Source organism: Mesocricetus auratus, unplaced genomic scaffold, assembly GCF_017639785.1.
Source record: "Mesocricetus auratus isolate SY011 unplaced genomic scaffold, BCM_Maur_2.0 Super-Scaffold_100676, whole genome shotgun sequence".
In the NCBI taxonomy this organism is placed as follows: Eukaryota; Metazoa; Chordata; class Mammalia; order Rodentia; family Cricetidae; genus Mesocricetus; species Mesocricetus auratus.
Window position 1 is genome coordinate 172,836,911 of NW_024429266.1, and position 71,743 is coordinate 172,908,653.

General features: G+C 46.8%; 2 protein-coding genes and 1 pseudogene across 3 annotated transcripts; 2 read left to right on the forward strand and 1 right to left on the reverse strand.

The window, feature by feature from the left end:
* Positions 1 to 248: 248 nt before the first annotated feature.
* On the forward strand, positions 249 to 12,273 carry Cav3 (caveolin 3). The gene is made up of 2 exons (XM_005066162.4): positions 249 to 721; positions 11,522 to 12,273. The coding sequence occupies exons 1-2, from the start codon at positions 608 to 610 to the stop codon at positions 11,861 to 11,863; spliced, it is 456 nt and encodes a 151-aa protein (XP_005066219.1). The 5' UTR covers positions 249 to 607; the 3' UTR covers positions 11,864 to 12,273.
* A 786-nt stretch (positions 12,274 to 13,059) lies between these two features.
* Oxtr (oxytocin receptor) lies at positions 13,060 to 30,049 on the reverse strand. 2 transcript variants are annotated; one of them, XM_040738712.1, is made up of 4 exons: positions 29,386 to 30,049; positions 29,032 to 29,163; positions 27,872 to 28,928; positions 13,060 to 16,581 (listed from the first exon to the last, which is right to left on the reverse strand). In XM_040738712.1, the coding sequence occupies exons 3-4, from the start codon at positions 28,794 to 28,796 to the stop codon at positions 16,334 to 16,336; spliced, it is 1,173 nt and encodes a 390-aa protein (XP_040594646.1). In that variant the 5' UTR covers positions 28,797 to 28,928; positions 29,032 to 29,163; positions 29,386 to 30,049; the 3' UTR covers positions 13,060 to 16,333. The 2 variants fall into 2 exon arrangements, with proteins under 2 accessions (XP_040594646.1, XP_005066218.1); XM_005066161.4 differs by having other exon boundaries at positions 29,374 to 30,049.
* A 19,579-nt stretch (positions 30,050 to 49,628) lies between these two features.
* Positions 49,629 to 49,728, forward strand: LOC121137328 (annotated as a pseudogene).
* Positions 49,729 to 71,743: the final 22,015 nt, after the last annotated feature.

Here is a 71,743-nt window from a genome sequence, read left to right on the forward strand (position 1 = left end):
TCTACCAGACCTTTCTAGTTCCCCCCTCTCCGCCCCATAGAGTCCCCCACAAAGCCAGTCTCCTCCCCTCCAGGATGGGAGGAGTCTTGATGGTTACTGCCTACTCCTTATAATTTCCTGGTGGCCCAGAGAAGGGACATGTGCCAAGGTCACTTAGCAGCTAGAGAGAGACAGGGCTGGGACAGAGCCCACCTCCCTTCTTGGGCAGCTGATCCTGGGAGGAGCCTGAGTACTCAGTAGCAAATTCTAGGGACTCCATGAGAGTTGCTCAGCCCGCCTCCACAGAGTACCGGGAAGGCCAAGCCCTGCTGGCTGGCAGGGAATGCCCGGACTCCTCTCGCGTGAGGAGAGTGGCCAGCACAGCCCCCTTTAAGGAGCGCTCTGCCATCCAGTCTTAATTTTAGCTTGGAGGTGTGCCACCAGCAGCTTTAACCAGAGGCCTGCTGAAGTTATGCAGGACAGCTGTCAGGAGGCATGCTGGGTGGGGCCTATTTAGCTAGCAGGGGCACCAGTCTGGAGACCCCACGCCTGGTCCTTCTGCCCCAGGACTGTCAACGGCACCGGCTACAAGGCTCGGATCTCCTCCTGAAGGTGCCGCAGCCGCACGATGATGACCGAAGAGCACTCGGATCTGGAGGCCCGGATCATCAAGGACATCCACTGCAAGGAGATAGACCTGGTGAACCGCGACCCCAAGAACATTAATGAGGACATTGTGAAGGTAGGCTCTGTGTCCAGCCAGGACAACATGGTCCTTACACACTAGAAGTCAGCCTCCCCAAAATTCCTGGACTGTCTTCTTTGAATGCCAGAAAACAGGCAAATCTATACAGGCCTCAGAAGGAAAGAAAAAAAACTAGCTACATGTATGATGGGGCTGAGGGGAAGACACCAAAAATACCTTCTTACAAGTAGTTCCAAGTGCCTACCCTGGGCTCTGGCCCCATGCCCAGAATGAATCGCTGGGAAGATTCAGAACCTGGGCCAAGTCGGTTTCTCTACCGTGCCAGGGGCTCTTGGGCTGTCTCCATAGTGGGCTTGGGGTTAAGCTGTCTCCATAGTGGGCTTGGGGTTAATCTGAGGGCTGCTCCACCAGTGGCCCCTCCAAGAGGCACTTGTTGCGGTTAGGCAGTGACTAGTATTTGCCCCTCTGGCACACTGTGCCCTCTAGTTCCCTGCCTCAGCCTAGCTCCCTGCCTCATGGCAGGCCTGGTGGCCAGGACCAGAAAAAGGCCTCTCAGCAGGCTCTTGGAAGGGAACCCTCAAGTCACCAGCCTTGGGTCCCCACAATTCAATCTCCTCTTAAAATCAGAAGGGTGCCCCTCAGAGTGAAGTCCCAGCCACCAGCCTCAGAGTCCCCAGAGGGGCTGTGCATCTGGACTAAGTTTTGAGAATTACAGGCCAGAGCTGCCTGTAGAATTGCAGGTGCAGTGTGACCCTTTTACCATCACCCTGCAAACTGCAAAACCATCAGCCACTCCAGCTGCTACGACCTGTACACAACTGTAGGGACTGTGCTGTCTGGACATGACAGTCACTATGGTTTAGTTTTGTGTGTGTAGTTTTGTAAGAATAGACTAACGTCCTGCCAGGGTGAGGAAAAAGCTGAACAGACAGGCCAGAGATGACCAGTGGACCCACCTGCTCTGAAACTTGAACATTTTCTAGCAGTCACTTCCTAAAAGGAAAATCTAACAACTGGAATTGATTTTTACCAGACTGACAAGATGGCTCAGTGGATAAAGATGGCCCCTGCCAAACCTCATGTCCTGAGTTCAAGCCCCAGAACCTATGTAGGAGAAGGAGAGAACAGACTCCTCAAGCCCTCTGACTTCCACACACACACACACACCATGCTGCATGCATACACACCATACACAGAGTAATCAATCTGCTCATTTTTAGTTGTTTTTATGTTCTTACTCAACTCTATATCCAGAATTATAGTATCTCAACATCTAAGCTTATAAAATGATATATATCTGTTTCTAGAACTTTGTATATGTCTTATACCGAGGACACAGCTCAGTGTGGACTCCAGAATTTTCTCAGAAATGCATGCTCTGTATTTGGTTCATAAAATGTAATGTTGAAAACTGATTTACGTGCTCAAATTGTGCCAGACATTCTTAAGTTTTCCAACAGTGAAGCTGCCTTCCCACCACTCTTTGTTTTTTATTTTTTGTTTTTGAGTTTGTTTGTTTGTTTGTTTTTTGCAACAGAGTTTCTCTGTGTAGCACTAGCTGTCCTGGAACTCATTTTATAGACCAGGTTGGCCTTGAACTCACAGGGATCCTCTGGCCTCTGCCTCCTGAGGGCTGGGATCAAATGTATGAGCCACCATTGCCAACAATGCATCTCTTTCTTTATATTGTGACTATGATGGCCCACAATTTAGGGCCCTGGAGTCATATAAGCCACAGATTTTGGTAGCACAACCAAGGGTTCATTGAGAGGCACTGTCAGAGCTGACTTCCTTCAGGACAGCTCCTTCTACATGGCCAAAACCTAACTTCCTGTGTGCCTGTCACCCAACACAAGCTACTGCCCCCTGTTTGCTCTGCGGGGTAACTCCCCCATGCCAGCCCCACAGAGCATGCCCCTGGATCTTGAGCAAAAGTGCTGCCTTCACACTCCCCGCTCAGATGTCAAGGCCACCCAGATGCCACCTCCTCCAGAAAGACTTCCCTGACTCCTGCAGGTAGCCAACTGTTCCACATCTCTGTGCCCTTTCACTGGGACTGACCTCTCTAATAGTTCACACTGTTGTGTGTTTTATTGACATAAGTCACAAAGGTAGAGATGGAACTCCTTGGAATACTTAGGGGAAAAAACTTTCCAACTTCAAAACACTAGAGAAGTGTAGCTGTTATGGTTTCCATAGACTGGTCCAGCTGAACTGCCTAGTTTCAACTCCACACTACTCCCCAAAAGTGAAGACACTGGACATGTCACTTAAGTTTCTGAACCTCCTGTGACATTACAACAGTACCATTTACCTCCATCAGGCAAATGAACCTCAGACAGCTCTGAGCAGCTGAATTGGCATGTGTGGGATGAATGAGATGAGAGATCTGAAGACATATAACATGGTCCCCACTCCCAGGAAGTATAGAGTTCATTGGGGCTGAACAGCCCTCAAGCAGCTTCCAGTACAGAAGGTTGGAGAATTGAGCCCTCTGGAGACCTTGGTGAGCCATTGGGGATGGGGATGAGAAGTCTGGGTAAGCAAAGTTCTTGGGTAGCTATGATGGATATCAAGTGTGGAGGGGACTCGGGTCCTACTTAGCCAAGAGAGAGGCAGCATCGAGCCCTAAGCCCAGAATGCAATCCAAAGAAAGAGACAGAGAGCAGAATAGATGCCCTACTTCAGCTTTTCTGAGGCAGAGGGGCATCCTCTCTGGCATCCCTGGTCCCCATGCAAATAGTTCCCAAAGACTAGATAACAGATGAACAAATAGTTTTGTCCAGAAGAAATTAACTGACATTGTTTGGTCACTGGCTGCTTTGTGAAGTTGTCTGGCATTTCCTTTCCTTCATTTTTTAATGAGCCAGAAACGAAACATTTAGAAACACAGAACAGGGATAATATGGGGAGATAAATACCACACACACACATTCTCTGAGACTTCAAGACTGTCTATCTGTTTAAAATTTAAAAAGGAGAGAGTTGACTGGGTGGGGGTGGGGGCAGCTGTCAGAACAGGATAACCTTCTACTGCCTGGGTTTTCTGTCATCCCCTGAGGAAAAAACAAGATGGAAGGATGGGTGACAGGTGAGAGGGGAAGATGGAGAGATAAGACAGAGGCCAAGGTGAAGGCACAGAAGGCCACAGTGGCATGCTAAGTGATCTCTGCTGTGGGTGTTCTCACATATCAACATGCTCCTTGTGGGCTAGGATGAATGACAAGGACAGAATTCAGGAAGCACCAGCTGTGGTCCCCATTTCTGGCACCATCTAAGACACTAAGCTTGCTGAGTGTCTTGAAAAATCCTTCTGGGTAGAGAAGAGGGACTTATAGTCCCCTCTGCAACCAGCTGCTGGATTTCACACAGTAAAACCCAAGAGAGGAAGGAGACAGAGCCACCTGGGGAGCCCCAGCACTGGGAGGCACTTCCCAGTGGCACTGCCCTTGAGCCCAGGCTGGAAAACAAGAGTCGTGGAGATAATGTAACCTGCACACCAGCTAGGCTTGAAGTAATCTCCCATACTGGGGTCAGGGCCCTGGCTGAGTGGAAGTCATGAGAGAAGATGGCGGAGGAATTAGGAAGTGGGCACTTCATTCACTCTCTTCCCCACCCAACCCTGTCACTAGTGTGGACTCTACATGTCCCTGAGAGCCTGTTGCATACCAGACACCATGCTGACCTAGAGAATATGGTGGGAGCTGCATGCATAATGCATACCAGCTTTGGGACACTAAGCTCACTAATACAGGTGTCCCTTGTGGTGGCACCTGCTGAAGACTTGGACTGTAGAGACTCTAGAAGCCTCCCACAGGCATGCCTAGAAACCCCAGGCTACCCCAGTCACTGGAGTCATTTCTGAGAAGGTTCATGGCTGACTCCAAGTCCCTTCCTGAATCTGCATGGTTCTGAAGCAGCAACTTTGTCTCTCCCGCCTTGGATGCCTCAAGTCAGCCCAGAAAAGAGGAAAGAGAAGCAGATAGATGTGTTAGAACTCTCCAGGTGCATGAATTCCCACTCCCAATTCACACCTGCCACAAAACACCCTCCTCCCTCTGATGGCACCTTCTGCTTGTCAGATAAGGCCAAGAAGCACTGAGAGGAGCCAGAAGTCTTACCACTTCCCTCAAAGTCCCAAGTCTAGCTTCAGTGAGCTAGGACACACTGCTGTGCAATAATGAAACTGAGGCTTCCCCTTGGAAGAACCCAGGCCTTTCTGACGAGGCTAGAATACAGGGGAAGGAGGCGCCAAATGCCATAAGCTGATGTCGGATGAAGTGTCCAGTAAAGATAGGGGGAAAGTGTCTTGTGCCTGGAAAAATCAAGATCCATCATCTTCACGGCAAAATGTTACCCAAGGTGGACGTTTTTAAAATGAGTAAGATGTTAAATGAGGAACAGGCATTCTAAGAAGAGGAAATGGAATGAGCAATGGTATGGAGGCTTTTCACAATTCTGGGAAGAATACTGATGGAGATGGTGAATGTGAGAGGCAGTTGTTGTCCCCACCCCTTCCTTCCTGTGTGCGTGGCAGACATTACTAATGGATCACAGTACTTTTTCCAGGAAGCAAAGCCCCTGGAGTCAAAGTCGGTGTCACAAATAGAACCCTTTTACTACTCTGATTGCTGGTGATACTGAACCATCCAAGGAGGAAAGCCCAGAGCACCCAAAAGAGAATCTGTGGGTGAAAAAGCAGAAAGGGTCTGCTGAGGCGGGGTCATCGTTCACTCAGTCCTCCCTGGCAGTTCCTTCCTGTGCCTTGCCCTCTTCTGTAAATTTCCTCCCAAAATGGCTCCATTGGCCCTGGGAAGACAACTCAGTCAGAAGAGTGCTTCCTGTACAAGCACAGGGACCTGAGTTTAGTTCCCCAGGACCCACATCAAAAGACAGGCATGGCTGGTCTGTGCCTGTAACCCCAGCACTGGGTCTGAGGGAGTGGAAACATCCCTGCGCTTTGCAGGCCAGCCAGGCTAGCTGAATGCATGAGCTCCATATGAGAGACTGTCTCAGGGAAATGAATGAGATAGAGAAGCAACTGAGGAAGATTTGGTGTTGGCCTCTGCCTCCATGCACACACACACACACACACACACACACACACACACACTCATATGAACATACACAAGGCTACATGGAACTAATATAGAGGTTTTCTTACTTGGTGATACAGAGACTATGTTGGTCTAGACCTGTAGCTTTCAACCCTCCTAATGCTGCCACCCTTCAGTACAGCTCCTCATGTTGTGGTAACCCCCAACCGTAAAATTATTTCATTGCTATTTCATAACTGTAATTTTGCTACTTCTGTGAATTGTAATGTAAATATCTGTATTTTCCAATTATCTTAGGCAACCCCTGTGAAAGGATTTTTCAACCTCCCAAGGGGTCATGACCTATAGGTTGAGAACAGCTGGTCTAGACCTTTCAAAATGTGGTCTCCTTTGTGGGGAGGATAGCTTGTTAAAACATAGTTCCTTGTGTTCTGCCAACAGAAGTCTTTACGCAATCATGGTAGTAAATGTCTTGTGCCTTCATTTTTGAACATCAGCGAGCAAGCCTACTCCCAATAACTTTTAGAAAATGAACCTGAGATCCAGGGTACTTTCCCCAGGGACACACTTTTGTGAGTAATCAACTGCCATGCAACCCCTCATCCCACCAGTTCTCTGGCTTTGTGGAGCTGACGGGCAGTCCTGCTCTCTCTGGGGACATCCCCTATAGCTTCAGTTAGGTGATAGCCAAGGGATGATACCACTTGGGGGCTCTTCTGAGCTGGACCATTCAAGAAGGCTCTCTGCTCTTCCAGGGCATATCAGAGACAGAGGACAGAAGTCAGTGTGAACGCTGGGAGAGCTTCTACCTCAGGGTTTTAGGACTATTTCTAGGAGAGCAGGTTGTAATGTGCAGTTAGCACTAATGGCCTCTAGAGCAAGGTATAAAAATAAACCAGAAAGAAAGAAAGAAAGAAAGAAAGAAAGAAAGAAAGAAAGAAAGAAAGAAAGAAAGAAAAGAAAAGAAAAGAAAAGGTAACTCAGGAGTCCCCAAAGCAGACAGTGCCAGGATTTCCTGGTGTTCAGTCTGGAGCTGACACAGTTCTCTCTCTATCACATTCTGGTGGTTAGAATGAGTCACATGGCAAGCTCTGACTTGAGATGGGACAAGACCACCCACGGACATACAGAGTTGTGACTCATTGAGGGTTATTTGAGGAGACTTGCTAGCCTGTAGCCAAAAGCTAGTACACAGTCTAGGACTCCAGCCAAGGCATTTCCATCGCTCCCCACTCCACCTGTACCACAAAGGCACTAGCTGAGAGGGCAAGAGAGATGCCAGGAAGAAGTCATCAAGAGGCTAGATCCAAGTCTCTGTTCTCCAGCAAGGGTTCTCTGGGTAGCCCTATAGGGTGATCTCAGCCTAAGCTACTGGAAATACCTGGCCACCTCTGTTCTGTGTTCTGATTGATCTTCAGCTCCTGTTGGGGTACCCAGCTGTAGGGAGTGAAGAAAGCCTAGGGTGAGTGAAGCCCTGAGTGAATGTGTACTATTGACATAGGAACAGCCCAAGGTCCTAGAGCCTCAGACCCATGGAGTAATGGCAAATCCTTCTCCCCAGGGGTGAGGATCAGAGGTAAATGCCAAAACCTTCCCTTCTGGGGTCTGTGTGGAAGTTGATAATGTGTGCAGGAAGTGTCCACATAGCTTTGTTCCCCCTTGATACTTACTGCCTGAAAACTTCTCTCCTATAGACTGCTCCTACAAAGATTAATTAAAACAGCCTCCTTGATCCAACTCCATGCCACAAACCTAACTCTTTGTTCCGCTGTATGCAATAACCCCACCTCTCTGTTCAACTCTATATAAAAATGCTGAGCTTCCAGGGTGCCGTGGTTTCTCCATCTGAGAGCCCAGTCCGCCTGACCCCAGCTTTCTACTGCCTGGCTGTATTTGTCTTTTCTTCATTCCCTCATTACCCCCGTCAGGTCGGTCCCTGGAGCAGTTCTGGACAAGGCACCCAGCTCATGTGATGACCCTGGACAAGGAGCATGCAGAGGAGATTCGGGCACAAGCTTGGCTGTCTGTCTGCCTTGGGTCTCCTTCTGCTTGGCCCTTAAACACCCTATGAAATGACTAGTATAAGATGCATGGACAAGCCGGGCGGTGGTGGCGCACGCCTTTAATCCCAGCACTCAGGAGGCAGAGGCAGGCGGATCTCTGTGAGTTCGAGGCTGGGCTGGACCGATAGCCTCCAAAACAATACAGAGAAACCCTGTCTCGTAAAAACCAAAAAAAAAAAAAAATGCATGGACAGAGATGATCTATAGGGCCCAAATGCATTGTGGGTATTATCATGATTACCCCAGATCATACAGAAATCTGCTAACATCATTTATAACAAAAGAAGTAAATCTCATCCATCTTTTAAAACTTTTTTGAAGCTACCATCTTATTTTACCTTGTGATTTTACACATCAGTACTTTTCAGACCATGTGGGTAAGAGGTCAATCCTACTGTAATCATCCCAGTCTTTTGTACAGAAATACTTTTGTAAGACACAGTAAAAATTAATGATCATAGAAATGAAATGAAAAGTGACTATATAGTATAAATCCTCATTAACATTATTCAGTAGTAATAAAACAACCACATCAAATCTCTATGACTATTTCTAACACGAGCTCAGCGTCTGTACTGACCTCCTGGGACTGAGTGGCCACCCCTCACATAGTGAGACAACAAGTAAGCTAAGCTACTTGCTCCTATCTTCTGAGTCTCAGGCTGATGCTATGCTGAGGACTGTATTGGTCCTCTCTTGTAGAGTTCAACACAGCAAATAACTAGACTCTCAAAGAGAAAAATTGTGGCACCTTCAATCACACAATAACCCAACAGCCAAGTGGAAGCTGGAATCCCAGCACTACCTCCCCTACTCCTAGATATCTTACCTGAATTGTCCTGACAGGATGACCAAGGACTGAGTCATGTGGAATTCAGGGTGGAGGCAGAATTTTGACAGGAGTAGATGCTGTCCTCCTCTGCCACCCCCGTCATCCTTAGGCAACCCAGTGTTCCTACAACTTCCCAACCCTCTCAGTGACTGCTGGGGCTATTCAGGCCTATGCCAATTGACCAACTGGCCAGTTGGCTTTCTTGATGCTCCAAAAATAACTATGTCAGAGAAGTAGACACGGGCTGAAATAGCACCCGTCTTCCCTTCCCACCCTCCAGCTATATAGTTGGCTCTGAGGCTTCCTCAACTCTGCAAGAAAAAGCCTCTTCATTCCACTACTAGAAAACAAATAGTAAATGAAGTCACAGTGTGCTTGATGCACTGGCATAAACACCTAGACCTGCTGAGTGACTCTTATGAATGACTTTTATGAATGGCTCACCAAACCAGCATTTATGACCAGAGCACTCTTGGGTCTCAGATTCAATTTAGGGGAGCAGCTGCCTCCTTTCAATACAGTCCTTCAACAGCATGTTGCTGTTTCAAAGAAAAAAGACAAGTGCCACACATTCAGCCCTCAAAGATGATCCCAGGCAATAACTCAAGTGAGGGTGCCAATGGTTTCTGGGAAGAAATAGCAATTAAAAGACACAACAGAGAGATCTTCATGGAAGGGATTAGCAGAAAAAGATAGAAAGAATTCCATTTATTATTAACTGTCCACGAGAGGTACACACAGTATGATGGGGTCATCTGGAGAATTCTTCTATTCGTGATTTGGAATGTCAGCAGAACTTCTGAGACATATTGTATAGAGCATTTGAACAAGTACTTATCATTAATGAGCATCTACCATGTGGTAGATATTGAGTAGTGAGCCCTGGGTGCTCTCTAAGTATTTGTTTCTGAGGATGAACAGATGGGCAATGGATAGATATGAAGAAAGAATGGTGGATATGTGGATAGACAAATAGGGAGGAAAATGAATGAGTTGACAGAGATAAAGAAGTAGGTAGATGAGTGAGTGGGTAGAAGATGGATGAGAGAATGGATAGTGGATAGTGAGATGGGTAGATAGATGATAGACAGATAGCCACATCAAACCCACCCATCCAGTCCCAGCTACACTGACATGCAAGACCACCTTTGGACCCTAGATTGCTAGGATTATTTTGGTTCTTGGCTGGTGTTTGTTTGTTTGTTTGAGATAGGATCTTATACTATAGACAGACTAACTTGCAACTCACTATGCAGTCCAGGCATTCATTAAACTTACAGCAATTCTCCTGTCTCAGCCTCCCTGGGGTTGGGATTACAGATATGGCTAACTCTTTATTGAGGAACATACTCTGCTACAGCCTCCACCTCCAGAAAAAGCTGTTCAGTCCGTTTCTGTGTACCAAATACCCAAGATGTCCAACTTATGAAGAGTACAGGTTGGTTTTGATTCATAATTTTAGAGATCTCAGTCCATGACAGAGGGCCCGCATTGCTTTGAGTCTATGATGAGACAGTCCATGTTGGAGCAAGCTATTCCCGTCATGGTTGGGAAATGAAAGATAAGGAGGAAGGGACAAAGTTCTCCTTAAAGTCATACCATCTATGGTCTAACAACCTTCTGCTAGGCACCAACTCAAAGGTTTGGTCTCTCGGCAGTGCCACCCTGGGACCAAGGCTCTACCACGTGCTCCATTAGAGGACATTTCAGATCCAAATTCCAGCAGCAGCCAGCCATTCCTAACCCCGCCACTCAGTGCCAGCCAGTGTTCTGAGATTGTAGATGTCTCAATTCACTTAATTCTCTGACAACTCCTATAAAACATGGCAAGGAAAATGCAACCCAGAAAAAGTCAATAACTTGATTGAAGCAGCTACACAGGGTCCAAGGCACAACAGTCACTTTAGAGCCAGACACAAACAGGAAGAGTGTGTCAAATGGGGGAAGTTGCTGAAATAAAGGAGCAGGCTAAGCTAAAGTGATTGATGACTCTCAGATCTGGGTGTGTGGTAAAGATAAAGATCCAGAGCTGTCTTGGAATAGGTTTATTTTTGGCTACCAAGGACCAGATCTCACTGGGAGTGGTCACTGTCCCTGAGGGCTGCAGCATAGCCAGCATGTCCTCAGTCAATTGGTTGCTTTCAGTCCAGGGGTAAGGCAGGTACATCATGGCAGGAGTACATGATGGAGCCAAACAGCCCCTGATGGCCAGGGAGTAAGAAGAATGGAGGAGAGCAGGGCTCTCAGTGTCCCCTCCAGGGCATGTTTCAAATACCCTAACTTCCTCCTTCTAGATCCCACTTCTTAATGGTAGGTACTATATCTGCCAGGGGTACCATCTTGGGGAGCAAGCCTTTGGGGGAACATTGCAGATCCAAACTGCAACAGGCACTGTGACTCTGGCACTGCCATATTAAACAAGCTACTCAACTTCTGGGCATCCTTTTACCCAAGCATAGAATGAGGAGGCTGGACAGGCTTCAGAGTACCTTGTACCTGTAGTATGTAGCAATTTGGCAGGACTGGGGACCCACATTATCATCCATATTGGACAACCAGAGATACAGTCCAAGACCCACTGACAGACATCCCAGTTTCTTTTTTTTAATCTTTTGCCTTGGTGTATGAATACATGCACTATGTGCATGCCTAGGGCACATGAAATTCAGAAGACAGTGTCAGATCCCCTGGAACTGGAGTTATGGGTGATTGTAAGACACCATGTGGATGCTGGTCACCAAACCCAGATCTTCTGCAAGAGCAACAGATGCTCTTAGCTGCTAAACCGTCTGACTTCACTCCCAGTGTTTCTGATTCAGGTATGCAAACATCAGAAAAGCCCATATATGCTGTGAGTTGAGCTGTCCCCTTCTGACTCCTGCAGGTAGATTTTGAAGATGTGATTGCAGAGCCTGAGGGCACCTACAGCTTCGATGGTGTGTGGAAGGTGAGCTACACCACTTTCACCGTCTCCAAGTACTGGTGCTACCGCCTGCTGTCTACACTGCTGGGTGTGCCGCTGGCCCTGATCTGGGGCTTCCTGTTCGCCTGCATCTCCTTCTGCCACATCTGGGCTGTGGTGCCCTGCATTAAGAGCTACCTGATCGAGATCCAGTGTATCAGCCACATCTACTCACTGTGTATCCGCACCTTCTGCAACCCGCTCTTTGCTGCTCTGGGCCAGGTCTGCAGCAACATCAAGGTGGTGCTGCGGAGGGAAGGCTAAAACCAGGCTGCCCTGTGGGGAAGGCCGGGCGGGGGGAGTTAGGCCAGGTGAGCACCGCGGCTCTGCTCCACGTGAGCGAGTTGCCGGAGAGCTCATGCTTTTGAGGGTCCTTTCAATTTCGCCTCAAGATAGGAACACACAGGACAGGGGAGCTAGTCCCCGAGTGGAAACACAGGCACCATTGCTCTGCTCAGCCCACCATGATCCCCAGTGAGCCTGCCTGAGGGCAGATGGTTTGTTAAGAGGCAGCTACCGCAAGGCTTTGCGTTGTTCACATGTACTGTAATACCACAAACCAGCCCAGTGCCCTAGAGGGTGACCTGGCTCGTCATGCAAGAGAGAGCAAGCAGTGACTGTGGTTACGAGGAGGGTGCTGCAATAAAGGGTTTCGGCTACACCGGGGAACATCATGCTTTGTTTGTCCGTGAGTTGGTTGTGTGTCCTTTTCTGGTTCTGAAACCTAGAAAATTCAGTTGGACCTCTAGGGGAATTGAAAGCCAGCACCAAGTTTTGTTTTCTTTGGGGTTCTGCTTGTTTGCTGGGCATGGGGGGGTCTCCCATATGAAGAGATTGTTTTCACGTGACTTCTGCTGCCCTGAAGCTGCTAATGAGTACTCAGGGCAGGTGGAGGTGAACATCCCCAGACAGGCCCAATCTCAAACCTCTTAGAATTTCCCATCTGGCTCAGAAGACACTGAGCCCAGAGCATACCTGGTTCTGTCATGTGGCATATATGAGTCATCAGCCTTAATAGACACCATGAGTACCTGAGGCCCAGGGTGGATGTATCTGGGCTAGCTGTGAAAATAACAGTAAACTCCCAACACCTCTTTGTCTCCCCAGAGAATAAACACACACCAAACCTTAGCAATCCACTTTCCAGATTGCTTTCCACACACACGTTCCCCACTGGGAACATGGTCCCTTTGAGGTGACACCAAAGAATCCCAAATCTCCAGTTAGACCACAGCACATAGCTGGGCTTGACAAATCCCACAAGGGGTTTGGTTCAAGATCCTTGCATCTTTCCACAGACAAATGAGCACACGTAGGACTCCAGAGAATAATGTCAAGTCCCCCTTCTGACTCATGCCACAGCCCATGCAGACATCAGCAGCAGAAAGATGACCCTGGAGCCTGCCGGAGAATTAATATGAGAGGTCATTGTTCTTGGAAGGGAGGAAAAGGCAAAGAAATATACAGAAAAATGTTTATTAAGTGCACCTTTTATGAAGCAGCTGGTAAAGCAGGATTGGCCACATCACTCACCGGATGCGGGGACATGGAGGCACCACACAAGTCCATGGAATAACAATACCAAGGAATTCACACTGTGTGCCAAGTGGCATCTCGTTGCAACTGAATACAAAACAGTTACATGCTGAAGCCAGGGTCATAGTCCAGGTAGGCTCTTTTGTACCAAAAGGAGACCACAGATTTTAAAATGTAGATTGGGGGAGGGGAGTAATAGGGCCTAAATCACTCTCACAGTTTGCACACTGACTCCTCTGGTCAGAACAATGAAACATTCCAGAACATTCAGCATGCTTCAATTTAATACAACCTCCAGCCCTGAACATGGATTGTAAACAGGTTGGGAAATAGGAAGGGGCATTGGGAATGTCAAGTGTGGGGTCTGAGGAAGGAGGAAATAGGACACAGGATTGAGGGAGTTGTTTTAGACCCCTAGATTTTAGACTTTTGGTGAAGGGATAACAATAAATGGTTAAAATATTCTGTAAGATTGGACGGGAGGTGCCAATCCAATGTTGCTGATTAAGTCAATTGTCATTTATGTCACCGATGCAGGTGTCAGGACCATAACAAGACCCAAGGTACCAGCTAGAGCTATCACACAGAATGACACAGCACTCTAGTCGGTTTTGATGTCTAAAACTTTACACTTCTAGGCCTCTCAAGAACACAGTACCCCTGTCAGAATATCTGAGTTACTGTCCCCTTGACTCCTGGTGACACCTGTTGATTCTAAGATGGCAGCTTCTCAGTAAACAGCAGGGACAAAGGACATCTTCAAGACACAGATGCTACCAGACCCCCACCCTACTGCCATGTGTGCACCCAGGCTACCTGGGTGGTCTAGAACACAGGCACAGATGCTGCAAAGCAGAATCCTGCTAGCTTGTCAAAGAACTAGCTGGTGGTGACACTGCGTGCATGAGGTGGACCACTGTGCAATGCTCTTGAGTCCAAAGAAAAATGACGTTGCCTCCTGTCTCCAGCTGGTGACAATGAGCTTGCCGTAAATTGTGGATGTTGAACTGCAGCACATGGCTCTCTCCTCCCCAAACACCAGACTGTGCCAGCCCAAACCCATGTGTGCATGTGGGTACATGTATGGGTTGGGGCAAATCCTGCAGTGTGGCAGAAGAAAATGTGTTCAGAAACAGGAGCAGTGGGTAAAGTGGATCTGCAGATTTGAGGCTTTTTGGAAGTGCCCTTGATATATCTCAGTAAGTCCAGAATCAAGTCTGGGTATTTCCAAGGTGCTCCAGAGTGCATAGTGACCAGCCACAGACAGAAAGCCACTAGTCAATTGTGTCCTGTGTTAATGACTGAAGGTATTTCTGAGACAGAGCCATATCCTGCCCTCAAGGCTGAGAGGACATTTGAAATCATACTTACTGGATAAATAAAACCTTTGAGACTCCTGGGGAATTGCCGTTCTGAAGAAGATAGGATATGGCTGCTGCAGAGCATCCCTCGGGCCTGTGTTAAAGCCAGATGGGAGTGATCACCACTTTCACCAGCCGGAATAGAGCCAGCCTCTCCTGCAGACACTTGGAGGTGGTGAGTCACAGGAGAAACAGCACTCGAGGAAGAGAGACCAAGAAATGCATCCATCATTTTGGTTTTCCCAGAACTCAGATCTTGAGCTTCCTTCTTCTCACATTTTTAAGTATACAGTTCAGTGGGTTGTGTGTGTGTGTGTGTCTGTCTGTCTGTCTGTCTGTCTGCCTGCTTACATGTGAGTGTGTGTATGCTGTACATCTACATGTACATGTAGAGACCAAAGGTCGACTTCAGGTGTCTTCCTCCATCACTCTCTACCTTATTTTTTATTTACTTACTTACTTTGAGAGAGAGTCTTTTGCTTACCCGAAGTCAACCAATCTCCTAGACTGGCTGGCCAGCAAGTGTCTGGGATCCACCTGTCTTCACGCCCAGGGCTGAGGTTACAAACATGTGCCACCAAGCCTGACTTCTGCATGGATGATGGGCATCTCATACTTGCTCAGCAGAGACTTCTTGAAGTGAGCTGTCTCCTCTGGCCCTGGTTCAGTGATTTTTAATATGGTCTCAAAATTGTGCACCCACCACACATCCCAAAGCATTTTAACCACCCCAATTCCCATCTCCTTGGGAATTTTAGGATTAGTTTATCAATTTCTGCAGAAGCCAGCTAGGATTTTGATGAGGATTACTTCAAATCTGTCCAACAATATTACGTCTCTGATCCATAAACACAAGGTGTTCCCATTTATTTAGTCTCCTTTAATTTCCATCCATGGTGTTTGCAGTTTTCAGGGCACAAGTCATACTTTTCCTCTGTTAACCCTGGCCCTCCCTTAGTCATTCTGGCATGTTTATGGATGGAATCTCTAAAGTTCACTTTCCCATTGTTCACCAGACATGTAGGGAGATGTGAATGATTTTTGTACATTGATCTGGTCTGGAACTCTGCAACCTTGCTATTCACCTGTCAGACCAGAGTGTGAAGGGAGCTACTTGCATGTGTGTGCATGTACACATATACATGTGTGTGTTCCTTAGGATCTCATAGGCATGGGTCAGTGTCATATGCAGTTCTCCCTATCTGGGTGGCTCTCATTTCCTTTTCCTTCCCAGATGTGTACCAAGCATCAGCTTCTTCAACATTTCAATCTGTGTTCTCATTGCCTTCCTGGGCCAGATGGCCTCGTGGTTCAGTCTCTAGTTCCCACTGTTTTCCTGGGACAGGCTGGTCCCTGAGGATGCTAGGATCTGTCCACATAACTTCAGTCGCAAGGAAATCAGCACCACTCTGCACCTCTGGCCTCATTTCCCATTCCTTGTCCCAGCCCACTGTGTTTCCTCACATAACTGTTCACCAATGCATGGCTTACTGCCTTTCACAAGATCCCAGGATGAACGAGAAGAAATAATAATAATAATAATAATGGAATGAAAGCCAGGTTCAGGAGAGCTCACCCCCCACCCAGAAGCACTCCAGCTGGGGTAGTAGAAACACAGGTGGGAGCCTAGGCAACCCTCTGATGGCTGAGTGACTGTCATCTTCCACAGAGACATTTCCACAACCCCACGTCAGAATATGCTCCATGCTCTAGCCACCCCAAGGAGTGGAGGGAGACACACCAATAGGCACCTTATACAGCTCCATGCAAGGCCACCAGGGGGCATACTGGAGTCCGCATAACCCCTGCCTCAGGAGCCGTGGGCCAGGCAGATGGCTCACGCTGAAGATGGCTGAGAGCAGCTCTTCTGGCTGGAGCTGCGGCGGCTCAGGACGAAGGTGGATGAGTTGCTCTTCTTGCTGATGCTTGTCTCTCCGGGCCGGCTGCCCTTCAAGTAACGGGCAGAGCAGCAGAGGAAGCGCTGCACAAGTTCATGGAAGAGGTGGCCCGTGAAGAGCATGTAAATCCAGGGGTTGCAGCAGCTGTTGAGGCTGGCCAAGAGCATGGCGATGATGAAAGCAGAAGCTGCAGGGTGGGTGGGGAGGAAAGGAGAACAAGGGATCACTCTGGGGCCACCCCAGACCTGCCTTTTGTCCCTGCAACAGCCATCTCAGGTGCTACAGGCTGGATCAAAAGACAAGGTTCCAACCAGGCACAGTACGTCTTTGTCCCTCAGCCTTGCTCGAGGGCCATTCCCAGATTTAACTAGGGTCAGCACAGCCCTAAAGTTACCTCACCCTTGCTCTTAACTCCAGCTTCCCCAGGCACTGAAGGCCTCCTTCCTTCAGCGGGGACTGTTAGCATCACAGGCACTTGTTCCTTCATCCTTCACCCAGCAAATGTGCCCGCTACTCTGACACCAAAGAACGCGGGGGTGGCCAGGAGATGCCATGCTTCCTTTGCATAGCCCAGCCAGTACCAGTCACTATATCTGATCATGGTATCTCCCCAGGGCTTCCGTTCCTTCATCTTTACATGGGACAATGAGAATTGCCAGTCTGCCTGGAAGCCAGCAAGGATCAAAAAGGGCCAGGTACACAGGAGTGCCCAGGAAGAGGTGGTGGCTGTCAACACACACCAGGCACCCACTGGACTCTGTAGACACCGGGATGAAGAGACAAACTTACTCCTAGGTACTTTCAGGCAGAAGGAATAAAAAAAACCTAGGTTTCTTCACTGGTCTTAAGCCTGAAGAGTGGAGACTTTATAACAAGAGATGAGTCTAGGTGGCTTCTCTAGAAACCCAGGGGGAGGGGAGAATAAACAGAGACAAGAATCTCTGCCTGGCTATAACTTTCCCCAGAGGGGCTGGGCAAGTCCTCTGGTTTTGATCTTTTGGAAACACTTCCAAAACTCACTCCAGAAGTCAAGATCTCAACCCAGGGAAGAGATCTCCCCTGGGAGACAGGAGTGGCAGGACCTGGGTATAGAGAACAGAGGCGTGCCGGTGAAGTCCTGAGCAGCCACGGAAGAGGAGTGGCTGGGAGGTCTGGGTGATTCTCAGAGTGGCAACCCCAGGGCATAGCAGCTCCTAAAACCTGGATGAAATGCAAGTTCTCAGGCCCTTGGGAGGCACTCAGCAATGGTGGAACAGCCCTCCAGGTTCTGAATGGCAGAGCAACTGATCAGTTCGTTAGAGTACGATTGGCACAGAAACGAGCTACGATAGACAAAGAAGAAGGAGGAGGAGGAGGAGAAGGAGGAGGAGGAGGAGAAGGAGGAGGAGGAGGAGAAGGAGGAGGAGGAGGAGGAGAAGAAGAAGAAGAAGAAGAAGAAGAAGAAGAAGAAGAAGAAGAAGAAGAAGAAGAAGAAGAAGAAGAAGAAGAAGAAATTCTTGCAAAAAGTGTTTTCAGAAATGCAAATCGGGACATCTAATCCCTAAAATGAAAACAGTAACAGACAAAGAACAGCACAGGAAGAAAAGCCAATGTGATCGACCACTTGTCTTTATGAAAGAGGATTTTCTCTTTGCTTCTGTTTGGCTGGGTAAAGAGAATGAAGAAAAACAGTGGTAGGATGCCTTAAGGTTAAAAATCACCCAGGAGACTAAAAATAGACTCTGGTCAAATCATAAAGGAAGCAAAAATCAATAAAGGCTAGACACAATGAAACAAACCATTGGACCCAGAGAAGATGGAGATGAAATGACAGAAGGAATCTCATAGCCAGACCCAAAGGCATCACTTGTGCCCTGCTGTGTGTAATCACAAAGTATAGACTGAGCAAGCTTGGTGAGGAAACCCAACATTTTAAGTGCTCCCAGCTTAGAAAGTGTTTGTGTGTTGACACGATTCCCCAACTAGAAAGTGCCACACCTGACCTCATGTGATATGTCAGTCAAAACCCAACAGCACTAAAAAGCCTGTGTAAAATTTCCTTTGGGTTACATGTACACCATGTACATATATTATGTATGAATTTCATGGTTAGACTCAGGTCCTACCCCCAAGACAGATCATTGCATACGTGAAAATATTCCAAAATCCAGAGAAACCCCTCTAGTTCTAGGTATTTTGATATGGATCCTCTCCCTGAATAATCTTGGTGGATCACCTGACTGACATTTCACTTTTACATTTAAATGACAGTATCATGGTGCTTTTCCAGTGGGGCAAGACCATGCAGGCAGGCTGTGTCAGCACCTCTGTCCAAGGCTTCCCAGAAAGGTGCAGTTTTCAGAGGGGTCTACACTTGGTTTACAGATGACAGGAATGGTGTCAGAGAAGGAAGGTAACCGCCTAAAAGGTATACACGTACCTGTCCACCCAAAAGTAACGAAGCTGATAGCTTTTGAAAACAGGTTCTCATTCTTGCTGTACAAATAGCAGATCTCTCTCTATTAGCAGATCTCAGCACCTAAGGCAGGGCACAGGCTGGCTCAGTGAGTGCACTCAGGCAGTTGGACTACAGAGAGAATGTCCCTGTCCCTAGGACAAACTTAGAGTTCCAAGAGGTGAGTGCCTGTGAGAAGACCTCAGTACCCCCAACGGTATCATCATCCTTCTCACCAGTGACAGATGTGTCCCCAGCATGGACCCAGAGTTGTCAAACTATGGCTCATGGACTAAAATCTGCCTGTACTTTGATTTTAATCAATGAAGTTTTATTAAAATGTGTCCATGGCCATCCATTCACAGGCTTTCTATGGGTGCTTTCAGGGGCAGAGTTGAACAATTGTGAAAAAACCTTGAACCCCAAAGCCTAAAGAATTTGTCATCTGCAGCTGACCTGAACAAGGGGGAGCTCTTTCACCCCAGACTGATGGCTGTGAGGCCAGCATGGGACCCTGAATGTGGGTGTCAGTGATGAGGCCTAGGCAATCTATGGAGCCTTGGGTAGTAGATCAGTATTTATCCCTGGCATACAAATGGACTTTGGGTGCCCATCCCACATGGAAGGATACTCTCTCAGCCTGGACACATGGGGAAGAGCCTAGGCCCTTCCCTGGATGAAATGAGACTCTGGAGATCCCCCATGGAGGGCCTGACCCTCCCCGGGGAACGGAGTGGATATTGAGTGAGGGTGCTGGGGGTTGCCGAGGAGGAGGGGAGGGAGAGGGAGTTGGGATTTACATGTGAAACAAGCTTGTTTCTAATGTAACTAAAAATATTTTTAAAAAGAATTTGCCATCTGACCCCATATGGAAAAAAATCAGGCAGTCCTTGATGGAGCGCCTATAGGAGGGGCAGGTGTTAAAGGGTAGATACTGAAAGCACCGGAAGAGGATGCAGATCCCAGAGCAAGTGCACTTAGGGCAGTGTGGGCCACAGAAAGAAGCCCTTCTCCACACTACAGCTAGCAGGACCAATGCTGCCTTTGCTTCTGAGTCACACAGATCTGGGCAAGGATCTAGCTCCATATTTTGGAGCTGTGTGTTCTTGGGAAAGTTACTCAACATCTCTGTACCTCAGTTTCCTTGTGAGATGGGAAGCCAAAGCCCTCCCCACAGGAACGTAGTGAAACTGACTTGACTGACAAACAAGTGAGATTCAGAATTCAGATTCCTCAACAGCAAGCACAGCCTCCACATCGTCACCATCCCTGAGGCAGTAACAGGGATGCACTTCATACACTTGTTGTAATCCCAACAGAGCTAGCCTCCTTCATGGGAAGCAGGCATGCTTGTGTTTCCTGGGCTGGGTGTATCTAGGAATGTGAAGCACCCTGGGAGAGGCAATGATGCAGGACCCTGTGGGTGAGCTTCTGGAAGCTTCACAGCCATATGGCTGTGTCTGTCACTGACTGGTTCCAAAGAGTAGCTATTATGCTGGCTTAAAAGGCCCATGCCCTGAAGCCTGCATGGTGAAACTGCCTAACTCTAGCAGCTCGCCAGTTTCTGATAGGCTTAAGCACTTTGAGATGGGTTATCAGCTCCACCACAGAACAATAACTCACAGTGAACACAAGCACCCTGTGCTCTTGCTGTCTTTCTCGGTGCCCTGGAAATATCTAGCCTTGTACTGAGTATCTGAGGAACCTACATGGCTGAAAAAATGCCAAGACTTTCTTCAGCTGGGGAATAAGCCAGGACTCTCCTGCTCTGGGCACTTGTGCAACTGTCCCTTCTGCCTTCCACTCATCAGCCTTGCAGCCTGGTGGTTGAGGCCCACATCATCCCTTGGTGCTCTCCCACACTGAGATCCTGCCCATTTTTATCTTTCCCAACACACAGACTAGTTGCATAAAGCTTGCAGGGACATTCAGTATATATCCCACGTGTTTATGCAGCCCAGAAAACCTATGGATGTAAACCAACATAGTTGTCAACTTACTTAAAACATCTCACTTTTTTTTAAAAGATTGACGATGCACTACTCAGTTATAAACTCTGTTTCAGTGTCCACAAAATAAGCATATGTATGTTCTCAAAACCTGCCTGCTGTGAACTGGACGTCATTGAAATCTAAACATATAACCTGAGACAACTTTTTCTTTGTCCAGTGTTGCCCAGAGAGGCCAAGAGGTTGAACATATCTTCAGTCTAAGGGTGCTGACTGACCTATCTCTGTCTTTAGGCAAGTCCAGTAGGCTATGAGGTGCTGTGGTCCCACCTCTTCAAAAATGCAGTGCTGCAGCCTCAACCCTTCAGGACTCAGAGCTCATTCTCCAACTGCCAGAGTGCAAGCTGCTCAGTGCTCCCAGTGGGGGCCTCTTGTTGCCTCTGGACAAATGAGTGGCCACGTGTCATGAATGCTCAGTGAAGAAGCTCCAAGGCCAGGAACTCAGCCTTCATCTATCTTTATTGCAGGGATATCCGAGATTATGAGGTCCTTGTAAGCCTCTTCTCCTGTCCCAGAAGACAGAGCCATCTTGGAGTGAGGACAGAGATAAGAGAGATCCAGAAACTAAGACGGAGGCACAAAAGTCACCTGGGAAGAGACACAGCTCACAGAAGGAGACCTGATCCTGGAGAAACCACCCTGAGGAGGGAGGTGTCTGGAATACAGGATCCCTCGAAAGCTCCCAGGTCTGAGGTCAAAATCCCCACCTGGTTCTTCTCTGAGCCATGTCTGCCCTCTGAGTGTTTTGCCCTCATTTGGACCCTGAGGGCCACACAGTGAGGTGAGAAAGTGGAGAGGGTCTTAAAACTAGTGTGAAAAGACTTCCTGTTGCTATGTCTGATGGATAAAGGATAAAAGATGGGATCAGCTGTTGGCATGCATTGAAGTCCATGATCAGGGGTTCTGATCAGAGGTCACTTAACGAATCTATCGTTAGTTCCCTTCCTCTAACACTTCTCAGAAATCAAAAGAAAAGAGAAAAACAGAGCCCTAGGGTTGGATGTATACATGGGAGAAACTCAAGAGAATTCACTTAGGGAAACTTACACTACCAGCAAAGTAATTAGCCCAGCAGGGTAGGTTTCTGCAAACAGGATGAGCAAGCCTTCAGGGGACTCTCTAGAAAAGCCAGCTATATGATCCTGTCTTCCTATCCCCACAAAGCAGAAATCCTGGAAGGTGCCCAGGCTATCAACCTGGTATGGCTGGTCCCTGCCAGAAAGAGACAATGAGAGGTAGGGCTGGCCCGCCCACTTGCCCAGGAGCTTTGTGGGGGAGGAAGAGGTCAAACATCTCTCTATCCTCTGAACCCGATTCATTTATCCTTGCCAGAGTCAAGCTGGCACTTGGGGACCCATGTAGACTCACCAAGTTCCTGGGCACACGATTCACACACTGGGTTAAATTAACTAAATGAGAGTAGCAGCATTTGAGAAAGAGGCTGGATGGGCTAGGTCTGGAGACACCTGAGAGTGGGGCTCCCACTGCGAGGTAGAGGCATGGGCAGAAGCAGCCACACATCACCAGCCAGAGTCTAGAACTGGGCACCATGCAACTAACTGGGGAATCGCCTGGGCATTTGCCCCATAGTTGTGATTCGTTGCGGGGCAGGAGGTGGGCGGTTGCTAAGGAACAACACCAGGTATTCCATCTCCACCAGACCAGCTTCCCTCACACCCCTGCAACTCCCCCTTTTGGACTTCCGAGAACTCACTCTACCCTGCATTGAAGGCCCAAATTAACCCAGGACAGCTGGTAGGCAGCTGGCCACAGCCAGCACAGGCTGTGTTGTTCCTGAGGCAACCCAGGCATCCACTCACAGTGCAAACAAAGGCTTATGGCTCCTCTCCTCTGACTCACATCCATCAGACACTTCCTAAAATCCCCACTCAGGAAGCCAGGCTCCTGGGCAAAGCCTCCTCCATAATATTTAGAAGCGGGGGGGAAGCCCCTATTACTACAGGGACTTGTGGGGTGCAGCAGGAGGGCTCTGACAGGCCTTTCAAAATAGTCCTTCTAAATGTATGTTTACATAAAGATGGAGTTCCATGGTATGACATCTTTGTAGACTGAATGTTTATAATCACAATTCTTCTAGAACTCTCTGTGGTATAGTAGCTCCATGTATTTCAGGGCTGTGAAGAGCATCTGGGCTACTGAGGTTAAAATGGCCTTTGCTTGGGCTCTGCTTGCATCTGGCCACCATGCAAGGTGGTGGGCTGGGCTGAAGAAGAAAAGCCAGATCCTCCTGCATACCCCATGTCACCCCATTCACAAGGAACAGTTCATATGGAAGCACGAGGGAGGCATGTGGCAGGCTTAGGTCACAGACTATGTCTTAACGTTCCACTACTCCAAGTGTAGCTAGTGGCTGGCTTCATGGGTACTACTTAGCATCACCTGTACATGGACCAAAGATGCAAGCTCTGGGGCCCCACCCCTGGTATGCCCAGTCATATCAGTCTTTTAACCAGGATCTCAGTGGTTTTTACACAACTAAAATACTTTCCAACTGGCCCAACACGTATGAACGAGGAGAAATAATAAAGTAACTGCCTGTGCTTTCAACTATGAAATGTGAGCATGCTTCTTTATACAGTAAACTCATATTCAGCCCTCAGAAACCTTTTCAAACACTGCTTCTTCTCTGAAACCCTCCTGATTTCCCCTCCAGGGAAACAGAAGCAGCCACTGCCTCCTACGAACATCCACTTTACATGGTAAATGAATACTTCCAGTGTGGATCACCCCATCATGTTCTCATTAGTTTCTCCTACTGCTTGGCTGGGGACTCTGTACCATTTGTGGCCATGTCCCTGGCTGCAAGCAGAGACTGGAAAATAAGAAGAGGTCGATAAAGGTCTGACCTGAACTGAAGCATGAAATTAGCAGACAGGAAGTCTTGATAAATCAGTCACCTCCTGTAGCACATCAGAAAGGCAAAAAGACAATCTCCCTGTTAGATGACAGGACATGGCCTGATAACAAGGTGACTGGACTCAAATGTGATTCCCTCTGGGAAAATTAAGCTCACACTCAGATAGTAAGGTGAGCGGAGAGAGAGAACAAGCAAGAGGGATCCTTCAGGTGTGAGGCGTGGCCAAGGGAACAGATGCCTGACACCGAAGCGCCATCTCCTGGCCAGGCATGGCTTGAAGGAGCAAGCAGAAACTGCTCCCAGAGGCTAGGACTCAGGAGCAAGCCGCCCAGGAAGAGGACACTGTGAACACCTACCTGGTTCTTCTTCTCTCCCTCACCAAGGGTCCAGCTGGGACACTTCCAAGACCAGAGCTAGGCCCTCGCCACCAGCCTTCCCACTATGGCGAAGCAAGACACTCACTCCTTCATCTTTACTCTGCTTCTCGGCAAGCCCGGCCAGCCAGCTGCCACCCACTGCCGCAGCCCACCATGCTGCTCCGCCCACTGCCCACCATGCTGCTCCGCCCACTGCCCACCATGCTGCTCCGCCCACTGCCCACCATGCTGCTCCGCCCACTGTCCGCCATGCTGCTCCGCCCACTGCCGCAGTGCACCATGGTACTCCTGCCCTCAAAACCAGTCCGGCCTCTCACTGGCTCCCTAAGGCCCTGGTACTTGTTAAAATTTACTTCTTTTTTTTTTTTTTTTTTTTTTTTTTTTTGGTTTTTCGAGACAGGGTTTCTCTGTATTGTTTTGGAGGCTATCGGTCCTGCCCAGCCTCGAACTCACAGAGATCCGCCTGCCTCTGCCTCCCGAGTGCTGGGATTAAAGGCGTGCGCCACCACCGCCCGGCCAAAATTTACTTCTTATTTTTCAGAAGCAGACACCATATTAGGCTGAAGAGACGGCTCATCTATTAAGGCACTTGCCTTACAAGCTGAGGACCTTAGTTAGATCTCCAGCACCCATGTTGTAAAGCCAGTACAGGGGTGCATGCTTGCACCACACTACTGAGGAGATAGCATTAGAGACAGGGAATCTGATTGGCCAAGTAGCCTAGATGAATCAGTGGGTTCCAGACCAGTGAGAGACAATGTCTCAAAAAACAAAGAGGAGGCACCTGAACCACTGCATAAGGTTGACCTCTGGCTTCCATACACACATGTATACAAGTGTATGAGAACCTACACACATGCATAACCACTCATACACATGCACCCACTCTCACATGAACATAGCAGATGAACCAACACCCACACAAGCAAACATACAAAGCATGCACATACACATACACACACATTTGAACTTGTATACCCAAATTCAAATGAACCAACATCCACATAAGCAAACACACCATGCATATATATGTACTCACACCAACATGAACATACACATGACAAAGACAAACACAATTACATAACACCCATATGAACACACGACACATACACATATAAACACATACCAGCATGAATACACATATACAGAGGTTTACCCACGAGCCCACACCCACCCACATAAACACACAGACACTAATATGAACACACACACACACACACACATACACAGACATTCACATGTATACCCGTACACACAGCACAAGGTGATCTGTCCCAAACTACCAAGCATGGTGAGGTTAAAAGTCATGCATCTAGCCAAAAAGGCAAAGATGTGAAGAGAAAGGGGAACACAGATGATGGGGGCAGGGGCTAAGGCTTTAGGGGTCCCAGCAATGGAGAAGGGGGGTGCACTTGTGCTGAGAGCACCATGTCATGGTCATGATGGAACAGTATGACCCTGGATGTCAGGATGATGGGACCAATAAGGCAGTGTCTCCTCTGTTTCTGTGGCTCTTCAATGGGGCCCACAAACCAGCCTTTTGTCAAGGGCCCAGGGAATCCTGATGCTGACATTTCCCCCAGTGGGTGCAGTGGGGACAATTCTGCCAGTCCGTCTCGAGTAGGAGATTACATCGGGCCAGATCCTGGGCCTCCTGTTGACTCAGCAACAATCTTAAAGGGTCACCTCTCTGAGTATCCATCTCATGTTCAGACTGGGCATATCTACATGCTGAGTTTGATGAGAACTGGAGAGTCCAGGCACACACAGGTGACACCTAACACCTCACTTAACCTAACTGATACCCTGAAAGGGAGTCTTGCTCCACCATGGCTGTTATTCCTGTTGCTTAGACAGGAATGGTCCTGACGCTATTGAGATGTCCCAGTCCTACAGGTGGCATCAAGTCTCTGATAGGGACTCACTCCTTCCCATGCATAGGGATGTCTGCCAGCAGGGCCTTCTGATGTCTAGGGAATCCCCTTATAACCCTGGCACTAGGGTACTCTTGGCTTCTAACTTGCCAGGACAAGGTTGTGGGGTAAAAGCAGGCTGCAGACCCGGCCCCAAACCAGGCTCTGCAGAGTATGCTGTGGTCCAGGCTGCAGGCTTAGTGCTACAAAGCTAAGGCCTCCCAAGCTTCATGCTAAGCTTCCGGATCCAAGGCCTCCAGGCTGCCTTTGCCTCCTCACTGTCTCCAGCCCACTCGGATGCGTGACAAATGGGAAAGGCTGTGCAGCAAGCCTCACTCACGTGTTTGCTTTCCACTGTTAATCAAACCTTTGGGAGCTGGAGGGCTGAAGTCACGTGCAGCAGAACCCAGGAAAATAGCATGATACAAACCCAAAGAACATAAGTGCTCACAACCACCCTCCTATAGGAGCCAAGACAGCTGAGAACTGCCCATCAGATTGTGATGCATAACCTGAAGAATCAAGCTCGACCGTGTTCTGGGGCCAAGAAGGAAAAAGCTGCCCAGTGTCCCTGTGTCCACCTTCCCCATGGCTTTCTACAGGGCTGGGTCACTGAACAGCCAGGCCCTCCAAGGTGTTCCCAGCACAGCCAGTATAGGCCCTGAAGTGTCCTCATCCTTAGCAGTAGATATGGAGGGTCAAAAGGTCCCCTAACCCAGCATCTCAGAGCCAGTTAGCACAGGAGGCAGGGCCAGATGTCAGGTGTGATGATCAATTCTCGTTTTCAACTTGACAGGATTCAGTCACTTGGGAGATACACCTCTGGACACGTCTGTGAGGGTGGCATTTCCATGTTTATGCAGGGAAGGAAAACCCACCCTTAATGTGGGTGGCACCATCCATAGACAAGGGGCTGGACCGAATTCGAGCTGGGCAACAGCATTCATCTTCGTCTGCCTTCTGCAGTGGATGTAATGTGACCAGACACCTCATACCTGCTGCTATACATTCCCACCATGGCAGACAGACGACCATCCCCTCACACTGTGAGCCTAAATCAACCTTTCTTTCTTAAACTGCCTTTGTCACAGAGACAAGGAAAATTGCCAAAATAGTCAGTATCCCCTAGGCTTGCCCAGCTAAGGAGTGTCCACTGATATTGGAGTTCCCTGTGCACTGCATGAACTAAGATCCTCCCATTCTTCTGAGGAAGCAGCTAGGCCTGGGCCTTATTTAGAAACTCCCCCTTCTGTCTTACACCTCGCTCAGCTCCCTGGCCATGGACCTTCCTAAGGACCCTGGGTCAGGAAACTCCCACTCAGGCTGTTGCTCTACCCAAACTTTCTGTGTGGCCCACTAGTGTCCCTCGGGAGACCCATTCAGCCTTCATTGGACCTCCCTTCAGGGTTCACAGAACCAACTGTTCCTTCCTGGGATTGACCCTATCCAACACTGACCTGATGAGTCCAAGCTGACTTAGTTTAAAGTAGTTCAATTTAAAGTGAACTCAAAGTAGGAGCCTGTGCTCAGGTTGGAAACCCACCTCCATTCTGTCTCTGTAGAAAAGACAGTCACCTGCCTCAGTTTCCCTTCCATACTAAGGATTTTCACAGTGAAAGTTGTCCAAGGCCTGTGCTGGGGATTTTGCCTGCATTCTGGCAAGAGTTGGTACTTTCATGGGTATTTCAATGCTGCAGAACCTTTAAGTCCTGGAGATTTGGTGAATTTATCTCCTCAAAGTTTATGAACTGAGGAATGATGATGTCAAACTAGGTCATACCCCAGGAGGACACCAGAACTTTGGGATCACAGAGATCGGGGAACGAGGGCCTACCCCTTCCACCCTCTCCTCTCCACCGGCACTACCTTCCTTGGGCGCATTGACATCCCAGACGCTCCACATCTGCACGAAGAAGAAAGGTGTCCAGCACACGATGAAGGCCAGTACAATGATGAAGGTCATCTTCACTGTGCGGATCTTGGCCTTGGAGATGAGCTTAACACTGCTAACCCGAGCCAGCGCCGCACGCCCAGCTCCACCGGCCGCACATCCCTCAGTCCCCTCGACTTCCGCGGCCGCCGCTGCCGTCTTGAGTCGCAGGTTCTGCCAGATCTTGAAGCTGATGAGGCCATAGCAGGCAGCCAACACGATGACCGGAACAATGTAGACGGCGAGCGTGATCCACGTGACGTAGGCCTTGGGTCCCCAGGGCTGGATGAAGACAGCCCAGCAGTCAAAGACGCCGTCTGCCACTTCTCGCAGGGAGAAAATGTGCACCTGCGGTGCGCTGGCCACCAGGCAGCCGAGCCATGTCGCCAGCACCGCCAGGCGGTCGGTTCGGCGTCGCAGCGAACGCAGCGGCTGGCAGATGGCCAAGCAGCGGTCGAGCGACATAAGCAGCAGCAGGTAGGTGGAGGCGAACATGCCCACTACCTGCAAGTATTTGACCAGACGACACAGCAGGTCGGGCCCGTAGAAGCGGAAGGTGATGTCCCACAGCAGCTGCGGGAGCACCTGGAACACAGCCACCACGAGGTCGGCGATGCTCAGGTGCTTCATGAAAAAGAAGAGGCGCGAGTACTTGTGGCGCGTGGTGCGCAGCGCCAGCAGCACGCACGCGTTGCCGCTCAGCGCCAGGAACAGAATGAGGCACAGCACCGCCACCTCCACGCGCGCCAGGGCCTCGTTGCGCCTCGGTGGCCCGGCAGTGAGGTTCCCCTCCGCCTCCGGGGGCACTCCACTCCCGAGGTCCAACTCGATGCTCCAGTTGGCTGCGGGCGTGCCCTCCATGACCGTAGCCTAGACTGCAAGGGAGCGCCCGGCCTGGCTGCTCTTTAAAGGGTGGCGCGTGGGGCGGGGCCCGATGCACCGCCGTCCAGGTGCCCGCCAGAGCACCCGGGCACAGATCTGCCTGTTCCCGCCCTGAAACAAACCGGGAGGCCAGTGAGAGAGAACACCTTTGCGCTTCTCTTAGGACGCGCGCGCGTGGGGCGTGCTTGTCTCCTCCCTGCGAATCTGAAGTTACCTGAGTCTCAGGACACAAGCCCAGCCACCGTGCTGCTCAGCCACCACCGCAGAAACCCCGCTTTGCCGTACCCCCTTTGAGCATCTGCAGATGCACTTGAGCGTGGGTCCCAGGAAGGGTCAGCCGCTCTGCCTGCCGAGAGAGGAGGCTCGTGATTAACTGCTTTCCGGAGAACGGGGACCCCTCCTCAGCAGCACCATCCCCCAGGGAACCCCCAAACCTACACCTTTCTCCTCAGGACACGTAACACAACCACCTCCTAATGGACACCCAAAGCAGCCCCCATCTTGGTAAGCTTTACTCCAGGTACATCCAGGTCCCCCAAAAGCCCAGCTCACGCACATCCTTCTTCACCTCCTTCAGCTCCAAGACACGCAGCCCCAGCTCCCGGATCTTCCCGAAGCTGCTCGCTCCCTGGGGGACTCCTGCTTGCGAGCCTAGACCCCCGGAAGCAAGGCTGCTATGAGAGAGACTCCTGGGGTAGATGCCTCTCAGAGGAATCCCCAGCCCAGCAGCCTCAAAGCTGCCTCAAGGGCTCTGCGTGGTCGTCTGAGCTGTCACTTTCCAGTCCCTCGGAGCACCCTGAGCGCCTCAGGGAACCAGAAACCGGAGAGGCGCCAGAGCCTTCCCTCAGAACCTGATGATCCCACTGGTCCTAGCCATCCTGTACCCACGGTACGCAGGACCCAGCCACCTGAAGCGAGCCTGCAGGTTAGCCCCAAAGTTGCCTCGCCCCTGGGCAAGTTGCACCGCAGGGGATGGCCTCAGAGATGCCGCGAGGGCTCTCCACCCAGGATGCTAGAGTTGCCTGCCTGCACCAGCACGAGTAGATCCCGCGTCTTTGCAATCTCCTAGCCTGCGGCTTTGCTGGTGGCTGGATGAGGACCAAAGGCTAGAAGAGAGCTGTGGCCAGGCTGTGAGCGGACAGCGTCAGCACGCGGCGCTGTCTGAAGGTGGCCACAGCCGGAGCCCAGAGCTGCAGCACCACATATGTCCGCTAGGGAGCAGATCAAGTCGGCCGTGGGGATCCCAGAGAGCCAGGTCAGCTCACCCTCAGATTTATTTCACAGTGGCTTAAGACTCGCAAATAACCCACCTAGTTTCTTCCTTTCTAGATTTTGCTCTTGACGCTCTCAGAGATGTAGGAACCTTGGAGAGTCACGTTTTTTCCTAAGAGTACATCTTAAGGAAGTCACATTTCTGCACCTTCCTTTTTCTTTCTTTCTTCCTTCCTTACTTCCTTTCTTCTTTCTTTCTTTTCTTCTCTTTTTCTCTCCTTTTTTTTATAGGAGAGATCATGTAATACCTTGTTCTGGAATGACTTTGTTCATATTCCCATTAAGGAGGAATTGGAAACGCCTGTCCCTCCCACCTGCCCTGAGAGTAATCTTCATTCTTTAGGTAGTTTGTGGTGCAAGTTTCACACACCTGCCCCTACCCCCTAAGTCTATCGCCGTTTAAGATGATTCTGCTTCCCAATGGGCCAAAGGCCACCTCTGCCTCCTTCCCAGGCTTCAAAATTAAAACCCTAACTGGCACCTGGATTAGATGTGAAGGGTTGCTCCTCTGCTTCCCTCTTTTGCATTTTGAAGTCATTTTCTTTTCTAACTGATTTACAGTGACCAAGGACTGAGACAGGAACACAAAGGCCAGGATTAAAAAACGAGCGGGACTCTTTAACATGAATTAAATGCGTGTTTCCTCCTGATGTTTCATTTCTCCCTCTTCTAATCAATTATGTGGAGAGAATTAAGTGAGCCAAGGACAGTGTTTCCTGAATCCACAATTACAGTGCTATGCCAAGATTTCCTAGGGGCAGAGTCTTCCAGGGCCTGCTCCCAGGTTCTACGCAAGAGCATGCCAAGGTGGCATGAGGATTCCCCGAGCATTAGCTGATAGCAGGTGGCAAAGACTGTCATCTTCTTTCTTTGGAACTGCATTTAGGACAGCATCACCACTAGCATCTGCCACACAAAGACAGGCTAAGATTACAGAACACTTAGGTGAGAAGGGGCCTAACCTGAGCTTGCAGATTTCTGATATGTAACAGGAGGGGGCTTGTCCCATCACTCTGGTTTTCTTTCTGTGTGTATGTGGTATGGGTGGGCGTGAGCTCATGCTCACTCATGCACAGGGTGGGATCAGAACACTGTCCGCCTATTTGATGTTTGCTACATGTGCCAGGCCAGATGTCCTGGAAGCTTCCAGAGATTAAGCTGTCTCTGCCTCCCCCCTTGTCACAGAAGAGCTGGAATGACAGGAACATTTTAACACACCTGGCTTTTACATGGGTTCCAGGGATTTGAACTCAGATCCTCACACTTGTGCAGTAGGTCTTTACCCATGAAGCCATCTCCTCAGCCACCCTTCTTTCTGTCTAAAGTGCAATGGAAGGGTAGTATTATTCCAGCCGGTCAAATAAGCCTGCCCTACCCCGTGGCTGGATGAGGATTTGTGGGACAAGCCCCTGACTATGTGCTCTGGGAAGGAAAGTGTTGGGCTTCTTTCCCCGAGGGAGAGTACCTTTCAGGGACAAGCCAGCCAGTCACTTCCCCAGAACTGACTGTTCTTCCCCACACGCTCTGTCCTGTGTAATCTTGTGCAGCAAATGATTCCATCTCCCTGAATTTGCTAAGGATAAAAGCTAAGTTCTCTAGGCTGGCCTTCATCTGAACAAATGTGTCATGGAGATGCTCACAGTCTTCTTGTTTAACTTCTCAGTTTGTGTGGGAAGCAGGCAGAGGGCCACATGCCTGGTGGCCCTCTGAAGGCCCCTGAAGGCATGTGTGGGCATCCTTGAACCCTAACCAGAGAGAAAAGTACTTGTGTATTTTCAGTGATATGAGGATGATTCTAACAGAAAGGGGACAACGTTCTTGGAGTCCTAAAGAGCTCTCAGGATGAATCTAGACAAAGGTCATTCTCCTGGGATCAAAGAAGACAGCCCCCTTCCCTGAAATGCCATTGGGATGGGTGGGCGTTGATGATTCTGTATGGGTGGGCTAAAGCCTGACCCACCTCCAGCACTGAATAGACACAGTGCTGAAGGGTCTCAAAGGCCTCCTGAAGAATGGATTTATTTAGTAACCATGTTCCCCCAGCCTGGGAAGAAGTGTTTTCTGTGATGGTACTCAATTTATAAATTTAGCCTTTAGTGACACTGAAAGAGACAGAACGTGTGGTTCTTTCTCCTTTCTGTCTTACTCCCTTTGATTCACCAAGGACAAAGTCTGATAGAATTAAAGTCAGGAGCTCCAGGATCAAAGCTGGTTGCTATTCGGAGGTTATATGATTAAAGCCCAAAGGTGACGGTATATGAAAATGAGGAGGCAGGAAAACAGGGGTGGGGCCACAGGGAAGGTGACAGTCACAGAGAGGACGAATGAGAGAGACTGGCATTGAGACACTAGTGGCCCCAGACAGATGCTACCAGCATGTGTGGAGAGTGTGGTGAGACTGTAAAGTACATCAGCCAGAGTCTGCCAAGGAAACCGAGCCAGGGCTGGAGAGGTGGCTCAGTGGTTAGGAGCACTTTTTACCCTTGCAGGTTCAGCTCTCTGCTGGGATGCTCACAGCCGCCTGTGACTACAGTTCCAGGAGATCCAGCATCCTCTTTTGGCCTCGAAGGGAACCTGTACACATGTGCCTGTGTAAACACACACACACACACACACACACACACACACACTTTTCTTTAAAAAATGAAATAAAATCAGCTGGGCTTGGTGGCACACATCTTTAATTCCAGCACTCAGGAGGCATAAGCAGGTGGATCTCTGTGAGTTCAAGGCCAGCCTAGTCAACATAATGAGTTCCAGGACAGCCAGAACAACATAGTGAAACCCTGTCAAAAAAAAAAAAAAAGACAAAATCGGTAAGACCCACATGTATTTAGTTAAAGAGCTGGCTTGTTTGTTACTGAGGCTGGCAAGCCCCACATCTGCAGGGCCAGCTCATCCAGAACCTGGTGCAGAGAGGCTGCTGCATTTCTAGTCAGAAGGCATTTGCTGCACAGTTCCTTCTTGATTGGGGATTCCATTCTTGGCTTGGTATAGGACCTTCCAGTGGTTAGATGAGGTCCACTCTCACTATGGGCAACCAGGCATCCACTCCACTCTAAAATATCAGTTTAAATGTTAATCTTATTCCCCCCCCAATACTGCCACTCCCACACAAACATCCAGACTACCGTCTGACCACATAGCATAGTCCAGTCCAACTGACACCGGAAGTGAAATGTCACATAGGATATCTCACAATCACTTTGTGCACATCTCCCCCGCCTCAGTGGCCGAGCAGGATGGTACCGCACATACCGGTGCCTCGAAAGGCCCAGTTCACAGCAGAATGGGTTCTCTCTGTGTGCTTATCAAATATGGACTGACAGAATGACGGAGGAAATGAGAGAGAAATAAACATTTCCCAAGGTTGTTTCACCCTCTTGAGAGCAGAATCACCACCAGAGGAGGACATCCTAAAGAATGACACCCCCTTGGAAAGAGGCTTATTAGCTTGGTAGTTTTCCAGTTCTGGAACATTCAGCCTCTCTGACGCTAGTGAGGAAATGAGTAGTCACTGCCTCCAGTCCCTTCCCTCCCCAAAATCATCTCTGCTTGGGCTGCCGCCTCCAGAAGGGGTCAATAACTCACTCAGGCCTGATGGTGGTGAACACACTGCTGCAATCTTCCTGGGGCTGACAGCCTCGCCCTTAGCCGTCATCATTTGCTGCTGCCAGCAAGAGGCCAGGGCAGCAGGGCATGTGAACTGGGCTGGCCTGGGAAGTTCAGGGGGTGGTTGTGTTTGGATGCCAGCTTGCAGCTCTAACTAGAATTAGTCTCCCAGCTGACATCGTTTTGGAGTCCTCACCCTGTGTTTTCATTCCCGTGTTCCTTGGAGGGTGGAAAAGGAAAGAAAACATGCTTACATAGTGGAGAGAACTCTGAGCTCCCAATGATAAGCATTGCCATGTGGGTTTATCCACCTTCTGCTTGAATGGCCAACTCATTGAACCCCTCTGGGCCTCAGTTTCCCCAAACATTGACCTCCTTGGGCTGTGCAAGCAAAAAGGGTTAATTAGTGTATATAAGGAGTGCTTTACAAACAGCCGAAGTCCTGTGTGACTTGAGTCTTTTTTCCCATGCCAACAATCACCACTCTAGGACTGCCCTGAGGAAATACTCAATTGGCCTCCATCTTCATCACCGACGGAGCTCAGGTGTCTTTCCAGTGCAGTGAGACAAAGCATATGGGGGTAGAGGTATAATATGCCAGTAATCCCTTCTAAACTAATTGGTGTGCTGGGAACACCAAGCCCTAGCCTCTTTAGGGGAGCCCTTCCTGACCACCTGGGTCCTCAGAGAAGATGCTAATTTCTGGGGCTCAGGAGGTAGCCACAGATTCCCCTTACAACAAGAATGCTCCCATTCTGTGAGAAGTGCCTCCATTTGGTTCCAGCTCACTGTCCTTTGTGTATATAAACCCATTACTTTTCCTGTCATCTGTGCCAATCAATGAAAATGTGACCAGAAAAATGACTGATGGGTTCTCAAGAACATCCTTCAATAAATCAACCACTGGAGCCAGGTCCTTGCTTCCTGGAAACTCGATTCCTGGAATGGAGCTGAGGGAGGATTCCCTGTAAGATAGTATGTCATTTGTAGGCGTGTGCCATTTTTTCTGGAGGAATTAATGACTGAGATAATACAGGAGGCTTCATACTCCAAAGCCCAATTGTCCACCAGCAATGGATACAACAGCACAAGTCCCCTAATGAGAGGATCCAGGAGAGCATCCTTTCTAGCTAGACACTGTAGACCTAGGCTAAGACAGTAGAAGAACTGTGGAGAGGAAAGGTTTCCTTGGGGAGACGAGGAGCTTACAGTAAAATCAGGCTATTCTTTCCCATAAGAAAGGGCTATTGTGAATCAAGGTCTTTGGAATTTGTTCATCTTTAGAGGAGGAGAACCCAGGAGAGTTGAGAGTAACTGAGGAGTGGCTTAGAGTCTCATTGGATACAGGATACTTGGGCTTATGATGTCTGCTTTTCAGATAAGGAAACTGAGGTTTGAAGATAGGAAGACACTTTCTCAAGGGCACACATCTGGCTCAGAAAGGCAAATGTGGCTGGAGTGCAGTATAGACAACCAGGTGCCAGACCATGGGATCTAGCCAATGTAGCAAGGGACTCTGATCTCTTGTCTGAGAATTCTGGGAAGCATTGGGAAGAAGGGTTGGAGAGGAGAAATGATGGGATCTGTGTTGATATGTTCCATCAGCACGGGGCACAGATTGGGAGGAGACGAGTGACAACAGAAGAACCAAAGGTTGCTGCAGGGCTTATGACATGGTTCAGAGACCAAAGTGCCTGCTCCACAAAGCACCCACATTGGGTGCAAAAAATGTAAATGGAGTTCTTAATTGGTCTAAGTGATAAAAAACCAGAGTCAGATATAGAGGAAAATGCTGAGAGATCAGAGAGAAGGAGCAAGCCATGGCCACACCTTACCTCCTTAGCATCTCAGCAGACAAGAGAGTGAGTTCCTGTTCTTCCTGCTTATATCCTGTTTCTGTCTAGGTACCTCACTTCCTGTCTGTCTATACAGACCTCCAGACTTCTATGATTAGCTAGTGGCAAGCTCCATTCTCTGAGCCTCAGACAGGCTTTATTTATTTGTACAAGCAAGATCAAGCAAGATATGACAAAAGACCTGAATGTGGTCCCCTGCACCCACATCAAAAGATAAGCATGTGGTGCCCTCCTGTAATCCCAGTGCTGAGGAGGTGGACACAAGAAGACTCCTGGGGCTTACTGTTTAGCCTAGCCAAACTGTTGAACTCCAGGTCAATGAGAGACTCCCCATCTCAAAGAAAGAAACCAAAGTGCACAGTGCCTGAGAAATGACACCAGTGTTATCACACATGTGCGCACGCAGGCAAAAATGATGATAGGGTGATTGATAGAGGCAGGATAGGCCTGCTTTCATTGACCCAGTCACCTATGGAGTCAGGAAAGGCCCGATGCACTGATGCTCTTCTGGAGATGAAAACTGTAAAAGGTCTTTGGGAACCAAGGAACAGGAGGGGGATGGGCACTGAGGGAGTCACAGCAATGCATGAGAGGCTCCTTAGAAACCACTGAGACCCAGCCAGGCTTGGTTCATCCAGGAATGCAAAAGAAACAAAGTTGTCCTCTCAGACAGTTTATCTATCCATCTCCAGGAGGAGACAGCAGCTCCTGGGGAATTCCCACAGGCTGACAGTTCCAAACATGCCTGCCTCAGCCCTGGAGCCTCAGTTCCCCTCCTCAATCAGCTCCAACAGTCCACTAATTTTAAAAGTTAAAAAGGCCATTTTTCCTCAAATAAGCACCCGACAGAAGTCTACCTTCCCAGAATCAAGAGCGCTTTTTGCAGGATGTGCTGTATTTCCCCTTCTGATATGTTATGCACAAAACATTCATTCCACAAACATGTTCAAAACACGTATTGTGCATTCAGTGGAATTACCCCCAAATTACAGCGCCAGAAGGCTGTAGAGTTGAACTTGGCTAACCAGTGCTCTGAAGCTAGGTAAGAAACACGGGGTTGTAGCTTAGTGATAACATGCTTGCCTGGCATGAACAAAGCCCTGGGTTCAGTCCCCAGTACCTCAAAAAATCAAAACAATCAGAGAGCCCAGAGTCCCGACCTTCAGAGTTGTAACTCATCCTGAATGTGCTCTCCAGTGTGACTATGGGGAAGTGACCTCAGGTCTTCATTGCCTCAGTTCCTCTCCTTTAAATGACAACATGGTATAGCTATGGAAGTGTTTCTAATGTCCTTTAAATATTGTTAATGTTCTATAATTCTCCTGGCTCAGGCAGCAAACACATGCACACACACATACACACACACACACACACACACACCATGGAAGCAGCAAACAAAGAGAAAACTCCCTAGTGCCAAGAACAACCCAGGTCACACAGCAGCTGAGTGAGTCTGGACAGTGGGCAAAGGCAGTCCCTCTGCTGAGAAGAAATTTTAGGCAACGTAAATAGCATTTTTCACCCACCAACCTGGTGAGAATGAGAGAGCAAAGGAGCTGGGGAAACGCGGCACTTACTAATGGGAGCGCATTGGAAGATCATCAGCAGTTTGCACGGAATGGCTGCATCACTTGTGGCATTTCTGACAGCAGTGAAATTAATCAGGCAAAAATTGAAAGATATGAAGGATTGATATTTATCAGTAATAGTAGGAAAGTACAGAAAGTGAGTGTCTGCTAGGTAGACCACATAGAAAGAAGGTCCATGGAAGCTGACACGGAAATTGTGTGTGTCTATGTGTGTATGTGTGTGTGTGTGTGTCTGTCTGTCTGTCTGTAGAGCAAAGAGGAAGAGAAGAAAAGGAAAAGAGGAGGATGGCTATCGAATGAGATACATAGATACGGGCAGTTGTATGACTACATATGGAGAATGGTCTAAAAGGATTTTACAAACAAATTAACCCAAGTATCTTTAGATTAAGTATTTGTATTATCTGTATACGTCTATTGTTTCCTGGAGACATAGATTACTTTTATAATGGGAAATAATTTATTTTTCTTTACATTTTTCTTTTGGTGACCATACCAAAAATGAACTTTATTGTGATGACTTTATATGTGTGTACATGCATGTTTCCATTACTTTTCTCATTGTCGTAATAAACTATCTGACAGAAGAATCTTAAGGGAAGAAGAGCAGTTTATGCCCCCTACTCTGAGAAGGCACACAGTGCAGCGTGGCGGGAGACCAGGCAGCAAGAGCCTGAGGTGGCTGATCATGTGATGTCACAGTCAGAAAGCAGGACATGAGCTCTGGTGCTTACCCCACTTTCTCCTCTTTTCCTTCTGCTCGGTTCAGGACCCCAGCCCATGGGTGGTGTCACCACATTCAGGGTGCCCATTCCTACGCTCCCCCGCTCTTTCCCTTAGTCCTCCTCCCTTTCCTGTTGCACTCCCAGACAGCTCCTCCTTCTGTTTCCCTACATAAATATTCCATTATTCACTCCTGGCCCCCTTCCTCCCTTCCATTAGACCTCTTCTTCCTCTACCACTTCCATGTGGTACACACGTGCACACACACTTAAATCTAGACTCTACATATGTGAAAATGTATGCAGTGTTTGTCTTAATGGTGATCATTATATGAAGTGAAATGAGAGTCTATTCCCAAAATGTTCCATGGATGGCCAGGGTGTCTCCAGCTACCAGTTCTTTCCCTGCCTTAGTTGTGGGAAGTACTGTCCCCTCATGGTGGTGGAGAAGCCTGGTTCTCAGCCTGCTTTGACTTGGATGCTTACAAATACCAACTCCATTCACAGGGACAAGATGGGCAGCCATGCAGCCAGCAGGTGCCTTCCAGTCAAGGGATGATACAGTTTTGAGAGTGGGACACCTCCTCCATGGCTCCCAAGGAAACAGCTGTTTTCCTGCCCCTTGCTCATAACACATCATTCTCGGTTTCTTTAGGTGTCCAGCTCTAGGGGCATGTCCTTGTGAGAAATCCATACCAAATTAGGGCAGAATAGCCCTCTGTGACCAAGTGTCTGGGTCACCAAGAATTCATAAACTCTTCCCCAACAAGCACCAAGGAGGAGAGTTGGCCTAAGACACCAGAGCACCAGGCACACCATGCCATGTGACCAGAAGATAGGGACATCAGGAGTGCAGAATGTTAGGACCTCCAAGAACACCTTTGCATATTTATTAAAGACTGGAATACCAGTTCAGCCTGGGCATGATGATTAGGCCACCACTGACCAAGCTGCATCACATACCCAATTCCTAGTCAGTAGACTCTTCATTCTACTGTGCAATCCTCTGAAATATCCTGTGTGGGGCTCAACTTCATAGGCAGGTGTCCCCAAGTCAACTCTTCTCCACCCATGAATTCCATCTCCTCCAAGTTCAACCCACTCCCTATATTGGATAAACTGTCATTAGTTCCCTTAACTATCAACTCTAGCCAACTTTACATATGGAGAAACTAGAGTTCATAACTTGCCTAAGACTGCCAGGCTAAATGGCATCAGACCAAATCTCTGAGTTCTTGTAGCATTGAGGCCCTTTTCTGAGGACCGGTCTTTCTCAAATGGGGGCTGGACTTTCTTGGAATCAGTTTTGGGGAAGGTTCATGCAGGATCTAAGTCCCAGTGCTGTCACATACAAACAAATTACCTTGAGTGACACACCAACATCACCATATCTCAGTTCACTAATGAATGACAAGATAATAATAGCTATGTCTTTCAGTCACCGAGACTGCATAGCAAGTCACCCCAAAGTGAAGTGCTTATAGGGTGTAGATGTCTCAGTTGGCAACAAGTCTTTGAGACAAGCATGAGGACTGAGGGCTAGGTGTGACAGCACATATCTGTGACCTCAGTGCTGCAAGGCCAACATAGGCAGAGCCTCATGGCCACAGCCTAGCCTAAACAATGAGTTTTAGTGAGAGACCCTATCTCAAAAACCAAGAGTAGAGAGAGATTGAAGAAAGATACCTGATGCTAACCCCTAACCCCCATTCACACTCGTACTCACAGACACAGTCACATCCCACATCGCACACAAACACAATAGTTTTTTAAATGTGGTGTTTGTGCACAATTGCATTTATTCTGTTCATTAAACTGTCCCTTGAGGCGAACTCTGGAAACAGAGGATCAGATATCTTCTAGGCCAGCAGGAACAGTCCCTGATGTTTCTAGTCAGGCCTTGGACAGACTGTGGTTGGGGGAGGTCTATTTTCCCTTCATGAGTTTCATAAGAGGAAAGATAAGCAAAGGTCTGTCTAAACTGCCCCAATCCAGCATCTCCACATCCCAGAAGTTCTCAGTGCCCAGCCCAGGCCAGGCTGGCCTGCCCTGGCTTGACCTGACACAATAAGAGCCAGGGAACCTGGAATAAAGACAGTGAGAGAATCATAAAGATGTTAAATGCTAGGGTCAGAGAGGACTGCAGAAATCATATTTCATAATCCCTCTGTTTCTCAGGTAATAAAAGTGAGATCCAGAAGGTGATTGAAATTGGCCCTGGTTTTCTTTGGTCCTCCAGGACTGTTTCAGTGGCTGAATTCCAAGCCTGTCTACAGTTTTCAAGCCCTGGGCAGTGACTACTCCTGTTCTGGGCCTTGGGACACTTGCTCTAGAGGAGTTGGTTGGAAACAGTCTGAACTTCGGGTGGGGACTAAGGATGCTGGCTTTTGCCTTGGCACAGGGATGGATATGTATTTTGTAGAAAACAGAGTAAAAGGAAATACAGAGCTCTTCATCCAAACATTACACTAGTTGGCCCCATGTTACCATTAGAAAATAGAGACAATAACTAATGTAAGATTTATTTTGACTCAGTGTTTTGGAGGGACCAGACAGGGTGTACATTCATAGAAGACTAACAATAGGTTCTTCAGCTGCAGACCAAGTAGTACCCATATGTCAGCCCTACCAGACTCAGCTACAAGAGCCACACTCCCAGAGGCAGTAGTGTTAAACTAAAGCCTGACTGAGGACAGCTTTCACCTTCTGAAGCCAGGCTGAAAGACTAGAGTGGTATTTCTTCCTCAGACACCCAAATACCAGCACAAGACTACGCAGATCATGAAATATGTGGCAAAGACAACACCACAGAAGCAAACCAAGAACGTTCCAGTAACCAACCCCACAGAAAGAGGAACCTTTGAGCTAATTCAAAATAACCATCCTAGTGACACCAAGAGAACACAGCTGGATAAACAGTCATGAACAAAGAAAGACACTTCCAAAACTGCCAAGAGGAGGGAACAGGCTAGCATGTATCCAGATGAATACAAAGAAATAAAGAAGAAAAAAGAAGGAAGTAGGGATGGGGGGTGGGTAGGAGGGGGAAGGAAGAAAACTGCAGCCCAATATGCCCAACAGATAGAAAACTGTTCAATAAAAGATACTAGTGTGCCAGTTCAGGGAGATGGCTCAGAGGCTAAGGCGCTCACTGTTCAAGTGGGAGGACCAGAGTTTGGATCTCCAGAACCCATGTAAAAGCTAGACAGGTATGAGACTACCGGTAATTCCAGCACATGAGGATCCCCAGAACTAACTCACTAGCTAGATCAGCCAGAATCCTTCAACTTTAGGCTCAGAGAGAGGCCTTACTTCAGTCAAATAAATGGAGAGCAACCAAGGAAGATATCTGATGTTAACTTTATGCCTCTACATGCACACACATGCACATATGCATTTGCTTACATGTGTACCTGCACATGTGGGAAAAGCATATACATAAATACCGCACATGCATATACATACAAAACAAAATACTAATGTACCTAATTCAACATCACAGTAGATGAAAACTATACCATAATTGGTTAGTTAGCTTTTCATTACTGTGACAAAATGACTAAGAGAAACAACATAAAAGAAAGAAAACTTCACAGTTTCAAAGGCTTTGGTCCTTGACCACTTGGCTCATTGCTTCTAGAACTCTGAAGAATCAAAACGTCATGAGAAAGAAGATATGATTGACCGAACAAAGGGGACAGGGGCAAGGGTGTGTCCCCAAGGACTATTACCTTCAGCCAGAGCCCACCTCCCAACTGTATCAGCTCCCGGTAGTTCACAGAGTGCCTTCATGGTTGGATTACCCCTGGGTGCTGATGTACTACAAACCAGACTTCACCACAAGGGTCTATGGATCTTTGAATCTACAATAATAAAGTTGAATTTGTGCAAAGGATGTAAGAATTATTCAACATATATAAACTAGTATGTATGGAATATTTTATAGCACAATGAAGACCAAATATCATATGATCACTTTTATATAACAAAAAATATTGAACCAAGTTCTACATTCTTTCAGAATTAAAAATATTGTTCAAGGAAAAAGTGGCTCAGCTGTTAAGAGTGCTTGCTGCACTTGAGGGGACTAGAATTTGTTCCCATCACCTACATCAGATGGCTCACAACCACCTGTACATCCAGTTCCAGGATAGCTGATGCTTTGCCCTGGCCTCCAGGGACACTTTAACTCATGTGTTCTTGCACACACACACACACACACACACACACACACACACACACACCCCATAAATAAATCCTTAGAAATAATACACCTTTAAACTATTTTTAGCTGGATATGGTACTACAAGTCTTTAATTCCAGTGGTGGAAAGGAAAACCAGGAGTTTGAGTATGTAAGACATTGTCTCAAAACAAAAGAAGAAACATTTCTGAACAAAAGAAGGAAAGAAGGAAGTATGTAACTCGACATAAGAAAGGCCACATGTGCCATCCACAGCTAAGTCTGTATGCAATGGTGAACAGCTGCAGGTATCTCTCAGGTCAAGAAGAACCAAGTGACACTCTTCACTTCCACTCAGCATGGGGTGGGAGTTCCGGCCAGTCAGGCAAGTGTGACAAGACATCTAGGGTGCAAAGGAGTGGAAATGTCTAGTGGCAGGTGGTGTGGTCTTCCACAGAGAGAGCACCCTACTCATGCAGCATTAACTCAAGAAAGACTCAGCTGCTTTTCTGCACACCAACAGCCAGCTCCCTAAAAAGAAATTAATAGTCCCAACCACATCCAAAGGAATAGAATACTTAGGAATAAATTTAATCAAGAAGGAGAAAGATCTGAATTCGTGTTGTTAAAATGTCCATATTACTAAAGGCAACATACAAATTCCAAGTGATCCATATCACGGAAAAAGGAAAAGCATTCCTAAAATTCACAGGGAACCAGAAAGGACTCTGGATAGCCAAAGCAACCTAGAGTGATAAGAAAGCTATGACATCACACATTCTGATTGTAAACAATATCACAAAGTGATAACAATCAAGCCAAGCTTAAAACAGGGTGTGATGGTACATGCTTGGAATCCCAACACTCAGGGCTGGAGGCAAGGGAGCGCAGCCAGCTGAGTCTGCTTAAAAAAAACAAAACAAAAGCCTGCAAAGATAAAAATAAATAAAAATAAAAGGCACAAAAGCCCAGAACTGGCATAAATAGATTCATGGCGCAATTGAACAGCACAGGGAGCTATAAAGGAACCCACAGGTTGTTAAATTTTACAACAGTATTGTGACAGCTAGGCTAGGTTGTACGCTTGATTGCATCTAGAATCAATGAAAATACAAGCTACCGGGCACTCCTGTGCGGACTGTCTTGATGAGATTATATGAAGCATGAAGACCTGCCTTGAAGATGGGTGGCACCTTCTGGTGGCAGCAGGGAGAAAAGACAAAGAAGAAGAAAACTGGGTTTTTCCAGCTTACCCCCACTATCGTTGGCAAGTCCACTTTTCCTGTCACTGTGGCATTCCTTCACCAACAGTTTGTTCTGCCTTCTAACTTAGGCTGAAGACCAGAAGGTCTCTAGGAATCCCCCAGGCCTTCAGGGTCAGGTTGGGATGGCACAGACATCCAGCCTCCTGGACAGATATTCATTCTATCAGTTCTGTTTCTTTAGAAAACCCTGACTTAATTCAGGTACCAAGAACACACAATGGGAGAACGGTCCTCAAAATATTGTTTGTGAAAAACTGGATTTCAGCATGCAAAGGTATGACACTGAACCTTGATCTCACAACATTATCTGATGCCAACAACTAATAAAGAATTAGTTACAGACTTACATGCAAGATTTGAAGCTTGAAAACTCTTGGAAGAAAGTGAAGGTGGTGCCTGAGTTAGCCTTGATGATGACCAAAAGCATAGGTAAGAAAATCAAAACGAAACTGACTACAATAAGCTACAAAGCTTCTTAGAGCAATGGAAACAACTGACAAAATGAAAAGGTGAGCTAAAGCATGCGCAGCTGCATAGCTGCTAAAGAATTGACGAGGGGGACTCCTCCAGCTACAGAAAAATAAACATCAAATAATCCAGTTTAAAAAATGGATCCAAGTAGACAATTTTCTTCCAAGAAGGCAAATAAATGGCACTAGGTGCATGCAAAAGCGCTATCACCACTCACTGGGGGAAGTGCAAATGGAAACCTCACCTATTGGAATGGCTGTTGTTTAAAAAGGAGACAAACGGCTGGAGAGATGCTCGGGGTTATGAAGAGCTCTTGCTGTTCTTCCAGGGGACCAGAGTCCAGTTTCCAGCACCTAAGCCAGGCTCATAAATGCCTGTAACTCCAGTCCCAGGGGATCTGATGCCTTCTTCTGGACTTCATGAACACTCATAGACATGGAGTATATATTCACACACACACACACACACACACACACACGAGAGAGAGAGAGAGAGAGAGAGAGAGAGAGAGAGAGAGAGAGAGAGAGAGAAAGAGAAAGAAAGAGAGAGAGATAAAATGTTTAAATAAATCTTAAAGAAATAAGTGTGGCTTTGAAGTGGAGAAAAGGGAAACCTTGTACAGCGCCGGTGGGGTATAAGTTAGTGTCCTGGGTAGGGTTACTATTGCTGTGATGAAACACATAACGAAAGCAAGTTGGGTAACTGTAGCCGCATAAAAAGAACTTGGCAATATTCCTTCTGTTTTTATTGTGTGGAACAATTTGAGGAGTATTAGTATTAGCTCTTCTTTGAATTCTGGTAGAATTCTGCCTGAAACCATCTGGTCCTAGGCCTGTATTGGTTGGGAAATTATTAATAACTGTTTCTATTTCCTTATGGGTAATAGGTTTATTTAAATAGTTTACGTGGTCTTGATTTAATTTTGGTATGTGGTACCTATTAAGAAAATTGTCTATTTCTTTTAGATTTTCCAATTTTGTGGGGTATAGGGGAAATCAATATGGCAGTTTCACAGAAAATTGGGAATCAATCTACCACAAGACTCAGCTATACCAATCTTGGAAATATACCCAAAGGATGCCCATTCCACAAAGACACTTGCCCAACTATGTTCACATCTGCATTATACATAATAGTCAGAACCTAGAAACACCTAAATGTCCATCAACAGAAGAAGAGATAAGAAAAATGTGGTATATTTACACAACGGAGTTTTACTCAGCTGTAAAAAAGATAGATAGATAGATAGATAGATAGATAGATAGATAGATATGACCTCCAGAAATTTGCAGGCAAATGGACGGAACTAGAAAAAATTATTCTGAGTGAGGTAATCCAGACCCAAGAAGACAAACATGGCATACACTCAACCATAGTGGTTATTAGGAGTAAAGTATAGGAAAACCAACCTACAATTCACAGCTAGAGCTAGAGAGGCTAGATAATAAGGAGGGCCCAAGGAAGGATGCATGGATTTCCCTGGGAGAGGTCTTCTGAGTAAACTGGGTGTGGGGGAGCAGGGGAGTGGAGGGATGGGAATTTGAGGGAGAGGGTTGGGCATGCTGAGTGTGGGAAGCAAATTGGCGTGGAACAGAGGGAAAGAGTAATGAAAGAGATGTCTTAACCTGGGGACATTTGGGGATTAGGGAGAAATCTGGTGCCAGGTAAACCCCCAGGAATCCATAAAGATAACCCAGGCTAAGACTCCCAGCAACAGTGGAGAGAGTACCTGAACTGGCTATCTACTGTAATCAGATTGGTGACTACCCTAATTGTGATCAGAGATACTCTATCCAGTAACGATGGAAGCAGAGGCAGCGATCCATAGCCAAGCAATGGGCTGAGCTCCAAGAGTCTTGCTGAAGAAAGGAAGGAGGAATTGTACAAGCTGGGGGTCCTGACAGGGGAACCCACAGAGACAGCTCACCAGAGTTCATGGGACTGCATAGACTCTGGACCAACAGTTAAGGAGCCTACGTGGGATCGACCTAGGCCCTCTGTCTCTGGTGCTTAGTGGGCTTTTGGGAACCTGTTCCCCATACTGGATTACTTTGCCCAGCCTTGACACAAGGGGAGGAGCTTTGTCCTGCCTCAACTTGATATGCCATGCATTGTTAAAGCTCATGGGAGGTGTGCCCCTTTCTAAATGGAGATAATTGAGGAGTGGAGGGGGAGGAAGGGGTAGATGGGAAGCAGAGGGCAGGGGACCAGGAGCAGAGGAGGGAGGGAAACTGCGAACTGTATGTAAAATAAATGAAAAACATGTCATTTAGATAAAATGCAAATTATTTAAAAAGCAATTTGGGTAGGAAAGGGTTTATTTGGTTTACACCTCCACATCCTAGTTCAGGACAAGAACTCAAACAGGGCTGGAACCTGGAGGCAGGAGCTTTGCAGAGGCCATGGAGGTATACTGCTTACTGGCTTGTTTGCATTACCTTCCTCTCCCTGCTTTCTTATAGAACCCAGGACCACCAGTCCAGAGGAAGCCCCATCCTCAGTGGGCTTGCCCCTCCTCCATCAATAACCAATTAAGAAAATGCCCTAAAGACTGCAGCCCAGTCTTTAGGAGGCATTTTCCCAAGTAAGACTCCCTTCTCTCAGGTGACTGTAGTTTGTGTCAAGTTGACAGAAATCTAGCCAGCAAGGTACTGATTATGGAAAACAATATGGAGGATCCTCAAAGATTTAGAAACAGAACGTATGATCCAGCAATTCTACCTCCAGCATGCATTCAAAGTGTCTCAGAGAGACTTGCACTCCCATATTCACTGTAGCGACATTCACAATAACTCAGACACAGAAAGAAAGTGTGCTGCGTAAACACAGTGAAATACTAACCAGCCTTCAAAAACCCTGCCACTTGCAGCAGTGGTGGCTGAACTGGCAGACACTATGCTTTGTGTAGTAAATGTTACACACATACACACACACACACACACACACACACACACACCACCCAGATAAAACCTTTGTTTACATAAAGGCTCCCTGCTGAGTTCTACCAATTAGATAGTCTTGTGCAGTGACTCCTTTCTCTGTCCTCCTTCATTTCCTGTGTGCCAATTCTTTTAAGACTAGCCAGTCAAATAGACTGAGGTCAAACCCCAGCCATAAGGGAAATGGCATGGTTACCACCTGAGTTAGCATAAAAGCCAAGTGCACTTCCTGCCTCTGTGTGCAGGATCTTCCAAGCACAGCCTCTTGGTGAAGAGCAGAGTTTGCTTTGTCCAGACACATCTATCGCAGTGATCTCTTTCTTTCAACCCGGAACTTATGTCTCACATTAGTTCTTCCAAAGGTGCAGTTTGGCATACTTTTGTAGAGTTTTGATTAATGCCTACCACTGGGAGCCAGGACAACTTTATTCATGTGTGTCTTAGTGCCTTACACAGGAATATATATGCCGAGAGAATTGACCAAAGAGCCAGTCCTGGGACTAACAACATATCCAGCAGAAACAGAGGAATTCCCTCATCCATAACAGGGTGAGAATAGCTGCCTTGAAAGCAGACTGTGTGAAATAAACAAGATTGTGCATTAAAAGAGCCTGGTGCAGGAGAGGCTATTAAATTTGAGGACAGAGTCTATGATGCTGGCAACAGAGGGATACCCAGGGGGCCCTTTTCACTTCTAGTTATGCAAAGGGCTAGGATGCCAGAGCCCCCAGAAACAGCCCATCTACTGTAGGTGTCTGAGCTTCTTAGGAGAAACTTCAGGCTAACTTGTTTATAGGTCATATTAGGCGGAATATGTTTCTCCTCCCCAGCCAGGAAGAATGTGTAGGTGAGAGCACAGAGGTTGTCTAAATCCGGTTGCAACCAAACCCAGGCCTTCTTCTACACTGGGCTGCCTTTTAGAGGAAATGCTTGACTTAAATTAACTAACTTCAGTCTCATCACACTTACTCTGTACCCCAACTTTAATCTATATTGACTAACTTTCCATGGAAGTTGGATAAACAGCCCATTGCACAGCCCCCTCAAACTTTATTCATTTTTCTTGACACTAAAAAGCTTCACATTGAGGCTTTGTGGAAAAGATTATCAAGTGCCATTGTCATTTTAAACAAAAGCTGAATTAGCACTGCATGCCAGACTATCCCCCCCCATCCCACCCCCGGGGGACTGGAAGTACTATTCCCCCACCCACCCACCCTCAGGGACTGGAAGTACAAGCACTGGTGCTACTAACATCTAGTCTAACTCAGCTTGCCCTCCTGGGCTAGGTTTGCAGTGTTGTCTGGTGGTAGCTGGGCATCAAGTTATCCAATAGCTGCCCAGTGTGTCCAGAGAGGGGGAGGGGCAGCTAAATGAAACTGAAGGCAGGGGAGAGCTGGTCCTCAGTAGCAATGCTGGCTCCTCTGAGTCTGCATAATTTGGAATCTGCAGGGAGCTAAGTATCCCTTGAAAAGAATCGCCATCACTTGCCCAGCTTTTGTTCCCACTCAGAACACATTCCAGGCTATTAGCTTGTTAGAGCTTGAAAAATAACCCCATGAGACTGCAAGGAGGAGTCATTGCCCCATTCCTCACAAGAAGAAACTGACTCAGGACATAACCATCATCAGGCGCAGAATAAACCATTATTGAGTGTTTTCTGTATGCTACAAGCTTCGCTTGGATTGTCTCAATTAAATTTCAGGAAGCAAGTTCTATTACCCTCTTCTTGCCACAGCTCAGTAGTTAAGAGTGTGGGGAGAGCTTGCGCCACATCAGAAAATGATGGTCTGGACTTCCAAAGGCTCCGTGTTCTGTCTTTCCACTTGTGGTTATGCAAAGGGCCAGGATGGCAGAGAACGCCCAGAAACAGCTCACCTCAGAGGTTCCCACTCCACAGCCACAGGAGCAGGGAAAGAGGAGGAGGATGGCAGGCTGCTCTTCTAGGTGACACTGCTGATCATCTGATGGAGATTTTGCTAGATTACTGGGGGTGGGTCCCGTACAAGTCTCCTTAAATTAAAAGAGACACGTATGTCGAGTCAGTGTTTATGTCACAGACAGGTGAAGACACTACACTGCTGGCTTTGAAGATGGAGCAGGCAAGGTAAAATATGCAGGAAGCCCGGTACCTGCAGGAAGGCTACAGGAAGCAGCAGTCAGAACAGCCTTGCTGAAGCCATTGCTAATTCCCAACCTCCAGAACCATAGACAAGCATGTGATGTTTAACTGTATCAGCCTTATGAAACCAATACATCAACTATCAACACAGCTTTAGAACACTGGCATCATTTCAGGGTGAAACCTCATACTGCTGTCAGCCATACATCATCTCCAAAGCTCCCAGTCATGAGCAACCAAAATACTTTTCTGCCTATGAGTTTACAGTTACAGACACGTCCTACAAATGGAATCACATAATCTGTGGACTTTCCTGTCTGGCTTTTGTTTTTTAACTTTGTGTATTATTTGATTTCACCTGTGTCATAGCATGTATCAGGTTCCATTTCTTCTTATTGAAAATTACTCTCCAGCTATATAACATTTTTCTTTAGCTGTGATGAAACACCGTGGCCAAGAGCAACATGGGGAGGAAAGGGTCACTTTAATCTTACAGCTTGTAGTCTATCATCCAGGAAGGTGAGGCAGGAACCTGAGCAGGAACTGAAGCAGAGCTGGGTTGGGGAGGGGGGATGCCTCTTGCTACCTTGTTTCCTATTGCTTACTTCTTATACAGCTCAGGATCACCTGCCCAGGGGTGGCACCACCCACATGAATCATTAATCTAGAAAATGTCCCACAGACTTGTCTATAGGCCAATCTGAGGCAGGCATCTTCTCAATTGCAGTTCCTTTCCCCAGATAACTTTAGGTTGTGTCAAGTTACAGAAAATTAGCCAGTAGTACTCCCATTGGCAGCACATACACTAATAGAACAATCCAGAGATTACATGGGCCTTGAGCAAGAATGACACACAAATCCATGAAGTGTTCCATATATTTTAGCCAGGCATAGTAGATTCTGTACTCAGGAGGCAGAGGCAGGTGAGGTCCAGGCTAGCCTGGTCTATGTAGCAAATTCCAGACAACCAGGGCTACATATAAAGACCTTTTACCCACATAAACAAATGAAAACCCAACCAAACAAACAACAAAATAAAGACAAAATCAAAAACAAACTATCCCACACAAAGTTGCATAGCTAGTTAGAAAGAAAGATGTTTACCACTAGGGCAATGATTAGGAGCAAAAGCAATAGGATCTAAATAAGAACTGGATAAACCAGTTCTTCCCCCTGAAGCCCCATTTGCTTATCTGCAAAATGGAGTAATAATTGTGGTAATTACTCAAAGCTGGGCCCCCAATAGACACGGATCTACGAAGCTCTCTGTCTCTAAAGTGCAGATAAAGAACATCATAGACTTCTAATAAATGAGAGCAGAGACTAGAACATAAAACACACCCCAGTTATTCATTACTTGCATTCTGTCATCTTTCTAAAAGGATCTGAGAAGATTTACAACTCAGCAACCAGTCATGTTAACACTACTTTTAAAAATGCCGAAAGAATAAGAGATAGGACTCACCTCTTTGTCTTGGCCCTTAAACTGATGGAGCCATTTAAAGAAAGGGACTTTAATCATTTTGCTCAGTGCAGAAAGTGCTTCTATATTTTGGAGGGCAGTGTTGGCACTTTCTGAAGGCCATTCTTGTTCTGCTGCTCTTTGGTTGGAGTTTCAGGGAGGAGGCTGGACAGTAGTAAGAAGGGCGTTTTTTATTTTTATTTTTTTTTTATTTTTTATTTTTTTTATTTTTTGGTTTTTCGAGACAGGGTTTCTCTGTATCGTTTTGGAGGCTATCGGTCCAGCCCAGCCTCGAACTCACAGAGATCCACCTGCCTCTGCCTCCCGAGTGCTGGGATTAAAGGCGTGCGCCACCACCGCCCGGCCAGAAGGGCGTTTTTTAGAAGGACTAAGTTTAGACACTGTTTCAGAAGGACTGTGTGAATTTGATTTTCTATCAAGTGTTCAACCTGCAGGAAGAATACATCAAAGTCGGCCAGGTGATCTCAGGAGACTTCTTAACCCCTCTGCCTCAGCTGTTTCCATCTGTAGAGGGAGGGTCACAGCAATATTCTTCTCAAGATTAACTTTTTCATCAAAATTTCTCAGGACTAATATCAAAATTAACTAATATCAAAGACATATAGTTCTGATTATTTACTAAGTGCTAATAGTAATAGTTCTGGCTGCCTAATCTGTAGATTATGCATATCAGCTCAACCAGAAAAGCACCATGAAAGGTTCCAGTTGATGGAAACAACCAATAGTCCTACCCAGTTATGAGAATTATGAACCACAGCAACAAACAGCACGATGGCCCTCAGGGTGCCGCAGTGGCATGCATACCTTGGCAATAACCAACAGCTCTCTAATCAGATCTAAGACTTACTCAACAATAGGGGACTCGTGGCTAGCACTGGAAACCTAGTCAACTGCCTAGTGTTAATGAAGTCATGGATCTTGGAGGAGAAACTGCAACCACTGTGTTACTAAACCAGCATAATCGCTAACTACACTCTAAATATTTGCCCTTGTACCCACAGAAAAGTGTAGTTCTCACCCCTCGTCAAGGAAACTTCTTTTTACAACAGACAGAGACTGTAAAAAAAAAAAAAAAAAGAAGTACAACCCATCAAAATGCAGAGTTGTGGAGCCCAGGCCCAGCTGATACATCCATAATTCAACACCTGCACCTAAGGCTCAGGGATCATTCCATCACTGGAACAAGGCTGACACCAATAGACATGCTAACATAGGTGGGAGAAAGTTCAGGAGACCTCAATCCTACACAAATATCTATAGGCAATTTAGGAGTGCTGAGGGCAGGAGAAATAATCTTTCCCAGAGAAGAGCACACCAGTTGGCTATCCAGTACCACATGGTCAGCCCTGAAAATACATACATGCAAGGGACATTATACAGACTAAGCAGGTTATATTTATATATTCATGCAACAACAATTAAAGAAAAAGAGGTTGTGAATTTGAAAAGAGGCAAGAAGGCGTGTGCATGGGAGGGTTTGGAAGGAAGAAGGGAAGGGATAAATGATGTGACATTATATTATCAAAAATGTTAAAATTGCTTTAAAAAGTCATAAATCCCACGTAAGTAAATATTAAAATTTCTACTAGTAAACAAAGCACAGTGATTGAAAGGAAAAGGATTTCATCTTACTGCTGAGAGGTATATCCTCTGAATGGCTCAGAAACCAGGGCTCTCTCCCCAGAGCAGTGCAGTCTCCAAGCCCACTCTCATGACTCCTCCCCAACTTGAAGACCACAGATAAAAAAGGAAGCCAAAGGAGCTCGAGAGATGGCCAGCAGTTAGGAGCACTTGCTGCTCTTGCAGGGGACCTGGATTTGCTTCCCAGCATAGACATGGTGACTTAACATCATTTGTAACTCCAGTTCCAGGGGATCTGATGCCCTCTCCTGGATTCTGAGGGCAACAGACATAGATGTAGCGCACATACATACACAAATGCAAATACTCATGTACATAAAGACAAATCTTTTCAAAAGGGGGGACAGATTAGATAGTGCTCCCTTGAGTCTAGCTATGTTCACAGTTCCATATCTGAATTAGTTAATGAGTTAATAAAGAGGAGATGCAAGTTAGGCCCCCAGACACGGGGAGGCCTCAGAAATCACACATGAAATACCTTCTTTTAAAACTGAAGGAAATGTGGCTCCCAGTGGTTGAATAACTTGTTCAACATGATACTGATATTAGCAGTAAGTTCTCCTGACTCTAGAACCACAGGAACTAGGCACAGTGACTTTACTGGTTTTGCAAATGGCATCCCATTTAGGCTCTGTAGCCTCAGTTTCTTCAGACAGCATTCTCTCCTAAGGTCATTCTGCTCCACCCACACTCCTGAGTGCCAGACCCTTCAGAAATCACATGCTTCAGATGAATCTATTGCTACTGATGACATCTGACAGGCCGAGAGCCCGGTAGACAGTCCTCCCCTTTACCCTAAATGCCATGCTTCCATTAATGCAGCTGGTGAACAAATTGGCTTCCGTAGAAGTGAGTGGACTCACTCACTTCGAGTGGACTCACTTCAGCCAAACCCTCAAGCTCGCTGTGGATGTTGTTGCTAAGCAACACCTCCCTCACCTCCACCCTCTGACAGTCACAGTGACTGGTATATAACTCAATGGCTGAACCTGAGAGGCCAGACTGTCTGGGGTTGTCTGCCTGCCTTGATCTCTCAGAAGGAAACGGGACATGGTAGCCCAAGAAGAGGAACACACAGGGTGACTGTCCACCAGCACTGACCAGGCAGGGCCACCGCCAGACTCAGGGACAACCCGGCACTGCGCTGGGTGGATAAAAGCTAGTCTTGGGCAACCCCGCATTCCTTCCCTGACGCTTTCCTCACCTTTTCCTGGGATCTGCCTTTCAATCGTCCAGTTCTGCCCAGCCCTTTTTGAGTCTACCCTTACAGAGCCATAGGGCTCTCTAAAAACAACTGCATATGCTCTGAAGTAAGGGGAAGAAAGCAGCTTGAAGCATGACACGGAAATTTTGTTTGATGTAAACGATCACAGAAAAGATACCAAATTGTTAGCAGTGGCTGGTGTTGCCTAAAGGCTAGACTGCTGTTAGGTAGGGGAATGCAGTTCTGTTTTAAACATTTCAGCGCTGTCTAAACTGATAAGCACATGGGAATTAGGTTACTTGAATGATTAAATGGAATAGAGGTGAGGAATGGAGAGAGGGAGACAGGGAAGGAGGCAGGGAGGCAGGGAGGGAGGGAGGGAGGGACAGAGAGAGGGAGGGAGGGACAGAGGGCAAGTCAGACTCCCATTCAGCAAAGCACGAGTTCCAGGTCCTGTGAAGGTCTAGCTTTATCCCCAGTGGCCCGGATTGGCTGCTCAGGGCCCTCATCCCCTCACTGGAGCGCCCTCTCTCTGCTCCTTGGCTTCCTTCTGGTGGAGGCAGCGAAGCTCTGAACAAGCACAAGTCCCACTCTGACATTAGGAGTAGCACCAAACCCACCAGGCTCCCTAAGCCTGCGCATGGCTCCACTGTGAGGAGTGGATGAGGTGAGGGGTTCTTAGCATGGTGCCTGGCAGGCCGAGAGGACCCCACTGTATTCCATTATCTCCCGATTCAGTATGAAGCAAGACTGGACCCCAACTGCCAGCCTCCACCTGCTTCTTGTAAACTTCCCTCCTCGCTTGCCCCACACTGGGCCTCATACTCAGGGATGGACAATCAGGAATGACGTCCCTTGTCCCTTTTCCTACACCTTCTATTCTCCACAGTGACCAGGGTCGCCTGCTCCAAGATTGGGATGGTCAGTTCAGTCAGGATGCTGTCAATTTCACGTCTATGCACCCCGTGAGTGAGACTGACAGGTACAGAAACTGCTGCCCCCAGAAAGGAGCTTTGGAGTGGATCTTGGGATAAAGTCGAGAGTAGAAGGCTGCCTCATCAGAGAATTGTGGAGAAGCTGACCACAGACAGTTCTGAGACGCCATGCTGGCCTAGGGAGCAGCCACACCCTCAGAATGATGCCCGCCCTCCCCAGAACCCTCCTCTGTCATGTAGCTGACCAATCTCTCCATACCCCCTCCAGACCCTGAGCAGGCCTGGCCTCATCGGAAGACCCTCTTTCCCAGACGACTCTGGTCCACATTCAGCACAAAGCAGCAGTGACAGCAGGTTTGGCTGTGGTGTGCTCTGGGACAACTGCCCTGCAGACCTTACGAACACCCCCTTCCTTTCTTGAAAAGCCTTGTTTTGAAGGCTTTGCTCACAGGAATGTTAAATTATCTGGGGAGAGAATTATGGGCGCAGCAGATAAGGGCCTGGGGGGGCTGTACTGGGGAGATGAGCCCCAGAACATGCCCCCAGTGAAGGGTTATTTGTAGGTGTCTCTGTCCCATTTCTAAGGCCTCATTTAATGGACGGCCATTCCCTAAAGTTCTTTCATTTGGGGGAACATTTGTTTTTCTTTTGACACAACGTTCACATATCCCATATTCAATCATACTGAATTTACTATGTAACCCAGGATGACCTGTAACTTCTGGTCCTCTTGTCTCTAACTCCCAAGAGCTTGGACTGCACCACATGTAAGTATACACCACTAGGGAAGAACTCTGGGACTTCAGATATGCTAGCTAAGCCAACTCCCTGTTCTTACTGCAATCAAGCATGAACTCTATCTAAGGCAATAGGTTTAGAGACGAAAAGCATCTGCAGTCAAAGCCACTGAGCCTGACAGGCATATCTCAGGCTAATGCCCTAACTATACTTTTTTTGCTTAAGTGAAAGAGATGGGCTGATGCAGACACAAGGGACAGAGCATGACACCAGACACAGGCCAGAGAGCAAAGCTGCCTGAGGAGTCTCAATGGACACAATAGTCTGTGATTCACCAGAAGCTGGTGACTCAAAGTCTCAGAGACATTAGCTAATTGTGAAAACGATTACAGGCAATCAGCAATGGGATCCCCCCCCCTTCCAGACCAATGTCCCTGGTAGACAATCCCTTCCCTGGGTCATAGCAAACCAGAGGTATACATGTGGAAGCCACTGCAGTTTTGAGGTGTGGAAATTCACTAGTGACTGAATTCTGAGGAGTAGTCTTGACTTTGAAAAATACACACACATTTGAAGAACAAGAGACCCAAAAATGACCACATACACAATACAACTATAATATAAGCAAAGACACATGAGTAAGGGATAAGGATTGCTGTGGGCATTTTCCTACCAAAACAAGCAAGATTTGTGTGGTTGTTAAGTAAGTATACACTTCTAAATGCTCAGGCTGTTTGACATGCCTTGGTACCATCTGCTCGGTATCACCAGGGTACCCAGCAGCCATGCAGGATCCCAGTCCAACTCAGTATTCCAAGAAGCACAGAACCAGAATCTCATTTATCCAGCATGTGGGTGCTCTGCATATTCGTTAAAGCCAAGAAGCATTGATATGCAGGCATTTGCCTTTGTGAATTAAAGCTGTCTCCAAAGAACACCTGTTTACCTTATTTTTAGACAGGTCTCTAGTCCAGATTGGCTTCAACCTCTACTGCAGTCAAGGATGGTCCTGAACTTTTGATCCTCATGCCTCAATTTTCTGAGTAGCTGAGACGGCCATCATCACACTCTGTATGGCTCTGGGGATTGAACCCACTCTACCAAGTGAGCTACATCCTAGCCCAATCCCTTTAAAAACTAAAAATCCTTTTAGGCTTTATGATACATAAGCCTGCAAAGATCCAAGAATATGGTTGTAACATGAAACCAAATCCTGCTTTCACAGAATTTATGTTCAACCAGGAAAAAACTCTGTAGATAAGGTAGTTAGACCCAGGGTAATAGTGGGACAAAAACAGACATGGTAGCATATTAGAGTGACAAAGGTGGTCAGGAAAAAGTCCCTCTGAGAGATGCCACCCTAACTGGCTCTTAAAGAATAGAAAGAACCTAGTCTCACAAAAGAAAAATAAATAAAACCTATAGCAGAAGCCCAGAGAACAGCCATTGCAAAGCCTCTGAGGGCAGCATTGTGCCGCAGGTCTGAGGAACAGAAGGGTGTGTGCTGTCTGCATCATGTGTAGAAGGCAAGTAGAGACAAAGGATGAAGACAGGTTATACGCCATGGTGAGTAACTTAGATTTTACTCTAACTACAGGAAGTCAACGGAGAATTAGGGCCTGTTTCACATCCTCCTGATGGCTTAAAACAGAACCCATTTGGGTTGTCTTAAAAAAAAAATCTGAAGGTCAGGTTGTAACCAGGACCCAATGGGACAGATCCTTTCTATTTTACAGAATGTCAGTGGTATCTCCCTTCTCCTGAACTTAGCTTCTCCTCACTCTGCTTCTACCCAAACTTTGCAGGGCAACCAGTGTGGAAAACAGGTTAGGTTCAATGAGGGGAGACAATAGATAGATAGATAGATAGATAGATAGATAGATAGATAGATAGATAGATAGATAGGCAGACAGACAGGGTTCTGGCTTGACATGCATTTTAAGAGTTCCCATAAACATCCCCTGCAAGATGAGATGTCATGGGAGCAGTCAGGAAAACGATTCTGTATCTCAGGAGGAAGGTGTGGACCTGAGGTGTCAGCACAAAGGGGGTTGTGTAAATTATTGGGGAGGAAGAAGAAGGCAGGCCGGTGACAGATGAAGGCTCCAGAGTCTTAGAGCCTCACCACTTAGCTGGGTCAAATCGCAGAGCTCGATCCCCCAAAAGGTACACAGAGACTGCCAGTGCCCGCAAAAGAGAAAGGAAGTCAGCAGAAGGGGGCAGCAATAGCGACGGCCATGAGAGGCAGTTTCCAAAAAAGAGGACAGAGAGAGCAATGGGTGGAGGGTCTTACTTGGGGCTTTCCCAGGATGGAGTTTTCCAGAACAGCACACTTGACTATGAAACACTCTCACGCGGAGAGAGGTGACTGCCAGAGAGAAGGCTTGAGTAGGACAGGACCTTGGCACTGGCCTCTGATGGGGGCAGGGGCAGGGGCAGGAGGGCAAGTGTAGAGCACAGGGCACAGGGAAGAACGTGAACAGCCTCACCTAGCTGTCCATTGCCTCACCTGGCGGTCCATTGCCTCATCTGGCGGTCCATTGCCTGGGTGAGGCACTGGGTGAGGTCAGCTATTGCCAGTGGCCAGGTAGAAGGAACACATGAAGGAAATGTGAGTACCAGCAGCGGATACAGAGATGTAAAGAAGCTGACGTGGTGGGAAATCAAATAACCCGATGTGAAGAGTTTCCTTCTTTTCCAGCCTTTGTATAATAAGCGCCAACAAGTAAAATGGTTGAGTTCTATGCTGGTCATATCAGTGGCTCATCTCTTCCTCATAACAACTCAGGAAAGGCAAAGTGGAGACAATGACACTAGCCCCAAGGGACACATTGCTTGGGCTGCTAGTCTCATTGGGACTGTTCTTTATCTCCCTCCCCCTAGGCTGCTCTCCTCACAGCCCCAAGAGCATTGCCAGACCAATGTCTGTGCCCTGGACTCATCTTCACTGAGCCTTGCCTTTGCCCCTGGGAAGTACGCCTACTGCGGTTGGCCTCAGCCTGGGGCTGTTAAGTCTCTCCTCTGAACTTCCTACTCAACTGAGTGCATTGAAACGTGGAACCATGATGAAAATGTCTGGTTTCAAGTCAAAACTCCAGTTCAGGTTCTGAGCGCACTTCTGCTCTTGGCAAAATTACTTTCCACATCTGACCTCCATTTCTCCATCTTCCAAACAGCTAGGGGAGAGATGGTGGTAGCAACAGTAGTAGCACTCCACAGAATTCTCATGAAGACCAAACGTCCTTCTCGAAGCTCCTGGTCGGCAGAAAACACTCCCCACCCAGGAGCAGGTGTGTAATTAACAGTGCTGTTAACAGCAGAGAAGAACCAGTTTACAATGAGGACTTGAAGTTCAGCATTTAAAATCTAAGAATATAGGTCGGGCATGGTGCCACACACCTACATAAGAAAAGCTGGAGTCACTGCAGGCCCTGAGGGGCAGAGGGGCGGGGTGGTTACTCAGTGGTCAGCATCACTGAGTGCATTTGTAAAAAGAACAAGATGCTCCATCTCACAGCAGACATGCCTGCTGAGGATAGAGAGCGCGCATTCCAGGAAACAGAAAAGAATGCTGGGGCTGGCGAGACCAGAAAGGGAACCTGACATCCTGTTTGATCCCTGGGACCCACAGGCTAGAGGACAGAGCTGACTATGGCAAGTTGTCTTCATGACTGAGTGACTGAAGGAAGGAAGGAAGGAAGGGAGGGAGGGAGGGAGGGAGGGAGGGAGGGAGGGAGGGAGGGAGGGAGGAACAAATAACAAATGTTAACAAAACTTTTAACTGGGCTGGGGTGAAGACCTCCACAACAAAATAAAGATGATTGTGCACTCACAACACTGAATCCCAGAAAAATCCATCAAATGCTATAAAAGGAGAGGAGCAAAAATGACTAAAAACAAGAAGTGCCTGTTTTTCCTGACCCTGAGTTAGCCAAGAGAAGACACAGAGCAAATCCAGGGAGATGCAAGGAACCCAACAGCAACCTCCCGGACCACAGGTAGAAGAGGCAGGGTCAGAAGCCAGAGCGTTTGTGCTGGCACAGGTAACAGGGATCTTCTCTTGAAAAGCATATTTTCACTCTGTTTTAATATCCTTAAAGTATTAATATCTTTTTATGTGACAATAAGAAATATTAATAACAGTGAGGCAATAGCCTAAAAGTGGGAAAGTAGTTATTGCAATATTTTCATAACAACATAAGACTGAAAACCTAAAAGTAAGGAAATGCTTATATGAACAGTGACTTTAGTTGATATAACAATAGTATGCAGATGTAAAAGTTATTGTGAAGCAATATAGTAACATCACAGAAAAGAAAGGCTTAGGGTACGCCTAGCACACAAAATTGGACTTCAACTGGGATGGAGCTAAACACCGCTGTGCATACCTTAAGCACAGGGACAAGAGTCACAAGGTCACCTGGCTAAACAGAGGACAGCTCACTGGGAAGCAGGACTCCAGCCATCTTCTCTTTCTTATCTCTCTGACTGTTCCCATTGTGCTCTCATGAGTAACTGAGGGTGCAAAGCTCATGTCTCCTCTTGTGTGCCTTTTAGTAGGTTTGGTTCAACTTGTACACTTTCAGGTGAACTTCCAATAGTGATTTGGTGTTCCCTGCTAACACGCCCTCCTAGTATTGGTGGCCTCTTGGCTTCCTCCTTGGCTCCCTGGCCAGCTGTTCGCTAACTCTCTGGAGCCAAGTAGGAAGGGTCCTCTTTAAACAAACAAGAATTGCAAGGAAACAAAAACAAAGTAGCAACAACAAAATGTTTCTTGTCCCTTGATATTGTGATGACCTCTCCACAACAGCTGTTGCCTCTCTGACATTGGTCTCGTAAAGCAGCCAGTCTACAATTTCAAAGCTGGTCTGTCTCTCTGTGTCTCTGTCCCCTCCCCCCTTTCTCATATTTTTTTGTTAGTGAAACTGGATCTTCTCTTATATATCTTCATATATCCTAGATTTTTCTTACTATTATTTCTTCTGTCTTCTATTATTTCCCATAAACATTAGCATGACTGACAGGACAAATCTAGCCCATGACCTGGCTTTATTTATAAAGTTTTATTGGAACACAGTCAGACCCAGTTATTTGCATATTGTCTGTGGCTGCTTCCAAGCTATGGTAACAGAGCCAAGTGTTCATACCATAGAACCTGTGATCCACAGCACCCCAGATACTGCTATTGAGTGTTTTTGTGGAAGAAATTCATTTGATTCCTGATCTAAACACTTGATTAAATTCAGCTTTAATCACCCCCCTGAACTTACGTCACAGGTGGCATTTATGTATTTCCATGGAGAGTGAGTAATGACTATCTCCTTTTTTTGCAATGTTAGCAGCTATTATTGCTTAGAATGGAGATCCATTAAGCCATTAGGGGTTGCCAAATGGTGACACTCTTACTCAGTCTGCCTGCTTAATTTATTAGTTATTATGCTTCTGCAAACAGAAACTTACTCTTATCTACTATTTAGTTACCTAGAACTAGTGTTCTTACGGAAATAAAAAAAAAGATAAAATGCTTAGTTCCTTCCTTTTATTTAAAATGCTGATTCTGCCCTTTAATTTAGTAGGGGTTTTTACTTTTTGTTGTTCATTTGCTTTTGTTTTTGTTATTGGTGATCTATCTGAGACAGGGTCCTACTAGCCCAGAGTGGCCTGGATCATCCCATTATCCTCCTGCCTCAACCTCCCAGTTTCTGGAATTACAGGTATATGCCATTACACACAGCTCTATTGACTAGTTTTCAAGGGAAGAAATTGCTGCTTGCTTCTTTTATGATTCATTGTGAATTTTGGGACGTTATCCCATTGTTAACCTCCCTTGAGCACATCCTTGGCCTGTTCAGATAAGCTGTGGTCCTTCTGCTATAACCTATTGCTCTTTAATGGCTTCCCTGCTAATCTAAAATGACAATGTTTTCTAGACCAGCACCCATCTACTTATGTGAAATTGGTCATATTGCCTTTAGATTTTTGTTTGTTTGGGAGTTTTGTTTTTCAAATCTTGCGAGTTTATATTTGGACTACAGTCTGAAAACAGGGGTGACATCATCCTTGTCTGATTCCTCTCAGGGTAGGTAATGAAACTTGGCTTTTTAGGATACACATTTTCAATTCTACAGATCAACCTTGGTTAAGCAGATTAGAAGCCAACGTATTTTCTCCACATCCTCCTACATTCTCCTTGCAGCCCTCTGGCCCTGTGACTGGTTCCAAGGGAAAACCCACAGAGCTCTAGGATGGGGCATGCTAGTCTCAAGTTGGGAGTCTCTGCTTCCTATCATATTGGCACAGAAGGTGGTTAGCTGAACCTATGCATCTGCAGATATTACACCCTGACTGCAGGTGCACAGGGCTTGCTCTCTCTCCTGCCCTAAGCTATATCTCTACACCAAGGAATTACAACTATGGACTAATGTGTCCCACAGGTACCAAAATTTGAAGGTGCATATTGTTGGCTTTCTCCTGTTGAGAAAGAGGACAAAGGGTAATGGAAAAGAAGTCTATCTTACTATGTCAACAAATCTGCTCCACTCATTTCAGCAGGAAAGGGACTTTTTCATCTGATTTCACCCTTCATGGAACAGTTAAACAATCTGTCCAGAGTGGCATGGATAATAAGAGGCCAAACTAAAACCTATACCCAGGCCTTTCCCTTTAAAGGATCTCTTTATAACACACCTCCCAACCCTAGCCACTGATGCCAGTAAATACAATAGTACTAGATGCATTGATGAAGTGCATCTCTGTATAAATAACCAAGAATACCTGTGGCAAAATGTGACGACAGTAGTGTGAGGGGGCAAAGAACCAGGTGACCTGCCCTGTTCCTATGGTTTGGGAGCAGGCTTCAGGAAAGGCTACCCAGAAGGAAAGAGGCGAAGCTGAGACCCAGGAGATGAGTTTGACTAGGCTGGAGGCGGGGGACAGGGAAAGAAGGAATGTTTTCCCCCTGAAGACAGTATGCAGAAAACCCTCAAGACTTGAAAGGGTTTGAGGAACAGCCATCAAGTCTTTGCCAACTCTTCCCATGGAGGGGTAGAGCCTGTATATCTTCCTCCAATCTAGGCTGGCCTTGTCACAACAAACATGGTAGACAGTGGTATCTTGTGTCTGCCAAGGTGGAAGCTTAACAGAGCCAAAGCTTCTGCTCTGACACACTTGAAGAGTCCGTTAAGCACCCAGCCACATGCTGTGAGAAGTCGAGCTATGAGAGGAGATCACCCGGTAGAGAAAACGAGCACTCCATCATGGCACGATTCGTTTTATATGCTAACTTGACTGAGTCACAGGCCCAGCTATTTGATCAAACAAAATTCTAGGTGGTTCTCTAAGAGTATTTTTGGATGAGATTAACATTTACATTAGAAGGCTTGGGAAAGATTTCCTCCCCTTATTCAATCAGTCAAAAGCCTGAAAGATCCAACACAGTTGACTCTCTCCTGAGTAAGAGGGAGCTCTCACTTCCTCACTGCATTGAGATAGGGACAAGGACTTTATGCCCCCTGCTTTCAGACTCACTGAAACATTGGCTCTTTCCTCCTAGGTCTTAAGTCTTCTCATCTTTAGAAGGAACTACACCATCAGTTCCTCTGTTTTCTCAAGTTCTCACGTTAGACTAGTAATATCTACTGGCTCCCTTTGGTCTCCGCTTGCCAGTGTATTTTATAGATCTTAGGCTTTCCCACCTTCACAATCCTATAAACCAATTCTTCACTATAAGTATTTTACATACATAGCCTCTTGGTTCTGTTTCTCTGGAGAACCCTGGCTAATGTATCCTCTGAAAACCTACCTCAGTTGTACTCCTTGCTGCTCGCCATGCGGGAAGTTGTCTTGCCTAGAAGAACTCTCACATGGCTACAGTCCTAGAAACATCACAAGGGACAAAAGGGCCACCCAGCTGAGGACAGTCAACCCACAGAATTGATGTTTGGGGGCTTATGGTGCAGCAATAGATAATGAAATGAGGGTGCTGGGGTGCTAGAGGAAAAGAAAGCCAGGGTAAGTGGAGCAGAAAGCACAGGAGGGTTGGGGGGGTGCAGAGGAAAAAGCTGGAGAAACGGGTAGTGCTAGCCCATGCAAGACATTGCAACCATGGAGGTTTGGGTTCAGAAGCTAATGCTTCGTTTGCCCCCAGTTTCCTGCTTTCTGTCTCCGTGTCTACTGCTCTGTTTTTAGCTTAAGATTCATTGTCACAGTATTGTGCGGTATTAAGCATCAAGAATCAACCAGTACCAATAAGTACATAAACTGTCATTACCACTCTTGTACACATTTTTTGTGCGTGTGTTTACACATGTGGAGAGGATATGCATGCTCATGTGTGCATGTAGAGGCTAGTGGTCAACTTTGGGTGTCATTTCTCAGGAGCCATCTACCTTATTTTGAGACAATGTTTCTCACTGGCTTGAAGTCATCAACAAGGCTAGGCTTGTCCAGCAAGTCTTTGTGGCCTGCCTGCCTCAGTCTCCCTGGCTTTGTGTTACAAGCATGTGCCTTCACACCCAACCTTGTATATGGGTTCTGTGGACCAAGCTTAGGTCTTCATGGCTATGAAGCAAACATTCTGCTTGTTGAGCTGCCTCCTCAGCACCAGAAATGAGTTCTTAAATCCCTGGGCACCAAGAAAATACACAAAAGCATAAACTTAGCAATTGCTATGGCTGGATTCTGACATCCCCCAAAGGTGCATGTTGGGACCTGGCTGCCAGCTTATGGGATGGGCTTTTATGAGTGATGGGGTCTGAGGGACTCTGACCCAGTGAGTGGATTAATCCCTTGGGTTCACAACGTGATGGTACTGGGTGCTGGAACCTAGTCAGGGAAAGCAGGAAAATATACCTTCTCCCTGGGGCCTGCTTGTTTTTCCTCTCTGCTTCCTGCCACCTTAGGGTAAGCAGCTCTACTCTGCCACTCACTGTCCTCCATGACATTCTGTCTCACCAAAGGCCAGAAATAAAGCAGCCAGCTAATAGTGGACAGAAACCTCTTAAAACTGTTTGTCAGAATGAATCTTTTCTTTTATAAGTAATTTTTCTCAGATACTTGGCACCATGATGAAAAAAAATGACTGACACAGCTTTCAAAACCATGCAGTCTGCAATTTGCATGGAGGCAGAAATCTTCTGATCTGAATCTCCACTCTTCCTTTCTATCTGGTTGGCCAATTCCTCATGTATGTTAGGAAAAGCCACAGATTTGAAATATAATGCTCTCCTCTGTGTCCTTCCAGTTCTTGATACTTAAAAGGGTAGCCTTTAGACATGATTGGTCAGTCATGTACCAGTGATGGCTTCACACCTATTAGTACATGAGCAGCACAAATTAGACTCAGTGGATATAAAAAAATCTTTTTAAGGACAGGAAGCTGGGAAGGGGTTAAAGGGTGGGTCTGGGAGAAGTTAGAGGGAGGAGTGGGACTGTGTATGATCAAAATATATTGTATGCCTATATGAAATGCTCAAAGAATAAAAATTATATTTTAAAGAAACGTTATACCCCCGAAGGTCAAGGTTACACTCACCTCCCATTTCTCAGTGTGCACTTGATGCCAGCACAAGCTCCTTTCAGATCACTTCACCCCAGTGTCTTCTAATCTGTCCCTACTTTGTTTTGAATGCTACATATGCTGAACCTCTTTGAAAAGTTCTCCAGTTTTGAAAGGGACCTATCACCCTGTGTGACAGACCTTTTCTTGGAGCCGACTAAGTGCTTAACTTGGGGTGAAAAAAAAATCTCTGAAATTAAAATCAGGATGGCAGATAACAGACATATTTATCCTCTGGGGCCAAATCTACTGGTTGCCTATATACTGTGTTGACATAAATTTGAAAGACTCAGACAGTCTTAACAGAAAGAATGCTGGCTTGAGTAGTATGTGTGTGAATGTTGTGTGTGAATGTTGTGTGCTAAAGAGAATTAAATGTAATTGGAATAAATGCAATTTCCACACACAGGAACAAATCATCTGGCTGCCCCTAGCTTACTCCTTGCAAAGGTGAACTGGCTGAGTCCTGAGGCAGAAAATTATGGAAAGATCATTGACAGCAACCCTCCCTAAGCAAAACAAACAGCAACATGTGTGTTCTAAAATATAGCTTTGAAACACTCTGAGGGCCTGGATACATCGAAACAAAAATAAACCAAGCACTATGAAGGGCTGAGTCTGGCAAGAAAGAAGACACACGGGGCTACAGGATGAGAGTAGAATAGCTCCATACAGGCAAGTGCAGGGTCGGCCAGGTGTTTAACAAGTGCAGAGGGTCGGCCAGGTGTTTAACAAGTGCAGAGGGTGGCCAGGTGTTTAACAAGGCTGGAAGAGCATGTGATTCTAGTGGCATGCCATTAGAATCCCAAGGAGTCCCACACAGAATGCATCCTCCTGAATCCTCAGCGGAGATTGGGCAGAAGCAGCAGAGAGGAACCATGATGAAGAAGATGAGTCTGGGGATCTTTCTAAGAGCAGATGTGGGCAAAGGGGCTGAAGGAAACTGTGGCATATCAGAGATCATATCTAGTCTTACATCTAAGTTCCTGACACGGAGATCTAAGCTTCCTGGAATTTCTTGAATAATAATGTGATGTCAGTGATTTATAAAGTTGAAGAGGTGACTCATGATGGGCTCCTATATGCTATCAGGATAGGGCCTTGTCACCCAAACACCAGTCAGATGATTATAAAGGTGGAACTTCTGACCAACCTAACATCGGGAGAGGGCCTAAGGGGGTCAACTGAGCCTAGTGACAAAGCAATCGAGTGAATCTCTGCTGTGGGTAAATCACTGATCTCAAATGCAGGTCTCACCCTTTATCAAGGGCTGGATCCAAACTCTGCATTGACTCTCATCTTTCATATAGAGTAGTGTTTATAATCTATACACATCCTCCTACACACTCTAAGTCCTAATACAGTGTAAATACTGCTGTTATATGGTACTGTTCAATAAATATAATTATTTAAGTTTATTCATGCTCAGCATAGGGTTTTTGCTTATTTCTTAGGTTGTTTGATTTGGTTTTGTGGGAGGCATTAAGCCCAGGACCTTGTATGTGTCAGCCAAGAGCTCTGCCATTGAGCTAGGACCTCAGGCCTTGGAGATAAACTCCAATCTTGCCTTGAATTTGTTATATTGCCCAGGTTGGCCTCTGACTCATAGTTTTCCACCTCAGTCTCTCAAGTGCTAGAATTATGGGCATACATCACCATGCCTGGCTGAAAGATATTTTTGATCTATATTGGAATTTTGATTCATGTTAATGGAATACAGGATATAGAACCTTGGCTATGGTTCTTAGCCAATGGTGAACTGGATAATGCAAAACCTAAACCCAATTTCAAACCAAATTAAGCCAGCACCTATACAGTAAAGGCTATCAGAAACAGTATTTTATCTATATTCTTTAATTTAAATGTTTTCATATGATCAAAGATATTAAGAAATGAGAAAAACAAGTGATGTGATCCATAACTAAGAGAAGACATAGTCAGTATGAAGAGAGCTAAAGACGGTCCAACTGCTGGAATTATTAAACAAGAACATGAAAATCGCTGTAACAAAGTAGAAGTGGGGCAAAAGCATAAAACTGCCCTTTTCATAGATAACAAGATGTGTTTGCATAGAACACCATGGTTCTCAGATAGACAGCCAAAACATAAAACTGCCCTTTTCATAGATAGCAAGATCGTATTTGCATAGAACACCCCGGTTCTCGGATAGACAGCAAAAACACGGACAACAGATGAGTTTATGTGTAAGAAAATACAGTATTAGAAATCAGAAGTGCTGACCATGGTGTCACAGGCCGTTAACCCCAGCACTGGGGAGGCAGAGGCAGACAGATCTCTATGAGTTTGATGCTAGCCTGTTCTACATAGAGAGTTCAGGCCAGTCAGGGTTACACAGTGAGACTGTGTCTCAAAAACTCATAAAGTACAATTAATTGTTCCTCAGTTTTATCCATTCAAAATGTTAATCAAAGAATAAAAAAGGCCAGAATAGCAGTTACTTTAGACAATAGTATTAATTGGCAGTGGTCTGAAGGGAGCATGCTGAATGCTGAGTTGTTTTAATCTTGACAAATATGAAATTACATAGGTGTGCAAATCTGTAAAACTTAATTAAACTATTCATTTTAGATTTATATGCTTTCGTGTATATAAGCTATATCTCAATTGAAAAGCCAGTTAGTGGGTGTGGCTCTATACCTACAATCCCAGCTCCCTCTCAATGAGTCCTGGGACCTACCACAAGGACGAGAGATCACACAACCTTCTTGGTGTCCACTAAGAAAAGGGAAAAGGAGTAGCTACCACTGCATTGGTGTAAGAATTAATGCACTCTATCTGATTCCTGTCTCAATTCATTTTCCATTCCTATAATAGAAACCTTGAAGCTGGGAATCTAATTTTTTTAAAAAAAGAGGCTTACCTAGGCTCTTTCAAGATTTCAGCATCTGCTGTACTGCTGGTGAAGGCTACATGTCGTGTCACATCATAAGAAAATGTAAAACACGGATGGGGGGAGATAAAGAGCTAAACTGCATTACAGCCCACACTGTGAGAACTGTAATTCCTACAATGACAGTCTCTCAAGAGAGGCACAAGTCCCAGCTAAAGACCTGATCTCCCAACATTATGGCATTGCCAACCAAATTCAGCATGAGTTCTGGTGGGGTCAAACCACACCCGAAGCATAGCAACCTCTTAATTCCTACAGCTGAAAATTTGAGATGATTTTATTTTTCTGAAATACAGTAAATAAGATGTGTTGCAAAGACTCACTTCTAGATCGGTTGGTTGAATGCAGGCCCCACTTTCTATAGGAAGTAATGTCTTAAATGGCCTACTAAAGCTCAAAGAAGTCAAAATACCTTAAGATTACAATAGAACATGCTTGTGAAGTAATGTTCTTACCACTGTAGAAGCAAACTCCTTTGATTGTCCCCATCTAATGAAGAACAGTCCTATGGGAAAGCAGGGAGAGGACGGACGTGTTCTGCAGTGTTTCTGAGGGGTAAGTCTGGGAGCTGTCGGGAATTAGCCAAGTTCATTTTGGAATGGCCACACTCCTTTTTGTGAGGAGCAGATATGCACGGCTCCTTCTATCATATACTTGACCATGATTCCAGCTGCTTTGGGATCTGCAGGGAAGTCCTCCCTGAGAGAATCACAGAGAAAAGAGGAAGGAGTTAAAAGTATGGATAATACCAGCTTTCCCATTCTTTCTGTGCTGGTGCTGAGTTATCAGCACCTGCCCACCCCCCAGGCTTCTGGGTGTCTAGGTCTATGAATGAAGTCACGTCTACAAACTTAAAGCTGCAGATGGGAAAACAGTCATCTCAGTTCCAGTGACCAGCTAGACTTAGTTACCACCAACTAGTCTAATGTATTCTACTTATTTGATCCTAAAACAATTTACCACTGGATATATCAAATCTCCTTGGCTCCAGGGAATAGTTTTTACAGTGCAAATACACTTTCTTGAAGTTGCTATGAGGATCTGAAAACTCGCCTCCTTCCTTTGCAAGGGGGTGATAATGCCCACTGGGGGATATGATGGCCACCAGTCAGGGACACAGGCTGCTGACAGTTCAGGGAATGCAAGTGACATCACCCCAGTGTGAGGACATTAGTCTCCCAAAGTCTCCACTTGTTTCTGAGTCAGAGACAGGCGGGCTTCAGGGAGACTGAGTGTCCCTGTGTCATAGAGCAAGGAGGTTGAGAGGTTCCCAAAGATCACCTGGGCTGCTCACACTATCCTGGTTTGTTCTAACATTAATCATGACTGGCTCACAGAGTCAGAAGGAGAATGAAAAGCCTCTAGTTCGACAGGTATCAGATGCTCTGTGAAGAAGCAGAGCTTGTGACCCCACTGAGAATCTTCAAACACTTCTTCCAGAGGCCCAGCAGGGGAATGGCTGGCCTGGCCATGTTGCCGGTATGCCTCAGCTTCTTCCAGGGCCAGGGCTCCTTTACCCTCTCAGTTCCATGGCATTTGGTAAGTGACTAAAATCACTGAACCTCGGTTTTCTTACAATGGTGTTGTGAATACACAGAGCTCTGACTTGGGGTGCCTGGACCAAATAGAATAGTTATCAAAAATGGGTCTGGGCCAATGAGATGGCTCAGTGGGCAAAGGCACTTCCTGCCACACCCAAGTTTTGTTTCCTGGGCCCACATGGTGAAGGAGAGAACTGACTACTGCAAGCTGTCCTCTGACCTCCACACGTGCTGTGGCACCTTCCCTGCCTCACTACACTCAAATAAATAAATTCAATGTTTAAAATTAAAATTTTGCAATGGTGAATGATGCAGACATCTCTGGAATGTGAAAGAGACTACTTCCAACAAGCTCAGACCCACATATGGAAACTTTAGATATCGCTTCCATTGTCTCCCATAGATAGCATGGGAGCTCTAGAAGGAAGCTTCCAGAAAAGCTTGTCCAACTCACTCAAGAACTAAAGAGAGAAAAAGCTCAAATGAAAGGTCCATTTCTGTTCTAACTCTTATAGAACAGGTTTACTGGAGTGGTGAGAAGCAATCCAAACCTTTCAGCTCTCAGCCCTGCTCCCAAACATGTGGGGATCTCGGGCAAGTTAATTAATGGCTCACTCATAAAGCACAGGCAATAGGCCAGTATTTCAAAGTATGGCTGCAACAATGAAATGAGATCATGGGTATCAAGCATGGGACTCGGTTAAAAAGAGCAGCAGCCAGTGACAACCCAGGAGCAAAACAAGTGAGTCAAGTCTTCACTGCTTTTCCAAGCTCACATACAGTCTCTGGATACCACAATAGCAACGTCACTGCCAGTGAGTCCACCACTGTATCTGGTTTCCACAGACAGCACCTAGGTTTGTTTCTACATTGCCTCTGCCCTATGCCAGGAAGTCATACCAGCATCTAGTCCAGCCTTGGCTTCCCATACCTGTTGCAGCCCACATCACAGGGCTCAGGGCTTGGGAGATGGGGAGTTAGATGCCAGTATGTAGGCAGGCCATGGGGTAGCCAGACTTCACCTCCTCACCCATGCAAGGCAGTGACAAGGCCTGGGAACAGGGAGGCCAGAAAGATGGGTGGGATAAGGGCTGGAAAGTGCACAGCACTTTAAAAACTAGGCAGGTTTAACAGCTTAACCCAAGCTTTGGTTTAACTATTAACACTGGGTGAAATTGCTTAGAAGTCTCTACACATTAAAATTCTAATTTGAGACCAAAACAAAGGAAAATATTAATGTTAAATGGTGATGGTGTTGGGGATGGGCAAAGACAAGAGAGATGGCTTTGCAGCTAAGAGTGCTTGCTGCTCTTCTACAGGACCAGAGTTTGGCTCCCAGCACATTTGTGTCTCGTCTGCTTGGAGCTCTAGCTCCAGGGGATCCAACACCCTCTTCTAGCCTTTGTGGGTAAACACACACACACACACACACACACACACACACACACACACACACACAAAACCTTAAATATTTATGTAATGGACTGGATAGATGACTCAGTAGTTAAGAGCCCTGGCTGATCTTTCAGAGGATTTGGGTTCAGTTACCTGCACCCATTTGGAAGTTATCTGCAGCTCTAGTTCCGGAGGCTCAAATGCTTTCTTGTGGTCTCCTCAGGCAATGCATGCACATGGTACACATGCATGCAAAACACTCACACAATAAGATAAAATAAATCTTTATATGTATCACCATTATCCTTAATCCATTGTAGGAAGCATGGCTGTCATTTTCCCAAAGAAAGACAGCTAGAGTTGTCACAGACAAGTTGAGAGGAGAGTCACTTAGCCACTTGATGGTGCCTCCAGGGACAATGACAGCATACCTCATCTTTCAGGGAACCAAGTGCTTGGGAATGTCAGTTACTCAGAAGGGCAGCAGGGAGTTTATAGGGCTGGAGAAGTGGTTCAGTGGTTACAAGTACTTGCTGCTCTTGAAGGCACTTGCAAAGGTTTCCAACACCCACATGGTGGCTCAAAACCATCCTTAACTCTGGTTCCAGGAGCTACAGAGCCCTCTTCTGTCCTCTGCTGGCACCAGGCATGTAGATTGTATACATACACATATACAAGCAAAACACTCATGCGTGTAAAATAAAAATAATCTTTCAAACCAAAAGTACCTAGTTCTGATGAATATTACCAGATCAAGAAAAATAAGCCTCTTGTTTTCTTGATAAGATGCATGGCTTGTGCCTGTATTCCACGTGTTAGAGGTGGCACCAACACCATGTCACTCATAAACCAATGACATCACTTTTCTCAGACTCCATTCGTAACACTTATGTGGTGGGTCACCTCACCAACTGTAAAAATGATCTCCCTCATTCTGACAAAAACACAAAGGACAACCTTAAGAGTCTGTACTGGATTTTTACACACCTTAGTCCCAGCCATGAAAAGTGTTCTGAGGCAGCTTGTCTGACTGTGGATAAAAAGCCATGCTAACCACTGGGCAGTCATGAAATTTCCCAGTAATGCACGCAAGAAACCCCTGCATTCCTAGCCCAAGGCTCAAGAAAGAAGACCTCAGGGCAGTAAAGTACAGTGATATTTGGTATATAAGCTGGGTGGGAAGTGGGACCCTGGGGTTAGGGATCGTGGTAGAATTAAGGGTGAGCAGGGAATGAGATGGAGTGCGACAGAGTGAGAGGTAGTATTTTGAATGATACCATTAGTGCTAGGGCTTGGCTGAGACTCAAGGACCAGGCAAGGACAGTTCTGGGTAAAGACTGCATGAGGACAAAGAGTGCATGAGGGTGTTTCCATCCTGGGTGGAGGTAAGAGGGTTGCTTAGGGTTGTCTCGGGCTGAGGTTCGGGATTTGGATACGGATGCTCATCCTACTGGCCTGAGGTTTCATGATAGATGGCAGGGCAGGCTCAGTG

Bases quoted from the DNA above. Each gene is read 5' to 3' on its own strand.
- Cav3 (XM_005066162.4), top strand. From the start codon at position 608: ATGATGACCGAAGAGCACTCGGATCTGGAGGCCCGGATCATCAAGGAC. The intron at 722-11,521 runs GTAGGCTCTGTG...TGACTCCTGCAG, and splicing joins TTAATGAGGACATTGTGAAG to GTAGATTTTGAAGATGTGAT.
- Oxtr (XM_040738712.1), bottom strand. From the start codon at position 28,796: ATGGAGGGCACGCCCGCAGCCAACTGGAGCATCGAGTTGGACCTCGGG. The intron at 16,582-27,871 runs GTAGTGCCGGTG...CCCACCCTGCAG, and splicing joins TGTCAATGCGCCCAAGGAAG to CTTCTGCTTTCATCATCGCC.